The following is a 71,746-nucleotide window of genomic DNA, read 5'->3' as shown; positions in this document are numbered from 1 at the left end:
CTCAAAACTGCCACGCTATTTCTTCACAATCACCCCAAGCACGTAACAGGAAAGCGTGTTCATATTTAGACAGGCAACAGACCCATTCGGGCAATTTCAGGGGAATTAAACCATTACCCATGAAACATCATTAGGGTACATCAGCCCTAGCAGGCAACAGCATAAAAATAAGATAGTCACCATTCAAAGGTAACTGACTCCTGATTCCACACAGCCTAAGCTCTGAAGTTTTCACGCTCCCTAGATAACCATACGTGGGTACCACGCAAAGAAGAGCTATACCCTGCCGGAGAGGTAGCTGCTGGTGGCAGCACCTAAAACTCAGTTAGGGGCTGGCGTTCAGGTAACTGAAGCCAACTGTTCATATCTACGTGTTTGGAAAACAGGAGCTATATACACACATCTCTCATGCTATCGACGCATGCTCATTTCTAATGAGTCACATCTGTCATGTTCTGAAAGGTTTGTTAGCATTAGAAAGCAGCCAATACCGCAGGCGATGTTTTCATGAACGCCACTTTCAAACATTCTGCATGCCAATACTAAGCCCTTCTAATCGAAGCTTAGAATCTTCTTTCCTCACCTTGCTTCTTCATTTTGGTCTTACGCAAAATCTCCCATTAATCACCAACAAAGCAATTAGGTCCACAAGTGACAAAATAAAATATATATTTTCTTGCACCACAAGTACCAATATTTAAAATGCTGCTTAAAAAAGTACAGTAAGAGATTCTTAGACTGGGCTGATTAAAATGGCCACTAAAAGTGTTAATGTTTAATTATAAACAAAGCATTGGAAGAAATTAAATACCAGTCCCATCAATTTTAAAATTACCATCTCGCTCTCAGTTAATCAAGTCAAAGAAAGGTCAAAGACCTCTATCTTCTAATACACACAGCTCTTGATTCATTACATTAGTCAAAAAATTTAGATTGTAAAAATGTGACATAACTCTACTATTTTATCTGCATCCTTATCACTTTTAAATATGTTATTTAATCTCCATGACCTTTGCATAACAGTTTATACTGAATGAAGCAGGGCGAACACCCTGCAAATGAAATGGGGACCATAACCAAGCGCTTCAGATGTCTCTTTACTAAAAGGGCTGGTGAAAAGAATTATTTTTAAAATTATTAAAGCCTACTGAAGAGGTAGGCTTGAACTTAAGAAGTTTCAAATAGAGATAAATACCTGAAAAAATATAAAACAAGGTTGGCAATACGATCAGTTGGCTGTCCAGTCAGAAATATCGCAGACCTGCAACTTAACCCCTTCACTAGCCAGAGATGTAGGTTTTGGTTAGTATTATGCCAGTAGGCACAGTAATATCACACAAGCCAAAAAGACCCAGATGAAAAGAAAAAAAAGAAAGAGAGATAATAGAGGATTACAGCACACCAGGAAGGAGTAACATTGGATTTCTAACCTGTTACCAGAAAACAAGTCTGGATTGTTTGAAAATACCAAATCTGTTAACCTCATGCAATCACAGAATTTACTGAAGTACAGGATCATTAGAAGATTCCTCAAGAGAAAATAATACATTGTTCAGTTTATTTCCTAAGCCCCACATGAAAGCCTACCTTGAACTTGAAATAATGAATAGCATCAATAAAACTTGAATAAAAAGAATGAAACAGGAACTTTAAAAAAATATTAGAGCCAAAACATAACTCAGTACAGTTTAACAGAGCATCGAACAAAGCAGAAGTTTATAATTTCACCACACTTCTTAGAACCCGCTTCAGAATCAGAAAAAAGCATGCTTCAGCACCGCTTGCATGGCTTATTTCCCAAACAAACCTACAGCATTTCAGTGAGCTTCCCGATACCTGTGCAACAGGAAAAGGTATCTGGCAACTGTTTGTGGAGGACTTCTGCTACAATAACAGAGATGACTTCACACGATCCCAAGCTACAAGTGTCAATCAGTAATCAGTCCTGGTGACTCACACCACGAGAAATTTACAAGCTGCTTCAAATTTCTTCCAAAAATGTCTTTTTTTTTCATATATCTTCCAAAAGTGGGAAGAAAAAAAAGAAAAAAGTTTTGCAATTTTTATCCATAGATACCCTTTTATGAAAATAGAAATGCCTACCTGGCAAAACTAACCTTGCTAGGAGGGGTTGCTTACGCTGAAAAGAATTTATGTGGGTTGCTCGTTATTGCTCTGAAGAGGAATATAGGCTTAATGGTTCAGAATAGCTGATAACTCAAATGGTTTAGAAAGAGGAAGGCTAACACTGAAAATGCAAACTGGATAACTAAGAAGTGTGGGACTTCAGAAATAAAAACAGTTTCATGATTTTCAAATTTCAAATTAACAAAGGCAAACATACAACATGGAAGGTTGTAGTCATTAAAATATGGTATTTTCTGATTTAATAGGTACCAGTTGACATTCTTATACTACTGCATCATCTTCTCGATTTAAAAAAAAAAAAAAAAAAAGTATACCAACGGTGCAACCTATCTCGATTTCTAAAGCACTAGTTTTTAAAACACACATTGTATGTACAGGAAAGTCAGTTATTCTTATGGGAGGATCAGACTGCTCCTAATGACCTAAGCAGAAAAAAAAAAATATATATACACATACATATAAAAAAGGGTGAGTGGGAGGCTATGATACCATACGATGGTTCTGTAATTATGAACAAACTACAGCAACTTTAGAATATGCAGGTCATACTGCAGTACAGCTGTCTTTAAGAGAAACAGTTTTGATTACAAGCTAACAAGCATCAGTTATTCGGTCCAGTCAAAAAAGTTACTTCAAGCCCCCCAACCAAAATCAGCTCAATCTACTTAAAACTGTGGCCTTCCTATGCAAAATTCTGATACAAAGTTAAGTGGTACTGGCAACTGATAACCAAAGTATGCAGTTTACAGTAAAATTAGGGTTTGCATTTTTTATTGCGTCTTTCGCTTTAATTACAAAAATAACCACAGATTCTGCACACCATGAAAAAATTCAAGGAAAATTATGAAGAAAATAAATTAGGAATCTGCTCTTCCAAGAGACTTCATACAAGCAACAAATGTGGTTAAACAAAGTTCAGGATGGTGAGAAACCGGGAGCAGTCGGCAGGCTCCAGCGATCACCACGGGAGCCTTGTTTGTCATGAAAGTGCCAGATACAAACTCCAGCTACCAGACAGAAAGGGATACTGCTCGTGCAAGGTCAGCAGCTTCAGCCTGCAGGAACATCGTAAATCTACAGATAAAACTAGTTCTTAAAATATCAGCCTAACATCCCAATATTACAGGGGTTCAGCAAACATACCAGAAATCTTCTCAGCCAGACAACACAAGGCTTGTCTGTTACAAACATCAGAACGGTGACGGTTTTGTCTTCAAGAGGCTTGTGAGCTCATTAACAACTGGTTAGTTCACATAACTAAGCAACTCTACTGGGAACATTACTGTTGACGTTACAGATCAACAACACAGAACAGAAATGAATTGCAAATAAATCAGAATTCATTTCCTCCTAAAGAAGATCAAAATGACCACACACAAGCAACAAGAGCAACAACAACAGACTTGATCATCAAAGTCTGGAGAACAATCCATCTGAACACAAATTATTTCTCATGTGTTTGATGCATTCTGTACACTAAGATTTGTATTTTAGATACTTACATAGAATTAAGTACTTCTATATCGCCACAGTCCTTGAGCTTTCAGATCTGATAACTTATTGTGAAAAACATGCAAAACAAGTTTGGCTGTCTAGCTCCAAATTTCTAGCCCGTGTTGACATACTAATGAAGAACAATAGAGCCATGCGCTTCCCTTTGACAGCCGTACCCAGGAGAGTTTAAGGGACAAAACCAACCAACCAGAAACACAACAACAATGAAAAAACCCCAACATCAGATGTAATTTAGATTTCTGTTTCCCAGACCAGGAATATTTTTCATGTATAAACATTCTGCCCTTTCACAAAATCTCACAGTGACGATAGGGTTCTGTAATAATTACACCATAATTATTTTCATACAGTTTCTGTAAAAATATCCCTAGTAGTTAGACAAACATTGCCCTAATGATCAAAAGTATGAAAGTCCCACAAGAACAAGGATTTAACAGCGCAGTACGACAAAGCTTCTAACACTGTACAGCTTAATCAACGTAACTGTGAAGCTAATTTTGCAGACAGAGTTATGTTGTTTTACGTCTCAACCTACTAGATACTGCTCTATCCGTAACCACCTAATTAGAGAAGAAAACCGAATGAAAACGGAAGAAGGGCGATCACAGGCGTCCTTTTTCAAGGGAACACACCTTCAAAGGAGCCATCGCGTGAGAGCTGAAGTGCTCTCCTGTGGCAGAAAAGCTCAAGGTGGTATAAATATGGCAGCCACTGTATGCTATAAATCAGGCTCGTCTTATGTAAACAGTGTGCTTCTCCTGCTTTTAATGAGACAATCTTCCCCTGCATGGGAGAAGCTAACAATAGGAGAAGTGTCTTTGATGTGATACATGTGAAGCGTTATTTTCGATTGGAGCAGCTTTGTTGCAGGCTCTAGCCCTTTCATCTCAAAGAAAGATCTAACATGTCTTACCTGAAAACGTCGGGGATTTTAATAGGCATTCCCAATTCATCTGTCTAGATAAACAAATGGTTCTGCTTTTACTCTCATCCTGATCAAATAAAAGACATTAGTCTGTTTACTTCCCTTCTTGAGGTAGAGTGGAGAGGCTAGAGATTTCTCAACTGATTCTATTATGCAGAAATGTACTTTTTGCAAACATAAGCATTTGAAGAAAATACACCTTAGATCAGAAACATTTTTATTGTGATGTAGAGAGTTAACAAAAATCCTCACAAATTATTCTAAAATCAATTAAGAATATTTGTAGACTGCAGTAGCTGTCCCTCAAACTATTTAAGGCCTATCCATTCTCCAGCTATAAACAAGAAAAGCAAAAGCATTAACTGCTAGGATACTTCTGAATTTCTGAACATTTGCATCTCTGAAGCAAAACTTAATGATACTTTGTGAACTATCTGCTTCACTTCCAAATACATTAAAGTTACACAACCAAAACCCAATAGCTAGGACTTTTTCTTCAAAGCGTAAAAATCTAACGTAGCGCGCATAATAGTAAAAATAAAGATTTTTGTAAAAGCAGCCACTAAGTTATCCTTAAAAATTTGAAGTATCTTTATTAAAAGTTATGTAAATACACATAAGAAAAAGCAATAAACTACCAAATAGTTGTACCTATGCATTTAAGAATATGTCTGCATTCTTCTCAGACCATTTAGTACTGTAGTAATCATTCATATTCTCTCAATGCTTTCTCATTGGGTGTGTAAAATAATATCTTTTCTTTAACCTTTTCTCAAAGCCTGTAATTTTGTACCTACAACAAAGCACAGGAACAAAATCCAAACTGCAGGCTTAATCAGTTACCAACTGAAAAAAATCTTATCAAGAAATCACAAAATTTCTAGGGATGGTAACACAGGAGAACAACAAGGTTGTTTTCCACAGCACTCATCGTTAACTTCGGTATCAGCAGAACAAGACCAAAGATAAAACTTCCGTAGACCTCAGTGAGTTAAGAATTAAGCCATCGAGGAGGGGGTTTTGGTGTTGTATTTTTAAATTCTAGTTGTAATCTCACTGTAGCAAAGAAAGATGCAACTGACCGGTAGAAATGAAGCAACAGATGCAAAATAGGAAGGTTTTGTTTGTTTGAGTTTTCTTTAGGGCTTTTGGTTTATTTTTAAAGTTGTGGGGGTTTTCTCCCCTCTGAAGTAAAACAAAACTCTTAGCCACTTAATACATAGAAAACGGTTATTTATTCATTTGCATTCAGCTGTGTCTTTGCCCCAAAGCCTTAGGCTTGAAAATTTTACTTTAAAAATCAGGACTATCAGCAATACTAACTCTAGCTCTCCTAAATGTTCAAAGTTGATTATTAATTTGTTAAATATTATATAAAAAATCCTTAGGGCAATCCAAATAACTTCAAGAGCTACACGTAAGCAAAGCGTTCTCATATGATAACTTTTGCAGAGCCAGGTCATCTATGAAGGACTGCTGGTAAACTTTCTGTTATGTGATGTATATATTTTAGTCGTAACAAAAAGAAAATGACATTTGAGAAACAAACTTTGGAATTGCAAATACACAAGCATTAATTTCTTCAGGATCATCAGAAGACAGGTTAAGGATGCTTTAGCCATCATTTAGTTCTCATCTTCCCTCCCTCCTGCAACAGCAGACCAATTTGCACCACTGCACTAAGAGTTAGTTACCAGCAGAAGAGACAAGGGATGAAGTACCTTGCCAAAGCTTCAGCAGGCACCTTTCTGATCATCTGTGCGTGCCCCAAACCTGCCAGGTCCCATGCCCAGAAGATTCTTAGGCTCTGTGGCTGGATTTCTGATGAAGAACCTGGGCTCCACACAGCACTGGTCCCACATGATTCCTACTCCCAAGAACATTTTCATAAATACGTTTTTGTTACGCACACGGTAACTACACATACACACACAAGTATTTCTTTAAGTTTTATCAAGAAAACTACGTGAAAACCTTTTAATAGAAAACATAACTCCCACTGTTCTGGAGGGATAAGCCTACACCACCGCCAAAGCAAAGAACACACATTCCCACGTGATTGCACACCATGGAACGTCAGTGAGAAATGGAAATTGGTTTCTGCGAGAGACGGATCTGGCTGCAGAGCTGTGTCCTCAATCAGGCAATCCTCATCAGCTGAGTTCTCATTTTCTGAAAACTCGTCTTGAGGAGTCAAGCATAGATACGATATTGTTTGGCATCTCAAGTCAGCAAAGAATGAAATTCCGCTAAAATACTTAAACAGCTTTAAAATTGGTACTTAGTGTCTTAGAAACAGCTTAACCACATACATGTTTTAGAAAAGCAAAACTATGGTGAAATTCGTCCACTCTTCCAGCTGTGCCTCAGTTTAAACTGCACCATTTCATATGTTCACTGCTACTGTGATTGCCCGTACCGCAGGCTTATTTCCACTATCCACATGAAATAACTCCTTCAACTTAATTTGAGAAAACAAGCCAAAGGCATAGACCAATATACAGAACAACATTAAAATGTGCTTTAAAGGGACAAAAACTGAGGAGAAAAAGCCACGCAAGGGATGAATCAAACTATCATTCAGCCCTTTGCACGCTCCCCAAAACATGAACACTACAGCTATATTTCTATACAGTCATGCTCATGGAATTCAGGACTTAAAAAAATAATTCAGGTTTGAAACCAACTCTAGACAGAGTTAGGCAATTTATGCTGCTCCAATGGTAGAAAAAACACCTGATCTGCTTCATCCCAGTTTATGCTGGTTTGGGTTTTTTTCCTGTTGGGAGGTAACTCAGTATTGTTTTGCAAAAGCAACCCAGAAACGTATTTCACATTCTGTTAACTGAATGGGTGGGAAATGTATTGCCAAGACAGACAAGTCTCCTGAGTGCAAAAACATCTGTAATCATAATTAAACAATAAAGCACTGGTAGCATCTGTTCCCTCACATCCCTGCGGGGCTTACGTGTAGCGCTTGAGGTGATGTCAGTATATTGGTCAAAAGGGTTAATTATTCTACAATGGGAAGTAGAAAAAAGCAACACTGAGGGGAAAGTATCACTGAGGAAATGTACATTACTGAATCAATGGCCAGCAACTGAAGAACAGATTCACAGCAGGCTGCTAATGATGAGACAAAGATTACAACTAGACACATCTTGCTGGCAAGGACATCAACTCAGAAATAATAATGCTGAGATAGCACATGCTAGAATGGATGGTGTGAAAAAAAAAAAAGGAAAGAAAATTACGAAGATGGAAAAAAAAAAAGGTGCTCTCAGCTGATACTTATCCATTCTACTAAGTATTTTAAGTTCTGTGAGTTAACCAGGGGTGGGGAGAGCACTTGTTTCTAATCGCACTTTAGCAGACAAGGGGGGTTTTTCCCCCCTCTCCTTAAAAACCATCTCTAGAGAGATCTGTGTTGCAAAGCAGTTCATAAAACTTAAGGGTTTTTAAAGGGTCACGTTCACAGGGCCAGACACATGTATTCTGTTATGACTGTTGAACTTATAAAAATGTGTCATTTTGAATTGCAAAGATGAAGTATAACACAGTGCGATACGTTCAGTTTCCTAATGCCTTAAGAATATTTTGTTCACTGTATAGTTATCACACACTTATTTCTGCAAGGCATGCTGCTTCTTGTACATGTCAGCTGAAACGACAGCAGCCCTATTCAAAGACAGATGATGTACCTCCTGCTGTGCTAGCAAACAGACACTCAACAAGACTTGACTTTCACTGCTAACAGGCACGGACATTGAACTTTGCAAATGAAGCCTCAGACTGAAAGAATGTGTCCAAAAAGCCCAAAGCTTCAGACTCCAAGTTGTAGTCTCTGCCTCTCGGTTTGATTTAGGCAGCTCTCTCAGTTGGCCTCGTTCTTTCCAGATCCTTGTTACAAATAGCGAATCAAGAAACGATTTGAAATGGGAAAAGACACGCAACCTGACTATTGACAGTCGAAAGTGTAACATTCTGGAAAATCAATACAGTTTTTCTTTAATGGAAGAGTAATGTGATTCCCCCTTAAAATAGAGACAAAAAAAAAAATTGATGTGTAAACCAAGAGCAACTCAAGAGGAATCCAGCACAGATATTCAAATGTAAATTGGTTTAAGTTTGGAACTGAATAGAGCTGTATCAGAAGGGTGGAGGAAGGGCAACAACACTATCTTCTTTTCAACAGAGTTTTATAGTTTCATAAATAACAGTGATCAGTCATCACCAATGATTGCTTTCACCTGGTCAGTAAACCACAAGCAAATTTGGTAGAAGAACTGAGATCCAAAGTTCTATCCAATTTCATTTACCACAAAAAAAAAAAAAAAAAAATTGAACAAAACAAAACCCAGAGGAAAAAAAACACACCAAAAAAACCCCACCACCTTCTCCCCCCCCAAAAACACCCCAACCTCGAAAAAAAAAAAAAAAAACAGCTAGGAAAAACATTCACTTTCTTGCTCCCATTGAAGTAAACTCTACACCATAAACTCAACAATTGCCCATCGTTTGGCAGCAAATCAAGATACGGTTTGCTTGGAATGGGTCACACTATTGTGCTGCCCCAGCTCCATTAGTAGCTAACGAACATAGAGGTAGGTGCACGTAGAGGAGGGAAGAGCTTAGGGCATGGAAGAAGAACTGGTTATCACCAGTTTATGTACTGAGGTTACAGTACGTAAACGCATAAGAAGTGAGAACTATTTACTCGCATATTGACTTGCTAGGAACATATTTTAACCTTAGGTACTTTGGGGTATAAGTCCTTTCCTATAGGTTTCAAATTAAAAGCAAACACACTGAATTTTCAATACTGAAAATGAAGTAACTTATTTTACAATCTAAATTAGTGTCCACTTATTCTTCGACATTCTGGTTACGGGATTCCTACGAACAGTCCTGCTTGACTAACCTGATCTCCTTCTATGACAAGGTGACCCACTTAGTGGATGAGGGAAAGGCTGTGGATGTTGTCCACCTGGACTTTACTAAAGCCTTTGACATCGTTTCCCACAGCATTCTACGGGAGAAATTGGCTGCTCACAGCTCAGACTGGAAAGCTGCCCGGCAGAAAAGGACCTGGGGGTGTTGGCCAACAGCCGGCTGAGTGTGAGCCGGCAGTGTGCCCGGATGGCCAAGGCGGCCAACAGCATCCTGGCTTGTATCAGAAATAGCGTGGCCAGCAGGACCACGGCAGTGATCGTCACCCCACACTCGGCACTGGTGAGGCCGCACCTCGAGTACTGCCTTCGGGTTTGGGCCCCTCGCCACAAGAAGGACGTTGAGGTGTTGAAGTGTGTCCAGAGAAGGGCAACAAAGGTGGTGGAGGCTCCAGAGCACAAGTCTTTTGACTTGTAAAGAGTGCCAATTGCAGTGTAATCTCTTCCCTTAAAAGCATGATAGAGCCAATATGCAAAATACATAACAATTCTAAAGATTTGCAATTGCTCTAATTAATACAATCTAATCTAGTAATTACAAATTGTAACTTACTGTACAAGATACCTTGGCTTAGATTTAAAAGACACTATAAATCTCTTTCTTTTGCTTATTGACAATTGTATCGTCTCACAACTGTCAAATTCCTGACTTCTTCATGCAGATGTTTTAAATGTCTTAAGTGACAGGATTTCACCTATTTACTTAACATATCATGCTATCTATAGTCATAGTCATGTACAGCTGTGGGTTAAGAAGTTTTTGCCGTTCTCCAGCTCAGTCTACCTTCTAACTATATCTCTATGATTAACCATAGAATCTCTTCTCTCTCTCTCTCTCGCAGAAAGCCAGAGAAAACTAAGAGCTCTTGCAACAAGACAGGAAGGCAACAATACCCTTTCTCATATTTCTCATATCTTTTAAGGTTTACAGGCCTCCAAATCTGAAGACCAAGCTGCAGTTTCAAACAAATTGAGGAAAGTTTATATTCTTGTATAAGCAGGTACCTTTTCCAGACCAGAGTTAGAAAATCAGCCCGTTCCTGCGTTCCAGTGCTACTAACAAAGAGGTAACAATTCAGGATTGCCCTCTATTTTTCCTTAACTTGAGGCTGATGACACCAAGTTATTGTTGTTATTTGGGAAGTCTGAAATTGAGACATTTGAGTTTAGACACCTTTTTTGATAATTTTGTGATATTTTATGTTTTGTTTCTTGTCGCTAAATATCAACTGGAATCTTCCCTTATAATACAGTATCACCACACCCATATGTATTTCAGATGCGAACGCCTGCTAAGAAAAGCAAGTCCAATATAACAATGTTTAGTCCTAGGCAATAAAATGAAAAATATCATTTAATCTTAAAATGAAAATTTAAGACAAACATCTAGACTAAGGAAGGAAGAAATTATCAAGTCAATTATAAACAAACCCAACTTGTAAACTATTTATCTGTTCAAGATGTGCCTGCTTAACATTCTGAATACTTCATATTACTGCATTCTTCTAAAACCGAAAGTATTTGACCGTATCAGATATACCCAACAGGTTTAGATTTAGGTTGAAGCAGAAAAACAGCAAAGCAGCAAACCCCTTTGGGCTACAGAGATAGTGCAAGAGTAAACACTTATATGTCCTATAATTCCATACATGCCCAGCAAACACCAAGATGAACATTTTTGACAATTTTACTCCAATTGATAGCTACCTTCCCATTTGTAAGTATTGCTCCCCTATTGCAATAGGTTAGAAAAAGAGAAACCTACATGGTATGATTTTCTAAGATGTTGATAAATCTCACACAATCTACAGTTTTGTAATGATCTGGAGAGGGATTCATAACGAGAAAGGAAGAGGGGAAAAAACCATGACTTAGGACTCTTCTACTTAGTATATAAGAATCATTGATTAGAAAACTTAATCTAATTAGAGCTAATTAGAAAACTAATTAGAGCTTCACAAACCAGTGCAAAAATAACATTGTCAAAGTAAAAGAAACATACACCATAAAGAACTACCGGAGCATCTGTGGAAATTTGGTGGAGCAGCAACTCTATTGCATTTCTGTGGTCTTGTATGCTAAAAGAAAGAAAGTAGGCAATTATGAACAGATCACAGAATTTCTTTTTATAGGCATGGTAGGGTAAGACCTACTTTCTGCTAAATGGAAACGGCTTGGTATCTAATGTCCCACACAACTGCAATTTTAGATAGGGTTTCGCTAAACATACTCTGGATATACTAATATAACTTAAAAAGAAAACAAAACCTAAGAAGTATTATACTTTTAAATCTTCCCAAATACTGAAGGTTGCTAGTATTATGCTAAGAAATGAGACCCACAGAAGTTTAATGCTGTTTGCACTTGTTTTCATAAAACAAATAATCTATAATTAGGTAACAAAATACATACGTTAAGCATGCTACAATACATTTTCTTACATGTTTCTGCCTTACAGAATTCAGAATAAATTTGGTTTGACTTTACTGTTTAAGTATGATTTTGCATTACAAATCATAGTTATCAGTTTGCTGTGCATGTTATTAAAATCTAGGAACTATAGATTATGATCTCTGTCAAAACCCACCTACATTTCTACTATAATATTGCAAATCTGAAGGGTTAAATGCCACATGACTTAAGTTAAATATTTTTTCTGCATTTGGAAATACTAAAAATCTAACATTTTGTTACACGAACATTCAAAATATCAATATACAGAGAAAGTAATGCAATATTTCTTCTTTCCCAACAGACAGTAAGACAGATTAATTACATATAACTACGTCGGTAAGCTGGTGTACGGTTTTTATTCAGCCAAAGATAGGTGAAGTCGTCTCACTGTATATAGATCTCTACCACTGGAAAAAAAAAACAACCCTGCAGTTGAGAAAACGGCTGGCTAGTAATATATTTAAAACCCCACCTGACATGATAAATGAAAGAGAATAAATGTATACAGCTAGTGAAACTTCCAGGGAACAGGGGGAGACTTCAACACTTTTGCTGACAGTGACTTTACTGTCAGTGGCCCGTCTCTCTCGGAGGCAGCTGTCAATCACAGACCATCTTTCTCTCCCAGAGGAGTTCATTGCGCCTGCAGACAGTTGTGGAATAACTGCTCCTAGGCATCAGAGCGGCAGATGGAGTGTATCTGTCAATCATTGTCACTAATTATTAACTTCTGTCACTCAGAGCAAGGCAACATACCTCCGCCTGATCCTCTGTGATTTGATCTGCTACGCCACCTCAGAGACAGACAGTTCAACCTTTCATTATGTGTCACGTACGCGGCGCTCTGCCGGGTCAGCCCTCGTGACTCGGTGTTCCAGCAGAATACTGGGTTAGCCGCTGAACGTTACAGGGAGAAGCTGGCACGAAGGACACGCTCTGCCTTCAAATGCGGCGGTCACCCATTTCCTGTAAACGTTTTGAAGTTAGAGAAGCCTGGAAGCACCGGTCTCCTAAGTTTCAAACAAGGGGAAGGAAAAGAATCTAAATATAAGCCAAGTAACTCAAATTTTCCCATGATAATCAACGCTATAGTAAATTACAACGGGCAGCTCATCTTACCTCAAAAGTCTTACTCTGAAAAGAGGCAACTTCTTTTAATGGCAATTATTTACAACAGTTAGTAAGGTGAAGGGGGGCAGACCAGACAGGAAGGATCACTCCTTCCTTTTCCACTGGCCAGAAAAATGACTGGAAATTATCATCGGTGATTTCTGGTTGATCTTATGTTTGCCTGCATTTTCGTTCTTGGAATTACGGGTACTTTTACTAAAATTCCATGCAACAATTTTGGCCGCGCTCACTAAAGGAAAAGGATCAATAACAGAAAGGTATCAATGCAGGAAAAGCATACTCTCTCTCTATATATATTTTCAAGTACACATTTGATATCCCTCCAGAAATTCTGCTTAGCCAAGGCCAACGCAGTATCCCCAGGTTGATCAAGAGCATTTACTGTACACAGTTTATGATATAAAAGAAATCGTAATGCTTTCACTACTTAAAATTCTATAAATCCAAGAGGCTCCAGACATTTTTTATAAAACCAGAAAATTTCAGAATTTTTTTTTTTTTCAAGCATCTCTGCTTTGGAAAAATTCTTACGCACAGACCTATTTAAAGACAGACACCTCTCTGCAGACTTAAGCCCCCTCTCTCCATCGTTTGTAGTATTTGCAGTCATTATCGATGATGAGATTTATTCAGGCATAAAAAGCAGTGTGGATTTTTAATAAACTAGTACTGCTATATTCTAATGTATTTTATTCTACCATATTCTAATACAACAAAAAGCAAAAATGTGGATATTGAAAAGCAATTCAAGCCGCAGGTACAGACTAGGGAACAAGATCTTGGGAGAAGAATGCTGCTGAGACGGACTTAGGGAAGCACTCCATTTAAGCTTCCACTGCGATGTTGCAGAAAACAATCAAGGAAAGCAATAACTGGGTGTGCATAAGAATAGAGAAGACAAGGGGAAGTTATTCCATTATTGCAGTTTGCATCAATTAATCAAAGCAAGCGTTAACGGAAGTTCTTCTGGTGTTCCCATTTAAAAGGGATAACGAAGACTAACAGAAGGAACCTCACCATTACAAGAGACTTGCAGAACTCAGTATTTTTTGTTTATGAAATCACTGAGAACTAACTTCATCATCATGTGTAAGGATCACCATGGAAAGAAAATGACAAATATTCTGCAGGCTTTTGAAGACTGGTCTGAAAAGAAAGAAAACAGAGCTAAACATGTACAAATTAGACACAGTGTGGAAAAAAAAACCCCAAACACGTCGCATCACCGCTTTTTAATAGCTGAGGTGATCCGGTTTAAACAGTGGATTGTCCACAGTATCTTGATATTTTCAAACATTTTCATCTCCAGACAACCCAATTTAGCCGAGTACAGTGCATTTTTAGAACAGTTAATGGGTTCGAGGCGGCATTAATAGTTGAAATACACTATCAGCCTGTCCCATTTCCATTGTTCTCTGTCTTTAAGTTTCCTAAAAAGGTATTACATTTCTAGTTCAGAATTGGTAAGATTTTGTTCTCATCTTAAATGCTATTAACTCATATATCCAATACCACTTAGCCTGACTACAACATCTCAATAGCTAGCTACACCACTTTGTTGATTTCCTTTGCTTCAATTAAAAAAGTAACGATAAAGTTCAAGTCTTAAAGACTCATGCTAGACTTGAAAATTCTTATGAGTCTACTCATAAGTTTAAAGAGTAGATTATTCATTCATTATCTTCCCCTTCGAATACTAGATCACTTTTCCATACCAAAGGATACAGATCCTAACCAGTCTCAGGTTGAGTACTTCTCTCCCCCAGCAAAAAAAAAAAACACAACAAACCCAACCAGCAAAAAACAAAAGATGAGATGTACTTAGGTATTTGCTTTTAAAAGCTGTAAAAGCTCATGACATTTTTAATAGGTCTATTCAAGATTCTTACCCAGTTCTCTCTCAGAATACTTCCAAGTCAAACAAATCAAATTACAAATTGATAAACAGAAGAAATAAAAGGAAAACATAGAAAAAGGGAACCATCATTGGAAACTGTGTAACAACCCGATATTCCAAATCTTGGAAAGTTTTCACTTATTTCCTCACACGTGCCCATTTAAAAGAAGATACATTTCAGTGTCTCCAATTATAAGGACTTTTGTTAATCTACAGCTTTCATTGGAAAACAGGAACAAAAAGAGACCATGAGGCTATTTCTATTTCCTCTGGTCCTGACCATGTGCTGTCATTACAGCTCAAAGTATATTTAATTTCCTTTCATAACCTTTGACAACAAGAATCACTAACAGTGTTTTAGTTGAAGAAACTTTTATAAAATATTACAATCAAATCAATTGCATTAACACATTTGAGCCTCTACGTTCAACACAGTGGAAAACACAATACTACTTTATTATATCAGCTGTCTGGTCATATATAAATCATCTATAACTAAAACCAAAAGTATTGAGGGTACTATTTATCCAGAGTTAGCAAAAGGAATTATCTGACAGTTGAAAATGAAAAACCACTAATAAGCATTACAATGTATTGGAAAGTTTAAACAATGCGATTAAGGAAACTTTTGCAATAATAAGGAGTGTACGGGATTCTATTTTACCTTGCTAACAAAATTCCTCTGGGATTTTTCACTCTGTTATACAATAACTAAACTGGAATACTACGTTAAACAAGTCTCACGGTCTACCTGTATTCAGAATATATTTAAAATTAAGAGATAATGTTCTTTCAGCGTATTACACTTTACTAAAGCATTCGTATTTTCACTCAAATTATTTGCCCAAAGCAATAAACAGAACAGAAGGAAAGTCAAAAAGCCCAAACTAATGCCTTGGCCATTTAAAGACTTAAGACATGCACTGTAATGACATCTAAACCATCTTTTCTAAAGTTTATTGTTAAGAGATGAAACAAGGAATTCTTCAGAAAGACTGAGTAGAAAACTCAGCGAGAGACTACAGTGAAGAGATGGCAGAAAGTAATGCATTTACCGTATCTCCTGCTGTAAGAAGCCAGTAACAAAGAAAAGCATGCAGGATAATCCTTCAGGAAACAACACTGAAGGAAAACTGCAGCACAGATATTAATTTCATTGCCTATACTGGTCACTTAGCGATTAGAGGATTAAATCCAAATCAAACAAACAAAAAAATCAATCAAGATGTATCTGAGAATAATGTGCTGATAAGAAAGAGCAAAATTTGTCGTTTATGTTATTTGCTGTGGTCAGCGGTGATCAGACCCTATCAAATAACCAAAATATTATCAAGACACAAAAATTAGACCAGATGATTGTCACTGCAACAACACAAGGTCTGACAGCAGCCCCACATCATTTACGTAGAAAACACCACACTTCATAAATATTGTATTCCCAAGTTAGACAGAATTACACGGTTTCTTTATATTTGCATTAACCCTAGGTTTTAAACCGTATTTACGTTGCTTATTTAATTCTACTTAGGGCACTGTTTGCGAGTATTCAGTGATGAACAAAATATTCCAATAAGCGCTTTTACCTGGTGCTGCCAACATGCCATTTGCACTGTACCAACCAGCAGCTGCACTACATCTGAAGCAGAGACAATTACTTAATGTATTTCAAGTCAAAATCCTTGAATTTAAAAAGTTTTCCATAAATTTCTTCAACATGCATATTGCAATCTGCAAATTGTTGGCAAGTATTCTGGGCATACAGCTTTTTTTTTACCTTTTTTTGCAATTTACTGTTTATCAGTCAATAAGCCCAGGCACACAAATACTTTTTAGGCAAGTATAATGCCTGATAAGTTACCATTCCAAAGCATGATGAAGTTTTCAACCAAAACAAAGTACACACAGACAGAAATAATATTTTCCAACCTCCAAACCATTGAAACTACTACCCAATACTATTTTAAATACTTAAGGCTCAGACTTCCACGCATCTGAACTGGCATATTCAGTCCACTCACTTCCACAGAGTTATAATACAATGACGCAAATTCATAAAAACGCATCCAAATCTAGGTCTTCATTTTGCTCAGATATTTAAACCTATATTTAAACCCAGCCACAAGAAGGTCAAATTCATAGTTCTGTATAAGTGCTGTTTATGTCAGGTAGGTTGTCACAGGAACACATGAGGCTGTAAGTTCATCTTACATTTCAAATTCATTTCAGCTAGACAAGGCAGCCTACGGTCTCAGACACTCCTCCCTTTATACTCTCTCTGGTTTAGTCACATCCCGACCTACAGTGCTTTGCTTCAAACTATTCCTGGATTCCATACATTTCAAATATAATCAATGGAGGAAATGAGATGACAAAAGCACATGTCGTGACCACTTGGCTTAGAAAACAATTTTCTGAGTCTCGACAGTTCATGTTTCCAAGCAAGACAATTAAAAATCCCAAGAACTCGTAACTGTTGTTCCTAACATCATTGTGAGCACAAAGAAGTTTTATTGGTTTGGTCACGTACTTAGGCATAAAGAATCACACGTTCTCCTCTTAGATCTTCAAAAAAAGGAACTATAAAACTCAAAAGAACTACTCAGGAATAAATTTACAAGTGGTACGTGTGAGCCTAATCCCCAAATGCTCTAGTCCGTTGCCAGTCAGCTTAGAAGGGTACTCAAATTCCCTTTGGATCTAAGTTTCCTCTGGACAAATCCCTAACACAGTTTAATTTCTACCTATCAATACTGGGTATAAGTGAACCTTCTCCTTGCTGTATTCTGTACGAAAAAAAGACTGGCCTGCCTTGGTCGTTTAATGAAGTCAGGCACCTGAATCCTTAATAAAGTGGAATCTTAAGCCCACCGTTTCCCTTGGCATTTTCTATTTGCTGGTTAAAGCAATTCGGTAAGCAGGCTGTTGCAGATCCCAATTTTGGGCACTGGGTATATTCTCTGTACAGTAAGATGAAAATGAGATGCTTAAGACGGGACTCCCCATGCCAAAAACAGAAATGTGAGGTAACTGTTTCCAGCATCATCACCGGAAAACAGACAGCATATTATGTTGTGCCATCAGTCACAAGAGATGGGAACTATGATGCTGAAATAACAGCCTACTGCAGAACCCAGCTTTTTTTGGATCTCTCAGGGTTTGGTCTTCCCTCTCCATGCTTCCATTTAACATCAAATTTTGCTTTCTTTATGAACAGTTATAGATGCAGGTATATAGCTAAGAACTCACAACACTCTTAAGAGCATAAAGAAACCTGAATGCTATTCAAACTTCAACAGGCTTTTAGATATTACGATAAAGAATCTGCAACGTTGAGGTGAAGAAGGATGAATACTTTTATCATTACAAAAGGGGAGTTATGTGGCAGTCACATTACGCAAAGACGCTGAACCAATCAGGAATAGGAAACGAGCACAAGGTGGAACATTTTTAGAATTAGGCTAATATTATAATTCCTGTGCTGTCACTATAATGATGGAGAACAGCACCAGAAGAATATTCATTCTAGTAATGCCTTTCCTAGGCTAACAGGAAAATATTATTCTAATGTTGAAAATGAACATCCTGCCCTGTCCAAGTCAAAGAAATATTTTACAAAACAAAATGTCAGAGATGCAGCAGTTCCAGAAGGACATCTTCTTATTCCCCAGAGAATTGAGGCCGGTAATAATGATAATTTTTATTATCGTAACAACGACATTTCATACCAAATAAGCTTTGTGCCCTCACAGAAATGCACAAAACTCGATAGTCTTAATGTTTGATTCTGAATATGTCTGTCAGGAAACAAGCGCAAGCCTTCAGCAGCCGCGGCTGCCTGATTAGTCTCACAGTCACTCCAACGAGCTATCAGCTTCTCAGCGTGAAGTTCTCCTGCATCACTGCTCCAAGCCTTTAGGCAAAGGATTCTAATAATGAGTCACAGTGCCGTGACTGAGGCCACACTTCTGCTCTGGTGAGCTGCTTGCTGAGAGGGGCTGCATGCTCCCTCATTATCATTTTACAGCTTTTTTTCCCTCTTTTTTTATTTGTTCTGTTGTATTCTTTTTCCATCCTCCAAATGCTCGGTGCATTTCAGTGAGAGTGCTTAGTGCTACCACCAGGACAGAAGCCATATGCTCATGTTTAATAACCTTCTGGTGTGAGGTAGTCATAAAACTTAAGATAAGGCAGAGTATTATGCAGAAGAATAAAATAAGATAGAGTCTTCTATCACATCCTAATAAAGAGGCGCAGACATCCTCCTTTCAATCAACAGGGGTTACAAAGGTAAAACATTTTACACATTTCTCCTTCGTTGATGGTATTATGCAGAATTAAAAATAAAACAAAGTGACTCACTTATTTAGCAGCTGAGATAAAAAAAAAAAAAGATTTTATCCCCCTTACCTGTATTCTTATGTACCATTGGGAAGGCCAATTCCTTTAGAATTTGATGAATGTTACTTAAGCCAAAATGTAGTTACATCAGTTACATCTTACACACGCAGAGCGTGGTACTAATTTGCCATTTAGTAATTGTCTAGCAACATCCAATTCAACAAACATACCGCACAAACTTGCCACTGGGCTTAAAATTTTTCATGCTATTATGCCACTCCAATAAAACGCCCCATTGTTTTGGGACATACCTAGATTACACGCAGCGTCATGTAGTGTTGCTACTACTCCTTCTTGTCCATTCTTTGTGTAGCTAGAAACCTTCTGTTATTTTAATCCAATAGTTGTTATTTACCCCAAGCACAAATACCAGCTGGGCAGAGAATGATTGAGAGCAGCCCCCAGGAGAAGGTGTTGGGGGACAAGAAGTTCAACACGACCCGGCAATGTGCACTCGCAGCCCAGAAAGCCAACTGTACCCCCCTGCAGTGCTGCGTCCAGCTCTGGGGTCCCCAGGACAAGAAGGACATGGAGCTGTTGGAGCGAGTCCAGAGGAGGCCACAGAGATGATGCGAGGGCTGGAGCACCTCTGCTATGGAGACAGGCTGAGAGCGCTGGGGTTGTTCAGCCTGGAGAAGAAGAGGCTCCAAGGAGACCTTACAGCAGCCTTCCAGTCCCTGAAGGGGCTCGCAGGAAAGCTGGAGAGGGGCTGTTTCCAAGGGCATGGAGTGACAGGACAAGGGGTAATGGCTTTAAACTGAAGGAGGGGAAATTTAGATTAGATGTTAGGAAGACATTTTTTACAATGAGGGTGCTGAGGCCCTGGCACAGGGTGCCCAGAGAAGCTGTGGCTGCCCCTGGCTCCCTGGCAGTGTTCAGGGCCAGGTTGGATGGGGCTTTGGGCAACCTGGGCTAGTGGAGGGTGTCCCTGCCCATGGCAGGGGGTGGGACTGGATGGTCTTTGAGATCCCTTCCAACTCAAACCATTCTATGATTCTTTACAGAAGTCCTAGATTTACTTGAGTGCTAGCAAACTTTATCATTACTTTTCTAGAGAAAAAGCACGATGGTAAAAAAGGAAAGATTTAGAACATGCGCATACAGTTCTGCTTGACTGAATCCCCAAAAGATACAGGGAAATGTAGATGTTATTCCAGAGCAGACAGAAAACGGATAGCGTGACTATCATGTCAGGAACGTTGAAGTTGCCTTATGGATACTCTATCTATACATTTAAAACTAAAAAGAGAGAGGAGCTACAAATAATCCTCTACAGAGCTATGTGCTTATTTATACACACACCTTATTATTACAGTATCAGGTACTAAAAAAAGAAATCCAGTGAGAGTAAAAGAGGGGAACTTCAGTAAAATTGCAGTAACTATTTCCTATTTTATCAAGAGTTACACACAGCAGCTTCAGTACAGGATTAGAATAACCTGAACACCAAATTGACCGACTGACTGCAAAGACCCATAAGACATGTTCCGATCCATTGCAAAGTACACCATTAATCTGAAAAAAAAAAAAAAAACATAATGCAGCGAAGCTCCTGGAGTTCACCTCCAGCTTTTCCTTTATAACAAATTTTTCTGAAAACAAAGTTTTTTGGAACTATACATGTGGAGCATTCACATACGGTGTCTGTCTTTGATCATCCTCCTCTCTCCTTTGTGTTTGCATTTTTTGTGCCCTGACAATTAGACAAGAATAAGGCGAAAAACACTTAACTTCCTTACAATAATGGCAAAGGCTGCGAGTCTTTTCTTTGACTCGCCAGCTAAGCAGAAAAAAAAAAAAAAAAAAAAAAAAAAAGGAGTGCACACATTAGAATTTGCGTATTTTCTCATACACAGACCCTATCAGCACTGTTATGGGAAAGAATAAAAAATGAAGAGGAGAGCGTTATAAAATAAAAAAGCTTAAGTTAGCGATGATCTCAAGCAGCATTTGCGTGTAATCCGAGTACAGCAGCACTACAGAAACACTGAATGTGACAGCACCGCCTCACATCTCCTCTAATTTTACATGATTGGAAACCTCAGGTGTTTCAATCATGCATCTTTCCTTGGGACATAACTACCTTCAAATCAATCAAGCTTACTTAAGCTGACTTTTAACTGTATAGTTCAAATGGATCTTAGCATGTTCCAAATACATGAATATTTTCTCCACTTCTTTAACACGTACTGCGACTCTGCTCTGCTGTGACAACGTTAGTGCCATCCAAGTGAACTAGTTTAAAGATAGCTCAGGTGTATCTACGTAAGCTGCAGTCACAGAAGCCATTAAACTGTAGGTACACCAGTACCCGTGGCATTTCCCCTTTATCTTCACCTAGATATCAAGCGTACTTTCTCACTAGCAGCACGAGGCAGCGGGCTAAAGGGAGTAAGCTTCAGAGATAGAAAACGCAAGAAAGCAAAGTCAAATGCGTGGGGGGGGGGGAAAGCCTTGAAACAACAAGCCTGTGAAAAAGTCAATCACTGCCAAGCGTGCCTATCCTACACTGACAGTGTCACGACATTGATATATCCAGTATGACTTTTCTCACGTTCTCTACACAGCATTATAAGGAAAAAAATATGGGGAAAACATTAGCTGAAAAAGATGAGATCAGTCTTCCATCCACATCTGTGAGAGCATGTTGGTCTGCAAGGTGCACAGCCAGACCACGAAATTCAGAGTTTCATTTAAATTCACACTGTCTGTATGGTATTTTCAATTAAGTTTGAGAAAAGGATATGCTCTAACTTGGCATTTTGACATTCTGAACAAGTATCATTTCAAAAAGGCACTATCAGAAAAAATAGAAAGAATGCAACACAGAAGAAAAAAATCCAACTTTTGATTGGAAGACTCTGCTGCAGACATCGAAGTGATAAAATCACCTTTCTGTTGTCCTGAAAACAGGTTTTCCAAAGACAAAACCTCCCCCCAACAGCTCTTCCATTCATTTACTTTTTGACAGATTTCAGGGATCCTCCTCCCTCTTCAAACACGACTGCTTTCACTGTCACTGCTACTGGTGACATCATTCTCATACAAATATAGCTGCACAATGAGTAAACCTTAATCCTTCTCCCGCTCCTTGAGTTTTCTGATTTATTTTTTTTAAACGACACATAGTTCAGGTGACCATGCATTTGTGAAAGTCGAAACAAATGCAGGTTTTGAAGCTTTTTAAGAATTTTACTGAGCCATCTACTTAGTTGGAAATATATTGAAATTAGGTAGCCTTGAAAATTCTATGAAACCAAGTAACTTAATAAAGTCAAATGTAAACCTCATGATGGGTTTTTCTTAACCTCAAAAGACTCTGATTTGACTTTTGATTTTTTTTATTTAAGTGAACTGACCATTTATCCTCATCTTACTAATTGAGAAGCTGTGTGACCTAATTGCATTGGATTTCCTCTATATTTAACTTTTCATCCCTAAGAGAGTTCTGCGGTACAATGCCGTGTAAAATTACAGTTAACTTATTCACTAATAGATTCATGTATTCCTTAAGACTGATGTGCTGTGAGCCATTACAGGCTAAGCTAACTTGACAGACTCTATTAAAGCGCAGTACTGTCATGGAAATTGTGATCTTAACGCAACTGCATGTGACGGATACCAATTACTTGGCTCTTTTTCATAAAAAGTCTGCATGACATAGGAGTTATGAATGACTGATAAGATCACTGAATGCTTTACATCATGATTTTCAAATATGATTCATCCTTAATCATGGAGTAAGGATAGCTGCTTATCTATCACGTTATGACCTGTTGTATGCAGGAGAGACAGATCACGCTAGTCATCCCCTAACCAAAGCTACTTTCAGACTGTGCTAATTGTCACTTACAGAAACTGGTGTCTTTCTTCTGACAGTAGAAGGATGCTTAATAATCTTAACATCTCCCCCTTCAGAAGCATTAACTTATCAGACAAGAGAGTCTTTTCCAGAAAGCTAATCAATGCTAAATCGTATAAGTTATCATCCCTTAACAATTGTCTTTAAAAGCAATTAACTAGACAGTTGTTTCTAAATACTCTAAGATCAAGATCAGTGCCGCAGTCAAAAGAAGGGCACTACTTGTTCAATGTGCAACTTGTTGAGAAAACTGCATTTTCAATAGTTCAGAGGTAGGGAAAAAACCCCACCATGTAAAGACATTTAGAAACAAAGGAAACACTGTAAAAAATTAGATGCCTGCATCACAATTCAGAAGACTGTAGACTAGGTCCTTCTGCCTCTCTGTACTTAAATACAGCAAATACCAAGGTCATGTTCTAGGTTGATTTACTCACTAATAAAGATAAATGCCAAATGAAGAGCAAACACTGGTGTCACTCCTTCCTGCTTTAAGGAGCTGTATCTAACAAAATAAATTAAGGACTTCAAGAAACAAAAATTTCAGGAAGTTTTCACTCCACACTGCTGATGGGTGATTCCTGACAATTTGGTTTTATTAAGCTGCTATTCGGCAATTAATGTATGGTTTACAAGAAGTTATAAAGCCCAAAACATGGTTAAATGTCTGACTTAATAATAATGACTTGGGTATTGAAAAAATGCATTGGAATGAGAACGCATAAGCTCGGTCATCCTACACGTCCCACAAAATTAGATTCGCGAGTCACTGTTTAGAATCCCAGCCACACGCTACAGGTGTAATTGGCAGAGGGCCCTGGTGCGTATTTCAAGACGCACATGCGAAAACCCAACAAATCACAGTTCTACCAAATTACATAGTTACAATTATGCAATAAATCAAAGGTTTGAGCAATGAGTGTGGCACGGCACTCAACTATACATACTGTCCTATAAACGCGGATAAACCAAATGCTGACTTCCCAAACAGTCATGAGCATTCATTAATATCCATAAAGCACTTCATATGTTTTAGAAATGATTAAACTAGCCAAAACAGACATATGACATACGATCAATATTTCATTTGGGGTTTTTTCAGGAGTTTCCTCTGGTGGGTTGTTTTCTTTTTTCTTTTTTTTTTTTCTAAACAATGCTTACAAAAGAAACAGATTTTTGCATCACTGGTTTTCCTTCCTGTAAAGTGTACAAAACACTTATCTTTAAAATTAATACATAATAGTCCATTTAAAGACAATTCTCTACACAAGTTTCTTCTGAAGACTTAGTTCATCTAAATACAAATTTGCAACACGAAGGCAGAAATCTTTGGGGAAAAGAAAAAAAAAGGGAAAAAACAGAAAAAAATCCCACTCAAACTTTCTTGTATGTCCTGTGTTCTAACACATTAGAAATACTGCAAGAACAGTCCCTCAGTATCTTTACTATATTCCCCACGCACCTGTGGCTATGGGCAAAAGAAGTTTTTAAGATAAATGAATGAAGCAAAATTCCTATAGAATTAAGTCGCTGGAAAAATATTACGACAGCTGCGCTTGTTAGAACCACGACCGGATTTTTCCTCCCACGACAAATGAGCAGGTTTTTCATGTGCAAAATGTATTAGGAAATATTTTCAATTCTCTGAAACAAGTTCGTACTTATTTTCCTCCTGCCCAGTAGCAGAAGACATATCAGCTCACAGTTTTTCACAGCAGGTTTTCCATTATATAGTCACATATCAACATTTTTGCTCATAAACACTTAAGTGCATTGCAAATATGCAAACATGTAAAAACTGTAACTATTTCAATAAACTTTTTCCCTTACAGCTCTACTAGACTGTCTTTGTGTAACAGACTCTTTAAAAAGAGAACAAGACAGCCATCTAGAGGGCAAGAAAAAAAAAAAACCCTATCTTTAGATCACAAGGGAACACTGAATGATCAATTCACTCACTGTAAGACAGAAAAAAACCCGGCCAAATAGATGTGAATCTAAGTCAAAAGGACCCACATTACTGTTTCCCACCAGGGAGTTTATTTTTACTCGGTACTTCAACATAACTCACTTAATCAATAACCCTGAACCCCAGAAGTGACAATTTTGTCATTTGAGGATGATAAATTATACAGAAAGCACATATTTTTATAAGAGCAAAGTGGTTTTCACTATACGGCACAGAAATCTAAAGAATTAAAAGCACTGATCCATAATTAGGGATAAAGATGTCAGTTCTGGCTAGCTGCTTAACTACATTACGGTACTCACCATTTCCTTCTCCCGTACTGACTGGCTCTGGTGCAGAACCAAATGCAGCACAAAAAGGCAGCTAAACTAGCAGTGAGCTTCCTTACTACAGTATCATAAAATAGATTTCTGGCCATAATGCCCATAGCAGTTCATAACGGGTAAGCTGTAAATCTTCACAGTAAGTTCTAGAATTGGGAGTTCCAAGTGGAGCATCTTTATAAGGAGCTATTTCTTGGTGCATCAGAGAATTGGATAAATTGGGGGATTACAGCCCAGTGGGAAAGGACTCTGGATAATTCTTACTGTTTACTCAGATCAATTCCTGGCAGTGGGAAAGCTCAAAGCAGTTGCATTAGCATAGCTGTTTTGGAACTGATGTTATAGATGAAGAAAAAACATGCAGAGGAACCAAATTATCATTTGAATAAAGTACAGAGAAAAATCTTTCTAGAGTTTTGATTCAGATTGGGCACAGGAAAGGTTGTGGGGTGAACCAAATAATTAACCAGCAATGCTTTTTTCTCTCTCTGGACCGATTTCCTTTTTGTTGGTCTCATTTTCCACCTTACCAGAGACCTAATCGTTCTTAACGTAGCAAGTCCACTGTGACCACTGCAGGCCATCTCTTAAGCCTATTACAGGTCCCTGGCGTATTTTTCATTGTACAGGGACAAATGCATACAAAAGTCTCTCACATCTCTTGCCATTTCCACAGTATGGAGTAAAGGTCTCGAGTTGTCACTCAGAAACTGGGGAGGGGGTTGGCACGTGGTGGGGTGGAGGAGCATTTAATTGTACTGTACGCTGATTTAGGAAAAAGTCTACAGAAGACTGTTCTCACTGAAGTACCTCATCCCCTAGATTTCTGGATAAGCCTGAGACATTTCACACCTTCCCCTTGTTTCATATCCAACATGAAGTGCAGATGGCCCGCTTACCGACACCAGCAAGAAATAATCTTTGAATTAAACCCAAAAGCATTCTTTAAAACATTCTTTACAGTGGTCTTCTAATGATGACCTCTTCCCTAATTCCACAATGGTTTCAACCAGCTTTTCGATCATTGGTATAGCTATAAAAAGCAAAACACCTTCTCCTAACCCTATTATGATGAAAGCTTTAAATTTTAGTATTCATTTTTAATGGGAAGAAGTTAAACTCCCTCAGGAACCATAAAAGGTATGGGTTTGATCCATCAGCTAATGGAAGGTTGCTACAGAGTCATGCCTTCAAGCAGGCAGTCTGATAAAGGGTATACCTTGTTCTTGGATGACAAGGGAAAGATAGATGTTCCCCATTATTATTTTTTTAAAAAATAAAAAGTCTTTCATTTTAAACAGGACTATTTTAGGGGTTCTACTGTTGCTTGGGTTTCGGTGGCTTTTTTTTTTTTTTTAAATCTCTTAGCAGTCTTTGAATAGTATTTAAAAAATCATGTACCGTCAACCGAAATTACAAGCTCAAACCAAGAAACTGTCTTAAGATAATTGTCTGTTTAACATTTAGATCATCCCGCACAAAGGTAACTTTTCTGTTCATCACTCTGTAGTTCAAAATTGTAATATAACCCCTGCTCTACCCAGTGTCATTTTCCAAAAGCCGTTAACATCAGTATTTGTATCAAATACCATCAAGGCTATTAAAAAAAAAGGGGGGGGGGGGGGGGGGGGGGGGGATAAAAAAGGGTGGGGGGAGTGCAGAAGGGAGGGAAGACTGCAAATCAGATCTCCTTCCAGGTCAAAAACTGTCTGGCCTAGCACCTCGTCGATCTTCAAAGGAGATTTCCAAACCCGACGAGTGGCCGCAACAGCTCGGCGGACGGCTCTGCACACCGAGCGCTACCAGCCTGGGAGCGTGGTTCCGTCCCAGCGAGGGAGGTCCGGCTAACGGGTACGTGACCCGTGATAAAAGCTGGCCTTGAGACACTGGAGACTGGAACCGTGACACACGGAGGCTCACGGAATTTTTGAGGAGTGAATTTGTTTATGGGGAAAGCGAGATTTTTTTCCTCGTTTCCAATGGTAATCAAAATTATCAGTCTCTCAAAACACAATTATATAAGCTTATAAATGCACAAATTTCCTCTTACAGATTTCAGATAACAAATAAGCAGTTAGCAGCCTGAAAGACGTGGAGGGGGAGAAGGGGACAGAGGGGGTTGGACACAACATCAACAATCAAAACTCTACTGAGAAAATCAAAGTCAGACTGGAATAGCTTCTCCTCTCAAGGGAGGAAAGAAAACGGAACATTAAAGAATCAACAGATGCCGAATTTACACACTTGCCACTTTTTAATCAAAGAAAGTCCTACCTTAGGATTGCAACAGGCTTCAGAGGAAGAGTTAATTCGCCTCCAGATGATTCCATTAGGAAAGCAAAGCGTGTAACTTTAGACATTTGAGTTGCTAGAAATAAATATGAAAATCCTATATAAAAAAAGCTGTATGAGTTCTAGGTTCAGGTAAAAAAAAAAAAAAAAAAGTTTCTCTCCTGAAGCTGAGCTGTTCCTGCATTTGGAATATCGGCTGTTTTGCCGTGAAAAGGAAACAGTTTCCAGAAAGTCACAATTCAGATTCTTTAGTCTGGAACTGGCAAACACTCCACTCTTCAAATGCCTCAGCTGTAGCCTCCAGCATTTTTCTAACTTCCTGTTTAAACACCGATTTATTTTAATTGGTTCTTTTCCTTCTGAATGGTCCCCGACTGCTTTTCTTCACTTGCCTCATCAGGTGTCTGAGAGGTAGATCAGGATAATTAGTTCTGAATTACCTAGCTGATTGCTGAAAAAAGTGACTTTATCTAAGGTAAAAAAGCAGGAAGGGAAATTAGAATCTTCTAATATAACACACAAATAAAGGACAGAAAGGGAAAGGGCAGTCTGAACAGTCTTTTGTCCTCCACCAAGTCCATGAGGCTAGCAGATGTGGTCACACTCCTCGCTACCAAAGACAAATCAGTTGCTCACAAATCTAATTAGCAAGTCTCGTTTTGTAACAATTAAATACCCAGTAGGACTCACTGACTGCAGCCTCAGTAGTCTGAGGAACATGTCCAGCCATCCCACCTCCACCATCAGTAAAACAGAAAGCAGCAAACCAGTCTCGAGGGGGTTTCATCAGCCCTGAATACATTTTTCTCTGTAACGAACTACAACGACCTTTACAGATTTGGTCTGGCTTAGCTTGGACCGATTTATTAATACTAGCTGTGAACGTACTTTGATAGAGTTTTGCGTTTACATTGTAAAAATGTCTTAGCTAAAAAAATGGCAACAAAAAAGACAGAAAATGTATTCAGATACGGTAGGTATTATTATAATCCAGGCGAGAACTTTTGAAGACACTGATCTCTTTAAAACAGCAGGAGAAAAAAAAAAAAAAAAAACAAAAAAACCTGCCTAATTTGTGTCAGTAGAAAGACAGCTCACACAGAAAGTCGTGCCAATCGCTCCCCTCAAACGAGGGGTGGGTATTCTTGGTATAGAATTTAAGCCCGGGTCAGCAGACATGAAAGAAAGGACCCTTCTTGTCTTACTAACAGGCATGCTCCGTACCCGGTGTCGTGTTTGGTATTTAGTGTATTTTGGTGGGGTTTGTTGTTGTTGTTCTACGTATTTGTTGTATTTTCACCTACGAGACAGAACAAAGGTGTGTTTTAAAGAGTCTGCTTCTGATTTACTCAAATCGAATTTGTCACCCCAGAGCCCATATGTACATGTTTTCAGGATACCTCTTAGACTTGATGAAGAAGTTATATACAACTAGTAACTGTAAGACAGTAACCAGGTTCTGAAGCTGCCGAGCAAATTATTTTAAAGCCAAGTCTTTCTGTACTCACAAGTGCAATTACAGAGAAAAGCTGCTGTGGCACAAGCCCAGGGACTATGCTACTTTTCCTAGTTGACGTGAAGTATCCTACTCAGTGACTGCTTTTGATTGTATAGTATGTTACCCAATCACTCCGAGATTACATTCTGTGTATGCACAGAGACTGGGAACAAGAAGCAATCTATTTGTCACCTGGGACAATACTAGGAAATTGTCAGCATTAATTACATTGTTAAATATAAAATAGTCTATTATTTCAGTGACAGGTTCTATAAATAGAAATACAATTTGTTCAAAGGGCATGGCCGGCAGTGTCAGACAGCAAGCACGCGATACTTTCTGTGTAGTTCAGTTCAAAGAAACATACACCAGGTAGACTATATTTCAGATTCTTTTCCTCCTCATCTGTTTTTTACTCCATTATATGGAACTTTCACAGTGGGAGTAGGGAGGGGCAGGGTAAGATCCCCAGCTGTGCTCAGTTAACAATGAAGACAAGTGAAAATAACTACAAAAGGCCACACAAGTAATTCAATAACTGCAGAAGTAATCCCAACCCAGGCACACACAGTTTGGAACGCACACGAGACACGTGGAAGTCCTCCCCTAATACACCTACAAATGGCTCATGACGGTACGCATTCAAGAATACCCAGCGGGAAACGTTTTCTAAATGCACAGAAATCTTTAGCCCAGTAAATAGTCAATATTTCTGCCGTGCAAAGGACTGAGGTGGTGTGGATATTGGTTCATTAAAGTGAAGGAGGTGCTTTGCAATTTGTATTATCATTAAATATTTAGGGGTTTGATTGGGGGCTTTTTGGTTTGGGGGCATTTGGGGTTCTTTATTTAGATACAGCTCACATGTTCTTTCTGGGATCAATGCTGTCACAGCAACAATAAAAACTGAAACAGTAGTACCTTTATTTACATTTCTAAAATACCATGAAAGCTGTTCCCAGGCAGGACCCAATCAATGTTACAGACTCAAACTATGCCACTCTGGTTGAAGCTATAAGAGATTTTTTTTTTAAGAAACCAAGAAATTATGAGCGTAACAAAGGAGCTAAAAACATTGTCACACTTTTTGTCGCATAAGAGTTGCATAGCTGTGGAGGTTCATTAAGTGCCCAACATAATGACATGATGACTCACAACTGGAGATGCAAGGCTTAGTTGTCCCCAAGTGACACAAAACCAGGGAATTACCATCAAAGTAGCTTACATCCAATATAAGATATATTGCTTCACAGCGCGTTTTTAAACTCAACTGTTAAATAATGGAATATTGATCTACTCCTCTGTAAAAAAATGAAACTTGAATTTTTTAAAGAGCACATCTTAGTTCATTTGCTGTTTCAGTGACATTTCTTCTCGTGCTGAATATATATCATTATAAATTCTTTAACTAATATTTTACCCCAAACACAACCATCTGGAAGGTGAATCACAGAAACAAACTGTAGCTACTTATGCCCAGAAAAATTATAGCTTTCAAAACAAATATCAGAGCAGAGTACAAAGGAGGAAAATATCCAAATCACAAAGTAGCAGCTTCAACGTCTATTTCGAACCACAAAAACGCTTGGTTTTAAAACAAACGTATTCTTGTACTCAAAAGACCCCCAATCTACTTCCTGACTAAAACTGGGAAGAACTTAAAATTTAAATAAAATCATACCAAGACCATGCAATCTTCTCTGTGATATGGCTCCCCCTCCTATTTTTACAAGGTCCACACTTTTATAACAGTGTCATTAATAAAGCTGTGCACCTGGCGATAGACAAACACCCACTAGCACCGTCTTTACATGGATTTCAGAAAACAGCTGGGCTTAATTTAGGGTCAATTGCTACTTCTCTCCTTCTCATGCTTAAGGGAAACCTGTTCACACATTAAGACCAAACCGAGCAGCAACATACAGCTTTGAAGCTCAGCAGCAGTGATGAATGAAAAGTAATTCTTAAATCCAGATAAGAGTGCAGTAGTATAGCCACGTATTAAGAAAAGCTCGGCAGATTTGCTTGATTCCCAGTAAGCTTAGGTGATCTATCCTTTAAAACTACAAAGTTAGTTAAAATGGAGATATACACTTTATTTTGCCTTTACTGCTTGGTCCTGCTCAACGTTTACATCAATACGAAGCTTTTTTCCTAACAGTAATCAAGCATTTGCTTACTTACCTTACATTCCCTTGGAGGATAACACCAAATCACTTAGAGAACAAAAAAGCAGGTTTCTCACTATTTTTAAACACATTGCACACTACAGACCGCACATTTATGTGCCCGGTGGTCCTACCACCAATCTCTCTTCAGTAATACTGTATTTTGAACCGTACATATAATGCAAATTAGAAAATGTTTCAGCTGTCACTTATACTCTTCAGTTAGCAGAGTTAGAAATATTTTGCAGCATCACGGAGCTGTTGGATGTAAGGAGCCCTTGAACGTCATCGTGTCCAACCACCCTCTCAAAGCTATCGCCAACACTGGATCAGGTCAGCCCTAGCTTTTCCTAGCTGAAGCTCAAAAACATCCGAGGATGAAGACCCATTAACACTCTGGGTAACCTGTTCCAAGGACTGGATCACCTTCTCAGCAAAGACTTTTTTTCCCTTAGCATCTAATCTTAACTACCCACGCTGCAACTTGACGTCACTCTCTCGCATCGTACCATCAGCCACTCTAAAGAACAGCTTGACTCCGTCCTCTCTGTACCTCCTCTTTGACGGTCCATTTACACATACGTGGTGTAGTTCAACAAGCGCTGAAGTTAAAAAGAATATTACATAGCGGCAAAACCAAGGTGAACAGTCGTATTGAAAATAAGGACATACACTAATAGATCTAGATGTGGAAAAACACTCTGTTCGTAACATAAAGGAAAAAATCCTAACGTGATGGATCTTGAGTAAAAAACATTTACTCTCTACCTGAACAAACCAACAGGAGAACAAAATCCTACTTATCCAGACAATATAAAACAATTTTACCAAATGTAAGTTGACTCAAGAAAACACCCCAGCATCCAGAAGAGGCACCTCTACAACTGCTTTTTACGGGATGCTTCCCTCCCGCCACCCATTTCCAACTCTCGGGGTAGAAACCAGTGCTGGGAAGGGAAAAAAACACGGGGGGAAAAGAGAAAGGAAGGGAGGAGACGGCCGTACGCACAGCAGCAGGAGTCAGTGGAAGCGTAAAGCACGAAAAAGGAAACGCGTTACCTGGGATACAGGAACAGCACCTGAATCAGAAAAGTTTAAAGAAGTTTTCCTCGGCTGCTCTGCTCTAAAAGTTAACTCAGTCTTCAAGGAAGAACTACGAGCACCTCTGAACTTGTCCTAGAGCCGAGCAGCGAGGGGGTTCGTGTTTGTCCCGAGTAAGACCTACCCGAGGCGGCAAGCGAGGAAGATGGCTCTGGGAAAGGAAACGGGGTTTGCAATCTTCTTGTAGGCGTTACAAGAGTGCCATCTACCGCGAGTAGGTACTCGGAGCTTAAAAAAAAACACCAACCCCCAACCCACCATCGCCCGCTAAAGAGAACACAAAATCTTTCGCGAAGGCCGCTCCCACGCAGGTGTCGGGCGGTACGTCACGTACTCAGGCTGCCCGTCACGTCCCGCACGGCGGGGAGCGGACGGAACAACCCCGGCCGTGGGCACCTCGGCACGCACGGAGCCGGGACACGCGGCGGGGACGGACGGACACGGACACGCACACACACGCGGACACTCACACGCGGACACTGACACGCACGCGGACACTCACGCTCCTGGAGCGAGCTGCCCCTCAGGCGAGTAACGGCGCGAGGGTCGCTGTTCCCCCCCGGCCGCGCGCCAGGGCTGCCTCGCGCCGCGCTGCCACAAAGCCCGCCCGCTCGCGCCGCTGCCGCCGCGGGGAAATCAACGGAAGCTCCGCGCGGAAACCGAGAGACAGACAGTTGCCTTCGCGCCACTTGGGCGCCCCCTGTTGCCTGGGGCAGCTACCGCGGGAGAAGACCGCGCTGCGGCCCCGGACGCGTCAGGCTGGTCCGGCCTCAGCCCCGGCCCCGGCCCGCTCGGCGCCTCCGCGGCTCTTCCCGGTGCGGGACGAGGTGCCCCGGAGGGAGGGCGGGCCCTGCGCCGCCGGCCGCGCGTGACGAGCGTTCTCCCCGCGCTCCTTTCCTGCCCGTGAAGGCAAACCCCGCTCCGCGCCTACAGCTGCTGCCCGTTAGACTCGGTGAGGGCTGGCAGGAACGGAGCGGAGAGCGCTGGCTCGTCCAGCCAAGCGACAGGCCCGTTCCAAGCCCCAGGACGGGAGCTGCACACCACCTTTTATCACTCTGCCCCCTCTCCCCAGGCTCGGCCTTTCCCTCCTTCCCTTTCCCGTGCTACAGCTGGCACTGTTGCTAACCAGAAGCCCAGCCAGCGATTAGGAACCACCTGGTGCCGAACACCTCGAAGCTTTGAAAGGCATCTTGCGAGGGATTACACCTTAGTCTTCAACACTTCAACACTTTATTCCTTCTCCCTGCAGGCTGGTCACCTTTTCCCCCCCCCTTCCCCCTGTCTACAGCTCTGTTCTCCTCAGAAGCACACAACCTCGGTGGTTCAAAGCAGAGCATCCGTACCACTACAGGTTCAGAGGGGAAGGTGGGGAAGGCAGAGAGGTGAAGCACTACCTGACCCTCTCCTTCAGTCGGCAGACTGTGATACTGCCTTCCCTTATCGCTAGCGGGATCTCTCCCTGGAGCAGCTCAGCACAGGAAGGGGAGACAGGTCCCTGCACAAGGGAGAAAATGAAGCATAATTCCTGTCCTTCCCCCTCCCTCCCTGGCAGCATAAAGATTTCAGCAGAAACCAAAAACTGCAACAGGTTAAGTAACACTCTACTTGAACAGCAGCACCTGACCAAAATTGATTAATGTTAGGACTAGTTCTAGTGAACTACAGAAATGCCATGCTCCTTATTAGAGACAAATTAAACTTTTAAAGCTAGTATTGTTCAGGTAATTAGTGGAAATAATCAGTAATCTGTTTAGAGATGCTACCATTACCCTTTATAGTAAACAAAACCATTCCAGAGTAAGGTAATGCTGACCAAAAAAACCCCAAGCCAAAAAAAAAAAAAAAAAAACAACCCCACACCACAACAAACACACCAGAAGGCAGAACCTAAGTCTCAGCATTAACCAAAAGAAGAGAACAAGTTACTTCATCAGTTATATGCCTTTATAGTCTAGAGGCGTCTTCTGAAAATTGGGTATTCAAGTTTGGAGTCAGCTTTTAATTGAGAGGAAAACTAAGGTTGACTAAAAATTTTAAAGCCTCACTTGTAAAGGTGATATTTAACTTTTTTTAAAAATACTGGGAAGATAACATGGCTTTTTAAAATTTGCTCTATAGACTTTTGTTGAAGTGTCTTACCCTCCAACAGAAACAATAGTGTTACAGTTTGACCTTTTTCATTTTATTAGCACAAAATCATGTAGAGAGTGAAGACAAGAAGAGGAACATACACATATACTTAGACCATGGAAAACTCACTACACACATGGGACTGATTTCTTCCTTTCTGTGATCTTGCCAATTACTTCTCCTCTCACCTTGAGTACCAGAACACTGTGATAGAGCTTGCAAGCTACAAAACACAATCTTAAAAGCCCGCAGCAGTTCCTTAGGAAAAAAAACCCCACAAACGTGCAGTTCCGTTACCTAAAAGGGGCTCAGCCTAGGTCCAGAACTACAATTGCTGTTAAGAGAACTGACCTAGAGCACTTGAATTCCAAGTCTCCTGCTTACTGTGGTAACTTTTGGAGGAAATCCTTTATGTATTTAGTATCATACCACATCTTTAAAACAAAGGAAGAACATTTACACAGTATGTGCGTACACCTTAATGTTAATGCATGTGTATTCATTTTTACATAGATCAATGAAAATCCATTCTATAAGCACAGAAGCAATCCTGTGGTTATTTCTGACCACATAAATACATCGGTTGCAGAGATCGCTTACAGTTACAGATCTTCTTGCAGAAACTTTTATAGCGGCACTTGTATAGTCAGTTGGTCCAGTGGCTTCGCAACACCTATACACACATAGGGACAGGTAAAAAGAGGCAAGATCTTTACAGGCCAGTAGCTGAGCTTACTGCATAGCAAGGCTGATGTACAGAATGACATCTGCAGTAATAATACCAATACCAATAAATTAGATTAAAACAATTCAGATATACCTCCCATAGTATGAAAGCCAGCATTCACAAAATCAGAAAAAAATACTATTCTATTCAGATTGCATGGTGACAAATAAGAAAGTGTTTGCCACGGTACAGAATCAACGCACTTTCAACGTCCACTATTGTTAGTAGGTTGTGGCACACTGATATTTAATTGCCGTGCAAAGATAACGCCCTCATTTTCCTAGGAATTGTCTTGATTATCAGTCAGAGGGTAGAGAGAGATCCACCATCAAAGGTCAGTAACTTTGTCATTTCTTCGCTTGGGAATAGCTGAAAGCGGTTGCTTTATTCCAACAAATGGCAGACATTTCAGTTTAGTTAGCCATGCAGTTGTTTTGTGAATGGGATTAATCACACAGATTTATGACATCCATTTTTGCAAAGGAGAGCAGGTAGTTTATTTCTGGTTTTAATACTTCCCTTCCATCAAAGGGGGCATACCAAGAAGTGTGGTCTGAAAGCAAAGTATCATGATCTCTTAAAATGGAGCTCCAGGTCAGCTCTCCAAACAAACATAGAATCGCTAGAACAGAGCTCTACCTTGCATCCACTTAACAAGTACAGAATTCATGAGAATACTCTGAGCACACCGGCAAGAGCAAGAACTACTTTATGGAATGATTTGTGAGACCAGCCTCACCAAACAAAAAGCCTGACCTTCACAAACCTAAATAACAACACCACCTGTTTTTTCTTTTTCCCTGTGACAAAAGGGTAAACTTAAGCAAAAGTGGATATTCTACGTATTTAAAAAAAAAAAAAAAAAAAAAAAAAAAAAGAGTTGAGCAAGTGACTATTCAGTGTTTCACACAAAACTCAACTCCATCGTTTGTAAGTTTTGACCGGGCAATCAGTCAGAGACAGACTGTTAAAATAGGACTCCAAACTGAAAAACCACTGCACTTGCAATAAAGCTGGTTTCAAACTGGCTTTTCTAACTCCACTGGCCTCAAAGTATTTTTACAGTAGTTTCAGTTGTCCAACATGAGTTACAAGCTGCTGTTCCACAGTTACCGCCACTCTTCTCCTGTGAAACATACTTCAGGCTTTCAGACTACTCTTCTCTTGTTCCACAAAACTTTGGAGTGAAGAGCTGACAAGTCTATCCAACGTCTTCAGTTTTCCGCTAGACTGCATTCCTAGGTGTGCCATTGTGAGTCACTGCTTTCATATTTGAGGCGCTTGATTGATGGTTGCAGATTCTGTGGGAGGCAACACCTACTTCAAAGACTTCATGAATGGCTTTGCGGAAGCAATGAAAATTGTAGTCTATCAGACCTGTCAAAAAGGAGCGGGAGGGGAGAGGAAAAATTGTTCTCGGCTTGGCACATTTACATAATCAACAGAGCTTCAAAATAAATATAAAATGTTTCATTTAACCAACAGCTATTTTGCTACTTACTTTAGTAAGAATTTGGATTCAGAAGATTTAACAAAGCTTTACTGATGCTAGTATTTATTTAGATAGTCTCAGTTTTTAGAAAAAAAAGGTTCTCCTTTGGAATGCAAGGTATATTCATAATTAAACAGCAGGTAAAGGGACAACACAAGACTCTACTCTGCAAAACACATGCTAGTACAGCACGACCATTACTGAAATGTTATCTTGCGCTTTATGTCATTGATATATATCCTAACTGTGGTGAGATAAACTTTGAGATCAAATACAGTACAGTTCTTAAAAGAACACATCTGCTTTTTCTCTTTTTAAAATGCCAAGATAAGTACTGTCACCATTTAAGTCACATACTTTGAGATTAGGGCCTACGCTGTCATTTCTACCCCGTAACATATGCAAGACCATTCATACCATCACCTCCTACAGGTCCAAGCAGCTATATAGTTGGTTAGACCCGCAACGTATTAAACACTTTGTTCCAAGTTCCTACCACTTACTGTACTAGCCTACCACTGTTGATTTTTCCAGTCATACATTAAAAAAAAATTACATCACTGTGACCCGTGATAGAGAATGTGGCTGTTCACAATACAGCAGCTGTCAAGCAGAACATAATAAGCATTACTCCATTCTACTGATTCTACTATAGCGGATGGTAGTGACAAAAGCCACATTAGCTACACAAGTCACTTCAGCAGGAGGACAGCGACCAAAGCAATAATTCAAAAGAATAAAAATAAAACCTCTTTATACCTATCTCTAGGAAAGGAGAAAATTCCTCCCAGAAGAAATTAAACAAATTTAGTTACACAAAAATTAAGGTGACTTGGAAAGCCATATTAGTATTTTATAGTTGAAACATTAGAAAACAGCTGTTCAACGGGGGGAAGTCCTTACCTTTGCGCTCAAAACTCTCTTCTCTAAGAATGCAAACTAATGCCAAAAACTTTGTTACTTCCTTTAAGTACAGGACCGTTGTGTTATTGAGCTTGATAATTGCCATTGACTCTTTATCATAAGCACTTCCAGTGCCATCTTCCTTTAACCTAAGAAAGAACGAGTTAACCCAGGACATAATCTAGCAGGCATGCATACGTAACTTTAAGACAAACACCTGTTAAATGCAGTTAGAAGAATATTGCTCGCACCAAACGGCAAGCAAGTGAAGAACCTGCAACGCAGGTAAGACTATTGTCACACCTTAAGTTTCTCGGGAAAGCTAGACCTAAACAGAGTAGAAGTCTTCACTAGATAGTATCTAAGATGAGCAGTTAAGAGCAAGCTATCGGCATGCATTCTTTTGATATCAAGCTAAGAGCTGTGGCCGTTTAGTAGATCCTGTTTTCAGCTTACAGCTGAGCATTCTTAATGGAAGTAGTATAGTACATTAGTCATAGCGTAGTTTACCTTCAAATCAAGAAGTCAGTGCTACTCGCTGCCTCACTGAGTTTACATCTCAGCAAAATTACTTTTGGTAAATTAATACAAAGGCTTCCTTGGTGGGGGGGTAAGTGCAACAGGGAGCAGGACGCTTTTTGGTCTCAAGCTAAACCAGCCTGCATTTACAAGAACAGTTTAGGACAGTGCTTTTTATCTGCAAGTTATCAGCGTTAGTTAAATCCCCATAGAAGCAAAAGATGTATCGCAAGCTACTTCTAAGCACTCACTCCTGAAATAAAAGACAAAAACAGTTACACAACCCTGAGTTTACCCATCAGCAGACAGACCATTAAACATTGTGGTATTTCTCAGCAGCACTGTATTTTCCAGGCTACAGCCACAGTTCTAAAATAAGTTACCGCTTCTCCAGAGCCACTTCAAAAACCCGTTGTAAAGTATAATTCAGCCATAAATGGTGAGAAACAAGCACTATATGCATCCCTCAGAGAAAGTCAGCAAGAGCTGTGTTGACCTCGCAAAAGCTCTTCTGTTCAGATAGCGGCAAGTCTCAAAGCAATGTTACGCTTAGGAGCTATGGCATGCTATCGACCCCAATTACTCGCAAGTATTAACATACTTGCGCCCACCATGCCAGATGAGACACAGCAGTATTCATATTTTACATGAAACACTTGACTTTTACAAATGTCAGATGGCTGTCTAAGGCCACGAGTGGAAACAATGTTTGCAACCTATTCTACAACTTTTAAGGACTTTTTTTCCTAAGAGTATTCATCACTTACCCATATATACAGGAAACATCTATCACTACATCAATCATGTCGCAGCACAACTCATATGACTGCATGTCCACAGGAGAACTGTCTGTTGCAATGTAGATTTTGCTGACTACATCGAAGAGAAAAGCTTTTTCAATGCCTGAATTCTTCAGAAAGAGAAAGAATTTGGATGAATTTTTAGAATAACTGCATTTAATTCATACACTTTCACATTCTTAAGAGCAGGAAAAGGTTTAAATGTAACCACTTTAGAGGCTTAAGACAGAATCAAGATTTAGAGCATATAGTTTATAAATGCAACACCCTTGATGCCATAGTACATATTGACAGCATCTTCTAGTTATAGAATCATAGAATGGTTTGGGTTGGAAGGGACCTCACAGCCCATCCAGTCCCACCCCCTGCCATGGGCAGGGACACCCTCCACCAGCCCAGGTTGCCCAAAGCCCCATCCAACCTGGCCTTGACCACTGCCAGGGAGCCAGGGGCAGCCACAGCTTCTCTGGGCACCCTGTGCCAGGGACTCACCACCCTCATAGCAAAGAATTTCTTCCTAATGTATCTAATCTAAATCTACCCTCCTTCAGCCTAAGTTGACAAAAATAAAGCTGGGGACTCGGTTAGAGTTCTTTTTAGTTTATTATTTATCAGATCATAATTAAGGTTACATTTCACTATGTTTCCAGAACCCAAATTCAGCAGCTTTCCTCTTCTGTGGTTCTGTTAGCCTCACAAGAGCCACACATTCACAACCAGCTGGTGGACCAGGCTCGGAGACAAGTTACTTCATAGTAGTATGCTGACACTTAAATTTTACACTTGTAGTATCTTGGCAGTTCAGTTTCTATGTGAGGCAGTTGCTGTGTAGTTTAACATGCAGAGCAAATAAAGTCAGCTTCTAAACTTATGACTCCACGAAGAGTATTGCATTATGGCAGTTATGGGTATGGAAAAGCACCAAGCCAATTGTACCATCCCATTTGTAACCGAGCACTTTGGCAAAGCGCGCGTGCTCATACTAAGTTCAGAAACTTCTGCTGCTAAGCAAGTTACCGCATACACACTATGGATGTCTGGCAAAGCTTAACTTCTATTTATGCACCAGAAATATTCCTTATCGCTTATTCCTAGCGAATCTGAATACCCAAGGCAGTGTCCCGAGGACATCCAGACGATCCTTTTGGCACCAGGGCCACGCTCTGTACCCTCATGGCACCGAGCAGGGTGAGCATTACCGCGCCCCTTATCCACTGGGCCAGGTTATTACAGACTGTCCTCTAACAACACCGGAAACAAGCATTATACAGTAGCACGGGGCAACACGCCTGACCCGCACAGCCCCTCTCAATCGCAAGTGTTTTTCCCTGTGTTGCCCACCTGCCTGCAACAGCCTCGCAGACATAACTTAAATGAGACAGGCTACTTCAGCCTTGTCTCTAGGGTGGTATTTTATTTGATTTGAAGTATACAGCAGCAAATTTCTATGACACAATTCTATAAGAAACGTAAACACTGAAAGAATAAGGGCAAACGTCTCACAGGCCACGTGAAATAGATGGTTTAGTTCAAGGCAAAGTTCATGTTACAAAAATAGTCTTTTGCCAGTACAGCTACGTTAGACTACTAAGTGCCTTAGTGGGCTAATCACTGTATCGTGCTGGCAGAAAACTTCCATATCAACAGTTATAACCAGCCAAACTATGCTTTGTCAGTAGTTAGGGAAACACGCACAAAGCACGCACCAGTACAATTTAGCTGTGGTAAAGAGCTTCTAACGCAGACAACCAGGCCAGCAGAGTACACCAACACGAGTGCCACCCGAGTCTCCCAAGGGCAGATCTAGCCAGCGTTCCTTAGCAGAAGGACTTGCTTTACCATTCCGTGTATTTCACTCAAAGTTCTGTTATCACTTACTGATATAAAGATATTTAGTAGATTTTCCAGCGTTGGCAGTTGTGGAATGAGCTTCTGCACCACTTTACTGAAGGCTTCAAATATTGAATGGTCATATATACTGGTCAAATAAAAGCTGAGATGAGGAGGCAGGGAAAAGGAAGAAAAAAGAACAAATATTCAAGAATATTTCAGAATTACAATAGAAATGTTAAAGCTACATTTTCTAACATTGAGGGCTGATGATTTAGCTGGGATGCATTTATCACAAATATACCTGGCCACCACACCAAGAACCTTGTTTCTGAGCAACTGGACTAAACGTAAAAGAGACTTCCCCTGTCCCCAGGAGACAGGCAAACAGAGAGAAAAATTTGCACATGCTTTCACAACACACTTTGCCTACACAATACTTATCGCACAGATGTTAAACGCTCAACTAGATTTCTTCAAGTCCCATTCCTGGCCTTCCACTGTGTTCGCACTAATGCAGAGAGATACTGGCAATACTTAAAGGCTCCACGAGCATCAAAATAGCAGTAAAACCAGAGAAAAGATAGCTCATTTTAAAGGCGTTGGTAAAGATACCTTAAAAGTGAGCCAAATATCAAGTAAGAGACTAAGCTTTTAGAACCAATCACGCTGAAAAGTCAGTGCTAGCCAGGACTCGAAGGCAGGCAGCTTCCCCTCTCCCTCCCCTCCCCGCCCCTCCAGGCCACACGTACAAATCTGGCCCGTTATGCTAAATGAAAAATATGCAAAAGGGCCTTGAATTATCATTGAGCTTATGAATAAATCTGTTGATTGCAATCTGATACAGTAGCCTGCCTTATTTTAGTCAGCCTAACAGCTGAGGCTCGGCCACAAATTCAGCGGGGTATTTTATAACAAATAACTGCAAGCTTTGTGCACTATTAAGAAACTAACAAGGCCTTGCTCCTGTCCGTCCACTATTACATCTAAAAGCCGTTAGCCTGTATGCATATCAGCAACAGTAGAATCACATACACCAAAACCTTTAACTCACCTAAGGTGAAGTTTTTCAAGCCCAGCATCCGTAAGGTCATCGTTAGCCCTCTGATGAATATCCCTCTGAGTTTCTATTTTATGGTCATCCGATAAACCATCAACTTTATGAATAAAAACTTCAAAGTTCATTTCCGGGTTGACCTTGTAGGCTTTTGAAACTGTAATGTGGAGTCTTGTTAAAGCTTCCATGTAGTCATCCTGTAAATCAGTTTTGTCAGGAATGAATGACAAGGCTTTATCTCCGATAACTAATCCATTCTGCACAAGGACAAAATATTTCAGTGCAAGAACTTCGCTTCACTTCTGTAACTAAACAGAAGTACGGGAGAAAAGAATACCTTGGAGTGTCAGAAATCCAAGTAGCTTAGATTCTGTTATGTAAATTAAGTTGCATTAGCTATACACAGCTACACAAAACTAGGCTTCAGATCAAAAGTCAGGTTACACTCCAACTCCAGCAAAAGGTGGCAGCGATCTCCAAGACAGTCCTAATAACCAGGTAATCTCCCACGGTGCAATTCCTAAGTTCATTAGGAGCTACCAGATACCCAATAGTACCAGTACTCGAAACTGTGGTCAGAAGCGTGCTGTTATTAAATGAACTCCACAGCAGTCAACAGCAGAGGGAAGGGATAATTCAGACCATCTAGCACAGCAGGTTCTCACTATTATTGTAGAAAAGGCAAATTCAGAGCGCTCGCCCCTTTCCACTCTCTCCACCAGGAGTGTATGTTCCAGTCACTTCACAAAACTAAAAACCACACATCAAAAGTTAGATTGCCAATGCATCCTTTCATATGTAACAGATGTTTTACAAACTTATCTAAAAATACAAACTATTAGCTTCTCGATCATTCCTCTCGCACACAAAGCAAAAAGAAAACTTCCTTGTGATTCTTAGTGATTTGTATTTACCTGGGCATCAATAACATATATTAGAGCACCTGTTCCTCTGAAGATCATCTCATAATCAAATGTTGGATCAAAAAAGTCCATCTGTCCAGGAAAATCCCATATTTGGAAATTTACAAATGAACTGTTGGAAATATCATCTTTGTAGATCTTGTTGGTACTTTCCAAGAACAGAGTCTCATTGGGAGACATTTTGTGAAACACCACCTGTTAAAAGAACACAAATAATAGTCTTGACTTTATCTTATTAGAAGAGATTGGTGAAAGTTCTGTGACTTGAATCTTACAAATAGGTGTCTCCATTCTAAAGTGCACAGTTTCCTTTTTTAGCAAATAGGCAGCTTCCTACATCAGCTAAGGCAATAACCTACCCTTGACCAGAACCGAGCAACCGAACACAGTTAAACATTTTCCCAAGTCTAAATAACACTACTGCCTACAGACACAGACATCCCAGTTACTCTTTCCTCCTTGCAAGTCTAACGCAGCATTTTCAAATTCCGCTATATTAGCCAATGCAGATCTGGTATAAAGCCACCATGTTAATTAAGCAATGGCAAGCTTCTAAGAACAGTTCCTTTCCAGTCCTAGAAACTCCTAAAGGAAACTTCGCTTTTAGTCTGGTGTCAAGTGTTACGACACAATATAATCAGACTGTTCCTGAACTACAACAAAAGCGTACAAAAATAACATCTCAGTTTGAGAGACCCAAACAGCCAAGTAGTCTGCTATCTATTAACAACTGAAATACGTTCGCTGACCCTCTCCTTTCAAGTAACCTAAGGGAACAACGAAAGCTTTCACGCTAGTTGGTAAACGGTTTAGCTGCAGTGATGAAAAACATACTCATTGCTAGTACTCAAAAAAGCCTTGCTGGGATCGTAGCCCTTTCCTGAACAAATAGAACTAGCATGTAACCCCACAGCAAAAGCAGTCGGTTTCAACACCGAACACTGCGCTAAAGCAACTCAAACATATATTACAAAAGTCACTACAAACATAAAGATGTCAAACCCTAGGACTGCAAAAAGAAAGGTTTCCTATATGGCACTTGGTAATATCGCACAGCTACAGAAGTCACCCATTAAGGAGACTTAGCGCAACAACCTCTGTCAAAAAAACTGCAAGACAAACAACTCCACACCCAGCATAGTTAATGGATCATTTAGTGAGGTTCAAAGTCGTACATCGGCCTAGATTTTTTAAGGCCAAGGGAAAAAAAAAAATCAGTTCCTCAAGGCAAACATATGAGGAAGCCAGGATCTAAATGAGGTTTTAAACAGCAGGACATCTGTATGGAAAAGTAAGAACAGTTCTAGATACGTAGCAGCTGTATTGCAAGGACCAGAAATTCCTCAGGATTCGCAGTACAGATTTAAAGCATTCTGAAATCAACGTTCTCTCTTTGGAACTGAGCATCTCCCATAGGGAGCAGGACAGAATTAGCAAATCCAGCTTAAAGCAGACGAGTCTGCGAGAAGCAATGCCATCGTCCCCCTTTCCCCTCCTTCCCAAAGCAGCGCACTTCATTGAATCAATGTTCCCCATCTATTTTTTACACTAACAGGGGAACCAGGACACAGTTTTGATAAATTCCATTTCTATCACGTAACATCTACTCTGACTCTTACTCGCTTTACACAGCTTCAATAAAGTAGATAAAAAGGCTGCGGAAACATCCGATTGGAAGCACGCAGCTAACACCAATGCCAAACAATTGGCAGAGCAAAGCTAGCAAAATTCTAAGAACCTGCTGAGTTTCCTCACTATGGCTTTTATCATTCCCAAGTGTTCCTTTTATATCTTCAACATCCAACGGTCTCATTGACTTCCTGGCAGATTTCCTGCTTTAACTGTATTTTAAGAACTTTTCACTGTCAGCTTGAGCACTCTTAGTAGTACACTCTTTCAGATTTTGTTATCCTTCTGAATTTCCTATTCACATCTCACCTGCCATAATCTCTTGAGTTTTCAGATTTTTTTTTATTTCCTTACATATCAACCTTTTCTCCACTATAGCTTCTCTACAGCACCACTCAGTTTTATTTTTTCATTGCAGCAGTTAAGCTGCACTCCTGATGCAGTATTTCTAAAATGCCTCTATGTTTTTGGACTGCTCTTTTCTTTGGGTTTGTTTGTTTGGGTTTTTTTGTTTTAAACTCACAATGTCTCAATTTTCATGTAGTTACCCTTCCTTGGATCCGCAAGCCGAATTTGTCTGACACGTTCATTCCCACTACCCTAAACTTTTAACGGACTCCCCAAGGAAGCATGCGTTTGGGGGGGTTATTTGGTGGGGTCTTTTACTACAAATCAGAGAACAGCCATATTCAGGATTTCACTTCCAGCTAAAATGTTGGCCTGACCCATACAAACAAAAATTTCCTAGACCGCCAAACAATAATCCTACACATCAAGTGACAAGCACGACTTCCACAACATCTTTACTACCAGAGCTTACAATCCAATATAACCTCCCAGGCAAAACACCTTCTCGGGTACATTGTAGCAGCACCTACAAACTGCAAGAAGAGTATCTAAGGCAGGAATTGCAAGTTGCTGACAAAGTAACAAATCTAGGATAGTGTCCCTTTTTTTTTTTTTTTGGACACTTTGTCTATAAATATGAATAACTGATTTCTATCTGAGAACCTATCTACACCCTTTTCCTCAGAAGGGAAACAACTGGAGCCAGAACTTTTCTAAGAATCTTCACCGTCCAAGTAACCCAAAGGGAAGAACCCTTCGCTGGGAGTCGTCCCAGGCCACCGCAAGGATGCCTCGATGAAGTCTGTACAGCCAAAGCAATTTGCCCTTCACAACCAGCCAGTCTCCCACTGCAGCACAGGATCATTCTGCACATAAAAATAGGCACCTTTACCTAGAAGTCCAAATGCAGAATGGGTTTTCAAACTCCTCCCCCCCCCCCCCCCCAGTCATAGTAAACCTCTTTTTTTCTCACGAGGTACTATTAGACTATTTCTATTGCCCTGATGTCCAGAAAGGAATTTGCACAGGCAGATGGAAGGAGGTCCCTGAAAAAAGAAAGAAGAGGTACAGTACTGCAAGATTGTGCTACCAATCTACTAACTGGAGGTGAACGGCTGCTTCACAGGTTACAATAAAAAGCAACTTCCAAAGCATTCCCTGACAGCAGTAAGACGTGCAACCATTTTGTCATTTTCACAGTTTCCAGAATCTTTGCTTTAATTTTGTGGATTTCTTAAGCCGCTATAATGAATGAGATTGTCTCAGAAATAGCAGCGGTCTTTTTTTACCAGAGAAGAGATTTGGGGGGGTACGGGGTGACAAAAGAAGAGGGTAAGTACAGCAAAAGGAAGACAAGACAGACAAAGTTTTTAAAGAAATTCACTAGTTATCAGGAGCATTGTATTACATCTTGCTGTAAGATTTTCTAAGTATTAGAGCTTGCTACAGAAGCACGACAGAGAGCTGGTTCTGACTGCCTACTCCTCCAATTCAATTCATTTATTTAACACCTTGAAAGAAAAATAGGTATAAATGAAAGGTTGACAGCAGCTCCAAACAAGTTGCTGCTTTAGGTTCTACCACACACATGCAAAGTCCTCCCCCAATAATATATTTATGCTAATCTTATGAAGGTAGAGCTGCAAGTCCAGTGACCATGACAAAAAAAAAAAACCAAAACAACAACAACAAACCAAAAACCCCCAATCAGGTACTCTGTTTGAACACTTTCCAGGTTCCTATTACATAAGGACAGTACAGTAAGTCCAGTTACGCAAGTCGTAAGTCTGCATAAAAATCTCCGAAGGATTCCACGCTTGCATTTGAGCAAGTTTGAGGCCCCTAAGTCTGGAGCTTGAGAACCACCACATTTCACTAGTAACGCCTTCCTACAAAAACATCACCTAAAATCTTTGTAATAGGGACTGCAAATACAACACTTGCACTGAGGAACCAGGATCATTCTTAGCGCTACGCTTCTCTTGAGGTACGTGCCAAATGAAAACAGTCGGTTTTGTCTCATTTTTATTAAGAAACACTAGCGACTTCGCAAAGCTACCAACAAACTAAGGCACCGAAACCGTTTTATTTCCTCCTCGACCCGCAACCTTGGCTTGCTCGGTCTAGCGCACTAAAGGAAACCAGAGGCTGCCTTTCTGCTCGTACAAAAGCAGAAGTCTCTTTCAAAGGACCAGAAGGCAGAACAGCAGCTCTTCTTCCGACCGAAAGCGCTAGCTCACCACCACACACCTGGACCGCTCGCGGTGCTTTCACAGCCGTCAGAAAACACCTCGCGATAAATTTCACGCCGGTAATTTTCGCTTTGTTTTTTTTTTTTTTTTTTATTTCTGAAGCGTCGAAGTGAAGAACTGCAAAGGCCACGACCTATGCTACTCAACCTTCCTCTCCGGGGCTCGTGATCGGAGCCCGTTCTGGGAAGTAAGCGTCTTTAAGCAGGAGCCTCCCTTCGCTCCCCCTTCGCCACCGGCGCCCACGTTAAAAAAGCAGAAATTGCCCAAGCAGCAACGCAGAAAGGAGAGAGAGCTCGGCGCCGGAAAGGCAGCGCGGCAGGCAGGCAGGCAGGGGCGGGGAGCCGCCGGCTGTCCCTCACCTTCTGGATGGAGGACTTCCCGCTGCGCCGCAGCCCCATAAGCAGGATCCGCGGCTTGGAGTCCGCCCCGCCCGCGCCGCCGCCGGGCCCGCCCGCTCCGCCACCGGGCCCGCCGGGCCCCGGGCCTCCCTCCAGCTCCGCCTCCTCCTCCTCTTCCCCGTAGCCGAAGTCCTTGGGGAACGAGTCCGCAGCCCCGAAGCTACCCCCCACCAACGCCGGCTCCTCAGCCGTGCCCGCCGCGCCCACCCCGCCGAACTGCAGCGCCATGTCCGCCCGAGCCCGCCGCCCTCCAGCGCCCGTCCCACACCCTCCTTCTGCCCGGCCAACCCAACCCGACGCAACACAGCCTTCTCCGGATTGGCCGGCATCAAGCTCCGCGGCGCCCATTGGCTCAGGAAGGCAGCGAGGTAGGATGGCTCCGGTCAGACGACACGAGTCACCTGACGGCGCTGCCGCACGTGAGCGGGAGGGGCGGGGCGAGCAGCGGCCCAGGCGCGCGGGTGGGGCGGTACTGGGCGGAGGAGGAGGAGGGACCCGCCGCACTCCCGGTACCGCCCCCGGGGCCGTGCCTCAAAAACAACCGCCAGCCGAGGAACGGGAGCTCTCCGTGAGGCAATCCCCCTGCCTCGGAGAGCGTTCCTGACGGCCGTTAAACAGTCATGGATTTTACACGGGCAGGGAGTGACAGGCCAAGGGGAATGGCCTGAAGCTGCAGGAGGGGAGATGGAGATGAGATCTGAGGAGAAATCCTTCCCTGTGAGGGTGCTGAGGCCCTGGCACAGGGTGCCCAGAGAAGCTGTGGCTGCCCCTGGCTCCCTGGCAGTGTTCAAGGCCAGGCTGGATGGGGCTTTGGGCAACCTGGGCTAGTGGAGGGTGTCCAACCCCCCCAACCATGGGCAGGGAACGAGATGGGGTCCCTGCCACCCCAAACCGTTGTACGGTTCTGTGATTCTACTGGCATCGTTTGTACAGGCAGACAGCTCCAGTGAGGTTTTAACAAGTATTTCTTATTTCAGTACAATCCTAATTTAAGGCTCACAAGATCAAACTGTTTTCAGAGGGAAGCAAATACAGCCATGAAAAGCGTGAGCACATATTACTGCCCTCATGCCCGACATCTTGACCAAGGAGTCCTTCACGCCCTGCAAAGACCTCGACTAAACACCTTACCTGCCTGCTGCTTCTTTGGCAAGATGTGCCCCGAAGAGCGTTTATTTCTGTCTTCCTCCAGTCACACTGCTCACAGCACACGTTCAGCTACGTGATGCATTTTCTACAGCATTATCCTCTCCCCGTTCCAACATGCTACAACTTAATGCTAGGTATATGGTCTAGCTTACAAGTGAGCTTTCTTCTCTCCTTTGTTGCAGAGGGGAGAACATTTTTTTTTTTCTGCGTGGGTTTTTGTTTGTTCAGCATGGGGGGGGTTTTGAGGTCATTTTAAAGACTTAATACAGAATTTTCCATTCATTTAGCTCTCTTCAGATCAGTGGTAGGTACATTAGTAAGGTAAGCAACCATTACATTCGTTAGCCCTCGATTTCAGTTTATACATTGCCTTTAGCAAGAGTTCTAATCCATCCTAACACACCTGTACGACAAGCTGCAAAACCCATCCCAGAATCAAAGAATTTAAACTAATAACCAGTAGATCTAATATATAAATCAGGCACTTCCCCACACACACACTTTAAATACAACAGGAAAAATAAAGTACCTAGTTTTAGGATAAGAGCAAAATGCAGCTCTTTAAAAAAACATTTTAAAAGACAACTTTGCATTTCAGAAGAATTGTGAAGCCAATTCAGGGAAACCGGCCAAAGAACAGAAGTGAAATTAGAAATCGCAAGTCACACACACACCCCCCTTGGATTTTTCTGCCTGCCTAGATTTTCTTTTCCCCCCATTAAATGAATCAGAAAGCAGAACTCTCCGCACAGTACTCTTACATGTGCCACACTGATTACACAGGCCATCCATTACAAGTAATAATTTTGTATTCTGTTTAGAAGTGTCCAGGCGGTATCTGGATCAACTCTCCAAGGCCCAGTTTCTGAAACAGGATTGGAGATGTGAACTGTATGGAAATAGATACACCTCATGCAAATTAAAAAAACTACGTTCAGTAGATACTACATCTCCAACATCATGCTATGTCTATCACTTAACTATACTCATTCCTTTTGTGCTCCTCTGAGTAGAGAGTTACCGCATCAGTTTCAGTAGAAGCCTAACCTCAGTCCTGAGTACCAACTCAGAATATACCTTGGAGGTCTTGCTTCAGTTCACAGTCGGTCCACCTGTGTCACATCACCCCCTCCAGTTAAAAGAAAACCAGGAGAGAGATCAGCAGTTTTACATGACCATTGACCACAATGCAAAATTTACACAAAGTTGGCAGGCAGAGTTATCTACAAGTTAATCATAACTATCACCTTTTCTTAAACACAGAAAGCAAAGTGGGCCAGTATGCTTAAATCCATCAGTTGATGCTGCAGCTACAGAAAAATAGCTGTATGCTCATGATATTGCATTTTTTATTTTTTTCCTTTAAGATGATGAAGTACTAAAGAAATTAAAAAAAAAAAAAAAAAAGAGGACTGCAGTTCTCAGGAAGCCCTTTATTAAGTCAAGGCATTAAAGGAGAAACTACTGTTATTCACCATGCTTCTCGTCTTGAGGTGGTTCATACTGAGCCAGCTGTGGATTTAAAGAGAGGAATTTAGTTAGCTGCAACGTTTCAGAAACGCTCTCTCCATTAAGAAATGTAGGAAAATGTTTGGTCCAGAAATGTTCCATTTACTTTGTGCATTTTAATCCAACACTGATACTTATGCAAGTCCATTTTCCAGTCAGGCAACTAAGTAACCCTTCCCTCAAAACACCAGTTTGTCACGTTGTAAAATCACACAGCTATAACAAGCAGGCTTTTACAATGCACTTTCAAGCATATAGGTCTAGCCTTTAGTTTTTCCCTGTTTCCTGTTCTAGGTCTCATTAAGTCCTTTTAATCTCAAATAGCAGTTGATAATGATCAGTGTCTTATAAGCTTTGATTTCACTGGAATATGATTAAACTCAGTGGTCGTTCTCATAGCAACAGTACCCAAACTAACATTTCCTGTAATCATTTAGCTCTCGTTACGCTTTCCGGAGAGCACGGCCTCGGCAACTACGCACTGAAGCGTGACCTTTACTTGTAAAGTTGTTTCCAAAGAAACACATAAAGGTGTTTACTTCACCTCAGTCACGTTAAAGATAAGCTCAAGCTTCAAAAAACAGTTCAAGCATTAGGACTGAACCTCTGAAATATGCCAGTCCAGTTTGCTCAGTTAAGATTCTTCCCCTCTCCTGCTAAGAGTAGGTTAAAAATAAACAAAGCACATAAGAAAATTAAAATACCCATGCGTTCCTTGTAGCAACACTAAATTACAGCAATCGCTATGCCGCTAACAAAAAACCAGTAAAACAGCTTTTTGTCTTTCTTGTAGATTTTACCACAAAAGATGGCCAGTATACAATCCAAAGTCAGTCTTCTCTTCCACAAAGGGCCTAACTATTGAATTCCTGCCCCACTCCTCCCCCCCACCTGACATCCTGACCAATAAATGTAAGAAGAACAGATCTTCACAGATGAATGCAACAGAAGAACACCACCTATTTGGACATGATTCAAGTTACCAATAAATGCACAGTTAAAGGCACGTATTTTATGCTAGAGGACTGCTGAAAAACAACAAAAAAAGCTTAATGGTAGTGTTCTTCCCTGCAATCTGTCCGTGTGAACTTCTACAGCGCGTCAGAATGACGGGCAGAAGATGGTGGGGAAAAGAAAGGGGGGAAAAAGCAAAAATATGGATACTGGAAGACACATAAAGAGCTATCATTTGAAGGCTGAAGAAGGTGAAAGCACAAATAAACCCACGATTATGGAAAGGCTTACTTTCCTGGAACAAGTTTTGACTTCTTTAAAAGATTTCTTTACACAAAGACTCAGGTTACTCTGCTTTCATGCGTCTACTTACTATCGGTTGCATTTTTAAGTCGGCTACGCCGAGTGAACTGCTGGTCTATTGCTACGCCCCCTAAAATTCTGCTCTTTGCCATATTTCCTAGTAAGAAATAACAAATGTAGCTGTAAGGACTCACAGTGGGTAACAGAGAAGGAGGAGAATTACTAGGACAGCAAGAGGGCACTCCAGACAGAAACACAAAGGGGTAATGCCCAAGAAGCCCTTCTCCCAGAACTAAGGTGGGGTGGTTTTCTCCCGGTAAAAAACCCATAGGCACGTTCACATGTAACATCAGCCATCCTCTTCCCACAAACGGATGGAATCCCGTAGTGGCACATAAGCTACTAGCTTATTAAAGTTCTCAAAGGTTTCCTTCTTCAGCATTGTTAGGTTTACAGTCAGTGCCCTCCGGTAAGGGGAAGTTGTTGGCATCTCAGAGCTGTTTCAGACAGCCCGTAGACCCATTAAAGAAAGGCTCTGCATTAGCTAGCACTTCAGATCGACTGTGGTTGCAGTATTAGAGGAATACCAGGGTCATTTTAGCTGAAAAGCGCAAATTACTGTTCCACGTGGATACGAGCTCCTCCACTGGTAACATCCTGCCACGTGCAAGTCCATGCCAGGTCACACAAACTAATATACAATAGTCCTCCTTCAGTTTGCCTTTTGAAAGCCTTTGTAATAGGTACATTAGCTTCTTTCCTTTTTCAAAACTCTTGTGAAAGAACAAGCTACATAATATCAGACAACTTAAACACATCCAGACAGGATTGAAGGAAGACGTGTTATTAGCCTTGATAACATATACGTTCAATAAATAAAATCCCTAGTTTAGCAATACTGTTCTATGTTATAGGATATAAGAAGTGTCCCATAAAAAAAAATAAATCTTTACTACAGTGAATTCTACCAGCATTCCTCAGTCATGAGGTTAAACAACGCAACAACATTTATCAGTTACTCTAACGGAAGAAAGTTAGCTGTATCCTAAGTATTAAAGTATTCTTCTTCTTGTGTAACATGGAACTAGTAAGGAGCACTAAGTAGACTTTTACCTTGGTTTTCAGTTTTTTATTTTCTTCCAACACAGCTTCGTATTTTTCTTTCATCTCTGCCACTTCCAAGCGAAGTGCCTCTATTTCTGGATTCTCAGGAGCTGAAGCTCCCAGATGATGCTTCAGAAAGCTGATATTTAGATGTTAAGTATTTCTTCAGTTAGATAGCATAACCATATTTTAGTTTTAACACTTACAAAGTTAGTGCTGCAATACACGTGACCAAAATTGCATTAAACCACTTAATTACTACAATGCTTTTCATCCTACAGGATGAAGTTACAAAAATAAGAAAGCTTTTCAGGTTCATGGGTATATTCCTTAAAAAAAGGAACACACACACGAAAAACCCACACAAGACATCAGTACAGACAGGACAAATTCTTATGTTTTACTATACCCTCCTCTTTTCCTTTCTTAAATGCAGAAGTTTTGAGGACTTAAAAGGAATCACCAAAAAATAGAAGCAATTAGCAAAAAGGGAGGTTGCTTAAAACAGCAAGAAACAAAAGACAGAAAGTTTTTCCCCTCTCTTATTAAAAAAAAAAAAAAGGGAAGCATGAAAAAGCCAACTTCAGAAGCCACAGATACTGTAAGTACTCAAACCTAATGTTGCAGGTGTAACTGTAACTGTTCTGTAATGGCCCATAACTTCATAATTGCTGGCATACCAATATGCACAGTTCTCTTGCATCCCGTCAGACTTTCTGTTAGCTTGAAATAATGCAATTATTAGCTAAAATGCATCCATAAAAGCCATGCTTTCTACGTAAGTCTTCTAACGAGCCTCTCCAGTTCACCTATGAGTCAGAAGCGGTACTGCGATTTCGCGTCAAGTCTCTATGAACAATTCACAGAAGAGAAAAAGGATACTCCAGTGCACTATTTGGTTTCTCTGGCTCTTCATATAAGGCTACCAACACTGCAAATAGAAAATATTCAACAATTGCAAGAAGTTCATGCAACTCCAAGTTTTTAAAACACATACCAACAGTCAGAAGGCATACAAGTTGCACGCCACACAGCACATTTTTCTGTTTAACAAGATTTTCACCTATATACTTTGACTTAAAGGTCTGCTGTACAGGAGGGAACAGAGCATCCCACCCAGTAACAGCTAGAGAAGTGTTTTGTTGATCCTCTAACCAGAGTCTTTGGCTATTCTAGCACAGAACACAAAACAGTCTAGACATTTTTTACCTATTCCACAGGTAACCCTAGTATTGGCTTTCATCAGCAAAATTGAATTGTAACTATTTTGAGACTCTCCCCTCATAAACCATTACTTCCACTTAAGCTACATCTTTGAACCGCAGGACATCATCAGCACTTCCCTAACTTCCAGCATAAAAGCAAACCTCCATCGAACAGCTACAAAACTAAACGGTTATCGGCAGAGTAAGTGACACTGATAATCTTTACGGATGGGGGCTCTAGCGGCCAACAGAATGCTGGAGAGGGCAGGCACAAGCTGCAGTACCCTGACAACTTAAATAAAACTAGCCATAGGCATACCAACTCCATAGCTGGAGAACTCAGTCACACGAATACTCAAGAGTTCCCAAATATAACCACTCCCCCGCTCCTCGCAGGGGTATACGTGTGGCTATAGAAGATGTCTGCTTTCATAAGTACTTAGATGCCCTCCTCCCAGTTTCAGATGTCCAGGCTGCACAGCCAAGTTGGTTTTAAGCTAAGCACTTAAGTTAAAAACAAAATTAAGATGCCACGCTGCTCGGAAGACTTGTTTTGCCATTCCATAGGATGCTTAGTATTATGATAAAGAGAAAACAAACAGTACCCACACGCCAGGCTGAGAGTCTGGGCGCAGCACCTATTTGCTTGACATCCTGGATCTGCCGCTCCCTCTTTAAACAACATATTTTTCAGATGAGAATATTAATAGATGGGAAGGCTCTCAAGAACGACTTCAGAAGGATTTAAGAGATACTAAGCCATACAGAAAGGCCAAGTATACCTCAAGTTTAACATCATTATTTCCCCTATTCTGCTATGGAGGGTCACTCTCACAGAACTTACAGGTTCATCCGTTTCAGGAGAAGCACCGAGCTCTACTCAAGAAAGAGTCTTTACTTTAAATAGAGTGTTTTTAAGAACACATTTGCTATTATTTTGTCTCAAGCATTTGCTTTCTCTGGAGAACTCTGGCAGAATAACAGCCCCCCAGAAATCCAACTCTTCCTTACAGCCAGCATGGAGAACAGCTCTTCGCCCGATGACCGGAGCTCCCCAACGCACCCCACGAGGCGACAGGCCCGTTCCTTACGGTGTTTCTACCGCTCCTGTTCCACGCGCGTCTCCAACAATCGACCCACACCCGACGCTACGTACGAACCACCAGAAAGGACTAAACTCACCACGATCCACAGGCCCCGTCCCCAAACGGCTCCTCCGCCCTCCCCCAGCGCACCCTGCCCCGCTGCCCCGCTCGGGCTCCATCGCCACCGCCGCACCGAGTCTTCCGGGCGAGTTCCGCTGCCGTTCGCCACGCAGACGGAGGAGAAAGAGCGAACGGCTCGGCTCGGAGCCGGTGGAAAGCGCCGAGGCAGCCCGAGGGACGGTCGCACCACAACCGGGCCGGGCCGGCTGCTGCGCCGCGGGAACGGGACGCCCCGAGAGGAACGGCTCCCCCCCGCCCGCCACGGGCCGCACGACGCGGGGCCGGAGACTTACCCTTGGTGAGCGTGTCCAGCACCCCCGACTTCTCCAAGTACCGGCGGAACTGCTCCCGCTTGGAGTCCGCGGCCTGAGAGAGGACGCCCACACGGTCAGATCGGCGGCGGCGGCGGCAGCGCCTCCCCCACCTTCCCCCCCACCCCCCTCCAAGCTACGGGGACGGCTCGTTGGACCGGGCCCGCCCCCCTCTCCGCCGCGGAGGCGACACGACTCCCGTTCGCGGCCTACCCCTCCGCGCAGCCGGCGCGGCAATCCGCGCCAACCCCGCGCCGCCGGCCGGCCGGCTCCCTCCTACCTTGTAATGCGCCATCGACCCCTCAGCGCGCCTGCACGCGGCCTCGCGCCTGCGCCTTACTCTTGTACGGCGCCAGCGGTTACCATAGCGACGGCACAGCAGCAACGCCCTGGGCCTGGCCCCGCGGGGGCGGCCGCAGCTCCTCGGTGCCGCCGTTCTCTCGCTGCCCCACGAAGCGCCAAAGCCGGCGCTGCGCTCCCTTCCCCCCGCCAGCTGCGGCCGTTGTACGGCTGGGTGCGGTACCTCAGCGGTTCCGGGGCTTACCTCTGCCGGCCGGTGCCGCGCCGGGGGCGGGGAGGTGTGTGTGTGTGGGGGGGGTGGGGGTGTACCGCGACCGGCGGCTCCTGGGGCTCCCCGGTGAAAGGCCGCGCTGCGGCAGCGGGAGTCATCCGTAGGGCGGAGCAACGTCTAGCAGCCGCCCGCGTCTCCGAACCGGTGAAGTGCCGCTGCTCCCGGAACGGCGGCTTGGGTCGTGTCGGTTAACTGCCGTACCCGAGCGGCGGCTGGAACCGGCTGAACCCCCGCAGGAGGAGAAGGCCGCGGCAACGTCCCGCCGCAGAGGTGCCCGCCCGAGGGGCTCCGGAGGGTCCGCCGTGAGATCTTCGCATCGCAAAGAAAGCCTCTTGGCCTGGGCCTGCTGTAAAAAACGGAAGCGGTTATACCGGTTTATTGTTGTGAAACGCCGTGCTGTGTGCTGACTGATAAAAGCTGTTTATTATAAAAAAAATTTTAAAAGGACCAACCGAGTAATCTCGTACCCGTGATGTTAGGGTCTTTTTCACGCGTTCTCTGCGCGCTTTTCTGCGATGTCTTCGATTTTTCGCTTGAATTACGTGATGCTTTGCTGTTGGCAAAGCGCTGGGATGAAATAGAATCACCCGTGTCCACGCAAAAAAAAAAAAAAAAGTTAATAAAACCTCTCTGTCAGCAGCAGGAAAACAAATTCTTGTATATCTCGTCCTGGACCAACAGAAATGCAAATGCATTATCCCATATGTGAACATCTAAATGCTATTTTTCTATTATTTAGACAGCGAGAGCGGAGCGCATTAAATACCAGGCTTTTTATTTCAGAGACATTAAATGCAAAACATGCCTTAGCACAATTACCGCCCACAGAAACTTAGGCACCAAGAAATGCAAGATTTAAAGCCGCAGTAGCAGTATTAACTCAGCTAAATCACGCTATACATTTAAATATGTTCCTGTATATTACACAATGTTAAATTTTACAGTGTAAGCAGAATTACGTAGGGCTGTGTTTATGTATACATGTAGAGTGATACTGGAGGCGAGAAGAATAGCTGCTGGGGAAAAATCTACAGCGAATAGTTTTAATAGTATTAATGCGTATTTCTTATGTGGACGGGGCCAAATTAGTGCTGGTGCTGCAAGCAAAAGAGCCTTTTAGGTTTTCCAGCTCCTTTTTATTCCTAATATTGTACAGCCTTCAGCCAACGTGAAATCCGGCTGGCTCGTAAGCATAGTGATAATGCACATTAAGAGCTTGGTGATGCCGTAACATTGTGAAGCGACACCTCACAAATTATTTTTCCCGTACACATACGATAAGTCAAATCCACTAGTAAAACATACACGTGCATACACTAATGCATCCCAGGCGTGAGCACCTTGCCAAGTATTTGCAGCCCGTCAGTGCTGTGCGACTCAGGTAAATGTGTTTCATTCATAGAAGCCTCAATTACAAATGTAACGTAGTATTTTGTTCATCTTTCCCTCCTTTATTGTTTCAAGATGTTTCACGGAACTTGCCTTGCACTGGATGGACTGGAGCATCACCTGGATGAATGTCCTTTATTTGTTTTATTACTGCCATAAAAGGCATAAACAGAAATGCTCCTTCTAAACAATTATAAGCATTCTTTGATTTAAACGTTTGTCAGAATTCAGGGGACAGACGGACCCCGCAGCATCCAGAAAAGGAGTAGTTTTGCAGTTTGATAAACCATTTATATGTTTTTCGACATTGTAACCAAAAACAGGAGGGTACTACCATTTTTTTCTCTTCTCCCCCCCCCCCGCCCGGTAAGCCTTCTTTGGTTTGTGAAATCCAGAATTTCCAATTAATAAATGTCAGTAACTTGTTTTCTGATTTTTAAAAAGAATACACCACTAGCTTATTAGTGTTGTGCAAAATCTCACAATAAAAGCTCACAACTCATTTGTAATTCACAATGCTTCACAAATGTCATAGCGCATTTAACAACAGTAATAGTATACAATAAGAAATTATCCCAGATTTTTCTGCTGAGGAAGTCAGTAGTGATACACTGAAAAAAAAGTGTACCGTGGAGTCAAAGAATTAGCGATACATGTATCAAATGTTTCATTCTTTCTGTATTTAACACAGTTCAAACTGGAATATGTTTGACATTCTGCTTTCAGACACCTATTAAATGTCTCAGAGAGATTAAGCAGAAACATACTTACGGATAATTAATTTCTCTGGAGAGCGCCAGTGGCATCATTAGCCTAATTTCATCAACCAGTCTTTGTAAAATATATCGTTAGACTGTAAATCTTGTCTTCTGCTTTTATTCAGTTCAAATAGTATCAGCTGCGATTTTATGCCTGACTTTTCCTAATATGTGGACTTACACGATGTACACTGTCCTTTTTAGCTGGAAGCATAGCGTAGAAGTTTATGCGCTGAGGTCTAAGCCACCTTTTCATTCCAAAGGAAGTACGGAGACTGTTTAAAAGTTACCTAGCTAATATTCAAAGGGCTACGCAACTTTTCTGTCTATGCGAAACAGCTAAAGCTGAACGATTTAGCTACTTTTATACATACGTCTTGCTTACGTCGCAACGTTCAGTAGTTATCTCAGCACTGACTAGCGCGATTCACGGGTTAACTCACGCTATATTTGAAGGTCGGTGGGGGCACGCCTGCTGCTGGCATTACTTGACAGCGACAGTCGCCTAGACAGAGAGAAAGGCTTGGGACTATCGCAGTTTCCGCTTCGTTTAGATTCTGAGCTCACCTCCCCTGTAGAGTCAGGAGTGTCTGGTCGGCTAGAATTTTTCACGTCAGCATCGTAAGGAAGTTGGACTTTGTTTGCGCTGAAACTGCTTTGTCTTCTGTTGCTGTTCTTTGGAAGAGAACTTGTTGAAGCCCCTGCACTCTCGACCGTTGCCGAGCAGTTCCAAGACGAACCGATTCCGTGTTGTCTTCTGAAACCGGTAATAGGAAAGGTCGTATCGGCTTGCAGCGAAGCTTGAGGTGGCATTTCGGCAAAGCTTCTCAAGCACGTGCTCGAAGCTGTATCTGCATTCTGAGTACCAACAAGGAAACGTTTCTTTTCCGCTTCTTTTTGAGCATCGTGCGCTTCAGTCCCAAGCTTGCCAAGCAAGCTTTCCTTGTTATTTGCGCTAGCGTTTTGACTCTGATTGACTAAAGCATTTGTAGCCGGCCTCTTCTTTGGCGATTTATTTTCCCGATTGTGATGGGTGTAATTGCCGCTGCTTTCGGTACGGTTATTTTGCACAGACTGAAACATGGGAGGAGGATTTAGAACCGGGTAGGCGGCGGTGTCAGTTTGCTTTTCCATTAAAAAGGTATAACCGCTCAGTGCAGAAGGAAGAGATTTTTGAGGGGTGGTGGATATTCCCAAAGAAGAGTGCGGTATCACAGAGTATTTCTTAGGTTTGTTTATGTAGAAATTGTCAGGGTCATCCTTATTTTTATTCTGCCCGCAGAGTCCCATTTTAATTTTTCGGAATCCTAGGTGGATAATTTCTAGGATATTTAAAAGCAATGACACAGTCGCTATCGATTGCATGAATAATATGAACACCGTCTTTTCCGTTGGTCTGGATACAAAGCAGTCAACTGTGTTTGGACATGGATCTCTCTGACATTTATAAAGGGGATCTAGATGAAAGCCATAAAGAAGGTACTGCCCAATCATAAAACCGACTTCCACCGCAGATCTTGTGAAAATATGTATCACGTAAGTGCAGAGCAAAGAGCCTCTCAGGGGCGCTTTGTTTAGCTTTCTTTGATCCAATTGCCGGAGTTCTCTCTCCAGCCTTTTCCGATCCTCAGTCATTTCTAATTCAGTGCTTTCGAGTTCCACTCTTACCTGAGCTTTCTTTTTTTGCCTCTCTTTTTCCAAGGCTCTTAGTCTGTATAAGGCATGACCCATATACACCAAGGAAGGGGAAGACACAAATATAACTTGCAAGACCCAGTATCTTATGAGAGAGATGGGAAAGGCCTCATCGTAGCAGACGTTTCTGCAACCAGGTTGCTCGGTATTGCATATAAATTCCGATTGTTCGTCGTTCCAAACATCCTCGGTTGCCACTCCGAGGACAAGCATTCGAAATATGAAGAGGATCGTTAGCCAAATCTTTCCAATTATAGTGGAATGAATGTGGACCTCCTCTAAAATGCCTCCGAGGAAATTCCAGTCTCCCATGGTTATTCTGCCATCTTAACACTAAAATGTACGAGAGGAAAAAGCATCAAACATTGTAAAAGCTGCAGTCCTTCCGTAACGCCTTACGGAAAAAATGACGCTGGGAAAAACCTGTCGTTTCTCACGTTGTAACCGCAGCAACGTGACCCGCCGCTCATTGATAATCTAGGTGGTATTCTCTCTCATCTACAAGATGGAGAAGTGCATCGTTCGCCCGTGTCTGATTTATCAGTAAAGACACCCCGATAAGCACATCGCTATGAGGTATTAAGGACCCTCGGTCTGCACCGAATCGGGGGAAGCTAAGGGGCCTGACTTGTAGCACGATTTTAAGAGCGTTATGCGATCCGCTTGAACCATCATCCGACAGCAGAGCGAGAGCGGTACGTTTATACTCGGGTCATTTAGGAAGGTTAGAGGAGTATTTCCCGGTCCTCCTTTTCGGACGTCCCGAGCCCAGCGTCGCAGCCGAAGTTACGGTAATGCCCAATTACTGTTTTGCAGCAAAATTTGGTTATACAGAGGAACTCAAGAGCAAATAAAACATCTTGCTAAAATTGCGTTGTTCAATTAAAAAGTATGTTTAAGCATATAATTTAGCGCAGACAATTGCTTTTTGTTTGAGGATGTCAACGATAAACAGACGAATAGAACCACCATAACTGGTCCGGTTTCCTCTGATCGATGCTACCTGCATTTGAAATACAGAATAGAGGGCTTAGGAGTCAAGCGTTGCTATCTTTGGCCCCGATTCTGTGAAAAAAGAAACGATTTATGCAAAAAGTCTCTACCGGCATTTTCCTAAATGATTATCAGCTGAGTCCAGATAAACCGGTAACATGTGCCTGAAATCACACATCTCCCCTTTCTTTCTTATGTTGGTGTCTTTCTCTGTTACAGGGTACTCCATTGTGGGCAAGATTTTAAATTTCTTTTCAGTGTTTATGTTACTGTATACACTAACACAAATATTTTTCTTTTTTATGTGCAGGGAGAACCGGTACATCTGTAGATTTACCTCTTCATTGTATGCACAGTGCAATTCAATAGAATTCAGTTATACTAAAACCAGAATAATCTGATTTTTTCTTGGGATAAAAGTGGCTTAGCACAGTGTTTTCTGTTCAAACAGGCTTCATTTTCACCCTGTAAACCAGGAGCGTTAGGAAATCAAATGGAAGTTGCTGTCTTACGGCCGCAATACCCTCTATGATTATAGAGGAAACTGTATGTAAGGCAGCCTCCTAAACATGAAAGTACTCTTGCAAATCAGTACACAAATAAGCAAGTTGGACATTTTTTACAGATAAACAAATTAAAAATAAATGGCAAATTAAAAATAAAACATACCTTTGTTTATGAAAATGCGTAAAATTGAAGATCTGCGGCGTCCGATAAAAAGTTACAACCCCTGCCACCTTCCATCTGTGTGAGTAAATCTGACATTACAAGCAGTTTATTTCACTACAGGAGCAAGCGATGGAGCGCAGGCTTTGCACGCTGAATTTATATTTGCTAGGGCTGGAGGGAGGAGAAAATCAATCTGTTGTTCAGTCCGCTACCGCTCCAAGCATAATTTAACTGTGACCGGTGAAAGAACCTCATTAAAAAAAAGCTAGAAATGAAAAAACCGCAGCTCGAACTTCCTTCAGATTGTCTCCCCTTTCGCCTCTCCAGCACCTTCCAAGTTTTAAGAACGCTCTCAGCCTCAGACAAACAGAATAAAAGAAAACTTTCGGACTGAGTTTTAGTTTACATCTCTCAGCAGCGGCAAACACGCGGCTCGCCTGCGCAAAAGCGACGAAGGTAAATCCTCCCAGATGCTATCGCTGTGAATTTGCGCAGACCGTCTGTTCTCCTGGAACGGCTTAGCACCGCGCTGCTGCAGCAGAAACCCGTGGTACTACTTTTGGCCCCTCCAAACTCCCTCCCTCTTCGTAGACAGCACCGGCCCTTATATTCTATGATTCTGCACCTCTCGTTTGTCCTCCTTATGCCATCTTACTTGTCATACCGACTTCTTTAAAACACCCCTGAAGGTGGCAACTGGTTTACACCATTTTTCCCGTCCATATAACTCAGTATTTCTTTTTAGGAGCAAGTCATCGTCATTCCAGTGTAAGTGTCGGACATACTAAAGATGTCAGTCGTTCTTCCTGATAGTGATACTTATGTATAGGCTGTAAAAACAGACCAGGTGACACGAGTCCCCTCTTTATCCCAGGCCTTCAGCAACCCCTCCGCATTACCTCAGCGGGAAGGATACCGAGAACAGGCTGAAATATTTTCCAGCATAACGGAGAGCACGAATCGCCTAGTCTCAAAGAATAGGGATTTTCTAGGTGTTTAGCAACACAAGGGCCACACATATTAATTGATAAAATTGTTCACGGGTTACAACCTATTGTTGTTAACTTTTCCTTTTAAATTCTTCCCTTTCCTATTCCTTTCTTTGCGTCGGATGGATCGCTGCAGCAGAGTCGCCCTGGGACTCGGCTGAATAAACAGGTTTGTTCTGCCAAAGAACCTGCTTGCTTACGGTAAAAGATTCGGTAAAGCTATACATTAGATATTATACATCCTTCCCGTGTCAGCATGTGGCAGAACTGGAAACGGAACCCACAGTTGCACCCTGCTCCACAAACTTACCCTTCTCGGTGTGTCCCTAGAGGAGGATAAAGACGGAGCTACTGGAATGGAACGGATACTCCCTACCCCAAACTACCCTGCACCGAGTTTAAAAAAGAAAAGGTTCATGTGGAGGAGCAGAAAGTGGAGGAAGGGCGGTGGAAGTTCTACAGGCTAAAGGTACATAGAATCGTAGAACGGTTTGGGTCAGAAGGACCTTAAAATACCGCCTTGTCCAAACCCCCTGCCCAGAGCAGGCACCGAGTGGACAGCGAGGCGGGTAAAGGACTGGCTGAATGGCAGAGCCCAGAGGGTCACGATAAGCAGCGCAGAGTCTAGCCGGAGGCCTGTAGCTAGTGGCGTGCTCCAGGGGTCAGTGCTCGGTCCGGTCTTATTCAACATATTCATCGATCAGCAAATTTACTGACGATACTAAGCTGGGAGGAGCAGCCGACACACCGGAAGGCTGCGCTGCCGTTCAGCGAGATCTTGACAGACTAGAGAACTGGGCAAAGAGGAACCATATGAAATTCAGTAAGGGCAAGTGTAGGGTCCTGCACCCAGGGAAGAACCATCCCAGGCACCAGGACAGGTTCAGGGCTGATCAGCTGGGAAGCAGCACTACAGAGAAGGACCCAGGAGACCTGGTGGACAACAAGGTCTCCATGACCAGCAATGTGCCCTCGTGGCCAAGAAGGCCAGTGGTGTCCTGGGGTGCATTAAGAAGAGCGTGGCCAGCAGGTCCAGGGAGGTTCTCCTCCCCCTCTTCTCTGCCCTGCTGAGGCCAAGTTCTGTGAGGTCTCAAGTTCTGTGTTCAGTTCTGGGCTCCCCAGTTCCAGAATGACATGGAACTACTGGGTACAGTCCAGCGGAGGGCTACAAAGATGATGAGGGGACTGGGGCATCTCTGGTATGAAGAAAGGCTGAGAGAGCTGGGGCTGGTTAGCCTGGAGAAGAGAAGACTGAGAGGGGATCTGATCAATGCTTAGAAATATCTAAAGGGCAGATGTCTAGAGGAAGAGGCCAGATTCTTCTCAGTGGTGCCCAGTGACAGGACAAGGGGTGACGGGCACAAACCAGAACACAGGAAGTTCCATCTGAACGTGAGGAAAAACTTCGCTCTGAGGGTGGCCGAGTGCTGGGACAGGCTGCCCAGAGAGGTTGTGGAGTCTCCTTCTCTGGAGAGATTCAAGACCCCCCTGGACACCATCCTGTGCAACCTGCTCTGGGTGATCCTGCTCTGGCAGGGGGGCTGGACTAGATGATCTCTAGAGGTCCCTTCCAACCCCACCAACCTGTGAATCTTTCAGTAGATCAGGTCACTCAAAGCCCTGTCCAGCCTGAGTTTGATCACTTCCAACGACGGGGCATCCACAGCTTCTCCAGCAACCTGTTCCAATGTCTCGGCGCACTCATGGTAAAAGATTTCTTCCTTTGCTGACGTAAAGATTCTAAGAGTAAACGCTATCTTTAAGAAGTCCGCTCGGCACTCAGGGATAGATCGCAGCTTGTAAGCTGAGCTGACGAACAAAAATTATTTGAGAGAGCTTAAAATGCAGCTGAATTTTTTTTGAGCCAATCGGGCCACTACAGTGCATTTTGGGGACCAACGGTAGGCTGGGGAACACCCTTTCAAACACTCTAAACTTTAGGAAATGCCTGCAAAAAATGTCGGGGAGAGGGGAGGGAGAGAGACCTCGGCTTAGAAAAGGAAAGACAGGGGGAAGAAATATGCTTATTTTGTCTATAAAGATTTTCCCGGAGCCAGCATTAGCGGCACAATGGCCAAGGATACGGCCTCGTTAGGCGCGCTTGGTTTTAACGTGTAACGCCATCGCCAGGGTCAACATGAGAATATGAGTTAGGAAGTACATCGAGCACTGTAACGCTCTTTTAGGCGATTCTCCTCAGCGCCCTGCAAAAGTGCATTGCTGATCCAAGTGTCCTGTACAGGATAAATAAACTTCCTCTGCTGAGAACTCTAAAAAGCCAATCATTATCTTTTAATTTTGCTACTGAGGATCAGTCAATAGGTTACGTCCGATTTCATAGTTAAATGACAGCTTGCCTGGACGTATTCGATCCTTTTGGCAAGCCATCGGTCTACAGCCAGCCATTTCTATTGAGTCCTTAAAGCAGGCTTCTAAATATACGTCTCTTCTATCGGGTACTTAAAGTAGGTTTCTAAACATTTTTCTGCTACTGGTGAAAAAAAATTCTAAGTCCATTGAAGCGATCCACAGACCCCCCACCCCACCTCAGGCAAAGATGCCGAAGCTTTGTTCAAAAATCCAAAGCGTTCGGTGAGACTGAACTACGGTGGTGGTGGGGAGCTACTTGTTCCATAAAAGATAAACTTTAAGACGAACATTTAACGAGCTGTACATAATGTTGCGGGATGCATTATCTCATTTTAAATGGTATTTCAGACAAATGACAACTTGACAAGTTGGGAGGGAAAATCAATTTGAGCGCCAATGACAATTCTATAGCGCCAACGACAATTTTATAGTGCCGCTGCCGCTCTTTACCTTTTTTTTTGGTATATTTTTTTATTTGGATATCTTGCGGATGTGACTATTTACACAACCTGTCATACCAACGTTTGGTGTTTAGTAACAAAATACTTAGTGATGGAAGGAGAGAATTCTCATTTTTCTTCCAGGTCTAGAAGCTACCTCACCGGTTTGCTGTGAAACATCCCCCAAACTTTAACGACTGTATTATATTTTCTTAGCTCACGGTCAAACGCCACAGAAATCATTCAATCATGGAAATATTTTCTGAAGGCCAAGACCTTTTCATTCCTACTCATCAATAACGTGCACTTTATGCGTGGGATTGATTTTTATTTTCTACTGTATTTGTCTGACCCACAATGGCCAGCTAGATAACTAGAGGCACAAACATCAGTGATGCGTCCTACACCCTTTCAGGGTAACGTGGGCTCGCTCCCGTAGTTTTCTTTCAGTAGTGAAGTTAGGCTCACAAATGATAAACTGCAATAATGGGAAATTGGGAGAACCGTGCTACTCAATATTGTCTTTAGGAAATCCAGAGGTACTGTGTTTGAAGGCAGACCGGAGAATATCATATAAAGACAGAGGCACATGCTCTTCACATTCATCCGTGCTGGCTTCTAGATTCACTTTTGATTGCTAAGATACACACGCAAATCAGTAGGTGATTTCTGAAGATGCCCTGGCATTTATCCAAAAGGTTTAATGTGGTTTTTTGGTCACTAATTAGCTATTTTTAAGCTTAGATAGCGTGCCATCTTTCCACTCAGGACTTCCCTTTTCCCCGCACAGGTTCTTCACTACGTTGAAAAGAGCCTCTCGTACAGTAAGCAGGATGCTCGTGCTCCCCAAGTGTGACCGCAGGCAGAGCGTTCCCGTGTGTCACTAACGCTTTTCCCTCTTCGGCAGGTACGGGTTTCCTTAAGAAAAGGCCGGTCGGTTCTAACAGGCGCCACCGGCTCTGGAGGTTTGCCCGTGGAGCTGCGGGGACTAAAGACGTCATTTTTTAAGTTTTCCTTCTTTGTATACTGTTACCAAGCTCCCTATCCCTATTTTTTAATTCTCACCTGTCTGTTGTGCACCCCATTGCTTTTAAAATATTTTTTTCTACATACAGTTTACCTGGCACTTGACTCCCATCTTTTAAAACTTTCCTGTCTGTCTGCTACAGCGTCGCTTTTTAAAGTTTGTTTCGATCTCCATGTATCTAGTTGCCCATCCCCATTTTTTAATTCTTTACTGTCTGTCCTCTACTTTGTCTATTATTAGAGTTTCTTTCTATGTGTCTATTTAGTTCACTGACCCATTTTTAATTTTTTTCCTTTATTTCCTTCATCCCTGTCGCTTTTTAAATTTTCTGTCTATGCCTACTTTTATCCCGTTCACTGTCTTTAGTTTGGAATTATTTCTCATCTTTCCTTAGTGCCATTGCTTTTTAAATTTTCTACGTCTACTTTTATCAAGCTCCCTATCCCTATTTGTTAATTCTCTCTTGTCTGTCATGTACCCTGTCAGGTTTTTTTTTTTAATTTACTTTATATGTCTCCCTTTTAGTTCACCGCCCCTACTTTTTATTTTCTTCCTTTAATTCCTTAATCCCGTTGCTTTTGAAATCCTTCTTTCCTCATCCCCTTTTATCTAGTTCCTGTTTCTGTTTCTCAATTCTGCTGTTCTTTTAGTCAATGGCGGCTTTCAGGCTGGCTTAGCTATTTGCACAGACGTGTTCTGAAGTTTGGGAAACAGAGGTGTCTGAGGCAGCGACTTCAAGACTAGTCAAGGTTAAGCAGCATATGGAGTAGAAAGTATACTCACATGCAAGGGTTTTTTTTTGGGGGGGGGCAGTAATTTTGTGTTGAATGTTCAGGGCTTTGTAAGATGATTTAATAATAAGCAATTTTTTTTTATTATTGTTATAGATGCATTGCATTTTACTGGAATTCCTGATTTTATTGGAGATAGAACCTTGTTTCTTCCACCAGTTTTGCTGTATACTATGTGAGTGGATGACACCATGTCTCTTAACAGGGCTGATAGTGGGATTATCTAGCAGGGGTTAGAGGTTGTCTAGCAGCACTTCTGTGCTTCCCTAAGGGGCCTTGTAGCTAAGGAGGTAGCTTGCGTGACTTGTTTTCTGTGTGCTATACCATATCTTACTTGTGTCTTGATGTTCCCTATTTTTTGTGCTAGGCAGACTCATCGGTAGCTACGCTGAGGGGCTCGTGTGCTTCAACTCCTCGGCGTAATGCTAACCGAGGGCTTCCTTTCTTGTGTTGGATGATCAGCGCACAGATATTGAGCATCTCAGGAGCTTACGGATGGCCTTCCCTCACAGCGGCGATCCAGGCATATCTGCTGTCAAGCGGTCTGTTTTCACAGAGCCCTCTGCTGGGACTAGTTCTTCCCTGCATCCTTTTTGTTTTAAGTCTCCGAGTCTGCCTTCTCACCCATCTGTTGTCACCGTTGCGGCTATATTTTTTTGTTACAGGCGGTAGCGTTTGGCTTCTGGGGCAGCTGTAGATTCTTCGTCATGGCCAGCTGCCCCTTATGTCTTCCCACCTAAAGTGTTTAGTTACAGACGTGGGTCTCGACGCTCCTCTTTGCGCTCAAAGAGCACATCACGCATCTCCGGTACCATCCGTAGGGTCTCGAATGCCTGTACTCATCGGCATAGTGCCAGTCAGGCGCTTCTCTTCTTGTGCCGCAAGCCTAAAGCATGCATTGGTCTTGCATCTTGGAAGCTTCCAGTCAGTCATCTTTTGTGGTGTCCTTCCAGGCTGTTGGTTTTTTTCCATCTTAATTTTCTCCCCTCCCTGCTTTCCCGAGGAGGGCAGTGATAGAGCGGCTTGGTGGACACCTGGTGTCCAGCCGAGGTTAAACCACCACAGCTGAGTGCGTGTCCCTCACCAGCAAAGGACAGCACTGCCAGGTTTTCGGTCCAGGGTGAGAAACTGGGGGACGATGGGGTGCACACTGATGTCTCACCAAGCCCTGGGCTGGGGCATCCGGTGCGGTGCTGAGCACGGGGCGCTGGGCTCACCCTGCACCATCAGGGCTCGCAGACAAGCCCTGTACCCGGGATACGACAGAGCCCTCAACTCAAAGATGCAGCCAAAGAGCTGTGTCCGATGGGAGCCAGCCCCTCGTTAGGGCTGCCCTACAATTAGCCATCAGGTCCTGACGTGCCTGGAGCCACCCCACCAGCTGGCGTGCTTCGCAGCGGCTGGAAACCCAAGTGATATTTAGCCGTAGCTTCATCAGCTGCTTTGTTTTCCCTCTCCTTAAAGGTCAGGAGGCTCTGCGTGATGTTTCTGCTGCAAAGCCATGGGGATTGCCCTCTCTGGTCCCCAGCACCGGTGCAGAGCAGCTGGTCCAAGCGACAACCCTTACCCAGCATCACGAGAGCCATCCGTCCACCCAGCTTTCAGCCCTGGGGTATAATCCTGCTTTGTCCTCCTTCACTTTAGGGCTGCTTGAATTTGCAGTGAGGGAAGAAAAAGGGCTTGGGGGGGGGGGGTGGGTGAGCTGAAGAGCTGCCCAAAGAAAGGATTTGCTTTCAAAAAAACCCCAAAGTAATGTGCCAAAGCACACTGCAAGGGCAGAGGGAAAACCTGAGACAGCATCGGCAGCCTCTGCAATAAAAGCTGGGGGATGCACAAGGTGAAGAACAGACCCCAGACCCCCCATCCTGGCTGCACAAGCCCCCGTTTGCAGAGATGACCCTTCCCCTTCCAAGGGAATATCCCCCCTCCTGGAACCAGAAGGACTCATAGAAGTTATTTCCACAGCTCCAGCTCCTCGCTTGGTGCTGATGTCCCAGCCCTTTGGCAGGACTGGGCAGATTCCCCCCCTGCCCGTCCCTGCGTGGAGGTGCTTAGTTTGCAAGCTGAGCAATCGATAGGTAATTATCCACAGGCGCTCGCTGCCTCCCCAGACCTCAAAACCCACACGCAATATTTATCTGCCGCTTTGCCGTTGTCAGCAGACAGGATTTGGCTCTCCTGGGAAAACTGCCGCAGCTCTGCTGGTGCAGAGCCACATCGCTCCCACCTTCGCATCGGGGCTGCTCCGACGGGTGACGTCCCCGAGGCGATGCTCAGTGTGGTGGGGACCATGCCCGGTGTGGGGGACAGGGGAAAGGGCCAGCCCTGCTCAGGAATTGAGCCGGTTTGCTTTAAAAAGCAGGAAAATGCAGCACTGGAGTTGTTTGGAGGAAGGGGGGGGGAAGAATGATGCTGAGGGTGCTGAGCAGGGTGGGAGGGGCCCGGAGAGCTTTCTGTGCCCCGGCAAGCGGGGAAAGGCACCCGCCGTGTCCCCCAGTACAGGGATGCATCAGAGCATCGCTGAGTTCAGGGACACCAACAGCTGTTCCCCAAATCCCAAAGGGACTGTTTGATACCCCCAAACCTGAGCAGACCTGGCTCCAGCCTGGGACTTGATGCTGGATGAAAGCAAGAGCTATAGAGGTCCTAAATTTTTTAGGGAGAATCATGTCTGCTGCATTTACTTTGGGCTGTGGCTTGGTCAGAGCCTTTCAAGTGCTCAGCTGCTCTGCTAATAGGCCTTTATGTTGTTGTTGGTTTTGGTTTTTGGTTTAATTAAACCCCAAAGCTCTGGTTTTCCTGAGCACGAGGTGCTGCTTCCACTCCGGGGGCAGGGGAGGATGGGGTGTGCAGGGATTTGGGGTTGGATCCCGTGGGTACCAGTTGACAAAGGATGCGGAGGTGTGGTGGGTCCCTAAATATCTGGAGGAGCTGGGCAGGGGTACAGGAGGCAATCACAGGAGGACACCCCAGGTGCTGAATAACATATGAACATCACTAAAATGGGGGGGGGGGGGGGGAATTGCTGAGCCTCTCAGTGCTGGCTCCAGCACCAGGCTGGGATGCAAACTGAGCAATTTCCTTTCTCCTTCATTGTTCTGCGTTGATGCAAGTGAATCAGCTGCTTTGGAGCAGCTCCGAAAAAAATACGGTGATTGCCCAAGCCAGCCCCACCGCCCAGCCCGGCTCTTCCCTGGCCAAGCTAAAATACTTGGAACAAAGCCACGGATTTGGCCTGACTGGGTATTTGTGTTGGGTTTTTTCCCTGCAAAACAAGGGGAAAAACTCGGTCTGTTACCTACAATGTTTGCAATCCATCAGAGTGAAATCGTTCGTTGAGTTGTAGGGGTGCAATTCTGCAGTGCCCTAAATCATCCCCCAACCTGCCCCCAGGATGATTAAATGCATCCAATGAGCCCAAACTGGGCCCAAACCTTTGCTTCTAAAATGAAACATGTTGCATGGAAAAATACAGAATATACTTTTCCTAAAGAAAAACCCACGTCCTTGTATTTCCTGGTTGAAGAGGTTTGCTGAATCTGCAGAGCACTTTGATCTCAGCCTTCCTAAAATCACAACACTTGGCAGAGACCGTTTTTTCCCTGCCTTAGCTGAACAGGCAGAAGAGGAAGAACTAAGGAAAGATCCCTCATTAAAAGCAAAACAAAAAAACAAAACCCAAAACTCCACAAAAATCAGTCTTTCTTGACATTCAGATGGAGCCATGCACGCTCTTCCCTCTCAGGGCCAGGATGGAGATGCCAGGGAAAACACCCCAAGAAATGCTATAAATCCACCCCCTGCTCCCCCAGACCACACGAATTCCCATCCCGTGCTTCCCACATCAGTAACTCGACCTAAATATTACAGGGAGGGAAAAAATCCACCTTGACTTTTTCGCCTGACGCTTATTTTTCTCTCTGCCAGGAGCTCTTGGGCACTTGGCAATTAGGAGCAGCAGATTAATCTTGAGTGCTATAACGAAGTGCCATGCGGCTTGAGGAAAGGGCTGGCGAGCAGGGGAGGTTTGCTCTCTGGATTAGCACGGTTTAGGCCAAGGTTAGGGTGAGGGCAGAGCACCCCGGGTGGGAGGGTGGTGGGAAAGAGGAGGGGGCTGGGGAGCTCAGCTGGATGTTCGAGGCTCCTCCCCATCCCCTGGTCCTCTGCATCCCACCGCATGGACCGGGCAGGGTTTGTGCTGCAGAAGAAAAATGATCTTTGTACATTTTCTAACCCTGATTTGTTTGTCTGCAGCAATCCCAAAGCATCTTTCCACCCGCTTTGCACCATCCCAGCGTGTCCCGGCCACACGCACCCCCTGACCGATGATTTTCTTCAGCAAAAAATGTGCCAGGATGGCAGGTTGGGGCTGTGCTTGAGCTCTGGTTCACCCCAGCCATGTCTGCCCTCCTTTCTCCAAGATCCTCAGGAGCCCAAAAGCCGAGAGCAGCTGGCACCGAAGGCCACGTTCTCCAAAGAGCCACCTTGTCTTTCCAAAGTGAAAATATAAATAGCTCGTCCTGTAACGAAGTGATTACCCAGGAGCCGTGCCACCACCGCCAGCAGCTCTTAGCAAACCCATTACCCGCAGCAGCCAATTTACTCCCGAGTCTGGCAGGGTCAGCAACTGTCAGGGAAGCAAATGCTAATTAACTGCACTCTGCAAAGCAGCCTGG

General features: G+C 42.4%; 3 protein-coding genes and 1 long non-coding RNA gene across 5 annotated transcripts; 1 reads left to right on the top strand and 3 right to left on the bottom strand.

Annotated features, from left to right (window-relative positions):
• Positions 1–34,790: 34,790 nt before the first annotated feature.
• RRAGC (Ras related GTP binding C) lies at positions 34,791–47,970 on the bottom strand. The gene is made up of 7 exons (XM_075773652.1): positions 47,600–47,970; positions 43,003–43,206; positions 42,086–42,285; positions 41,080–41,194; positions 39,169–39,311; positions 37,883–38,031; positions 34,791–36,864 (listed from the first exon to the last, which is right to left on the bottom strand). The coding sequence occupies exons 1-7, from the start codon at positions 47,864–47,866 to the stop codon at positions 36,713–36,715; spliced, it is 1,230 nt and encodes a 409-aa protein (XP_075629767.1). The 5' UTR covers positions 47,867–47,970; the 3' UTR covers positions 34,791–36,712.
• On the top strand, positions 47,941–51,433 carry LOC142604776 (uncharacterized). Its single transcript, XR_012838611.1, has 3 exons — positions 47,941–48,006; positions 48,616–48,921; positions 51,090–51,433. It is a non-coding gene; the product is annotated as an uncharacterized LOC142604776 (long non-coding RNA).
• On the bottom strand, positions 50,206–55,743 carry MYCBP (MYC binding protein). Of its 2 annotated transcripts, none has more exons than XM_075773655.1 (5): positions 55,659–55,743; positions 55,361–55,433; positions 53,540–53,588; positions 52,667–52,796; positions 50,206–50,299 (listed from the first exon to the last, which is right to left on the bottom strand). In XM_075773655.1, the coding sequence occupies exons 1-5, from the start codon at positions 55,671–55,673 to the stop codon at positions 50,255–50,257; spliced, it is 312 nt and encodes a 103-aa protein (XP_075629770.1). In that variant the 5' UTR covers positions 55,674–55,743; the 3' UTR covers positions 50,206–50,254. The 2 variants fall into 2 exon arrangements, with proteins under 2 accessions (XP_075629770.1, XP_075629769.1); XM_075773654.1 differs by having other exon boundaries at positions 50,206–51,710; positions 55,659–55,725.
• A 2,797-nt stretch (positions 55,744–58,540) lies between these two features.
• Positions 58,541–60,103, bottom strand: GJA9 (gap junction protein alpha 9). The gene has a single exon (XM_010300206.2). The coding sequence runs from the start codon at positions 60,101–60,103 to the stop codon at positions 58,541–58,543; it is 1,563 nt and encodes a 520-aa protein (XP_010298508.1).
• Between the last annotated feature and the right edge of the window lie 11,643 nt (positions 60,104–71,746).

The sequence above is a fragment of the Balearica regulorum genome, chromosome 22 (assembly GCF_011004875.1).
Source record: "Balearica regulorum gibbericeps isolate bBalReg1 chromosome 22, bBalReg1.pri, whole genome shotgun sequence".
In the NCBI taxonomy this organism is placed as follows: domain Eukaryota; kingdom Metazoa; phylum Chordata; class Aves; order Gruiformes; family Gruidae; genus Balearica; species Balearica regulorum.
Note: the sequence above shows the minus strand (reverse complement) of the source record. Positions and strands in the feature narration are given on the sequence as shown.

What these genes read in the sequence shown, in the direction of transcription:
- RRAGC (XM_075773652.1), bottom strand. Translation starts at nt 47,866, where the DNA reads ATGGCGCTGCAGTTCGGCGGGGTGGGCGCGGCGGGCACGGCTGAGGAG. An exon ending in GGAAGTCCTCCATCCAGAAG is followed by an intron (nt 43,207 to 47,599) that starts GTGAGGGACAGC and finishes TTCTTTTAACAG; the next exon opens with GTGGTGTTTCACAAAATGTC. An exon ending in TACTAAATATCTTTATATCA is followed by an intron (nt 39,312 to 41,079) that starts GTAAGTGATAAC and finishes CTCTTTCTGAAG; the next exon opens with AATTCAGGCATTGAAAAAGC.
- MYCBP (XM_075773655.1), bottom strand. An exon ending in GCTGGACACGCTCACCAAGG is followed by an intron (nt 53,589 to 55,360) that starts GTAAGTCTCCGG and finishes TTCTATTTGCAG; the next exon opens with TGTTGGTAGCCTTATATGAA. An exon ending in AAACCAAATAGTGCACTGGA is followed by an intron (nt 52,797 to 53,539) that starts GTATCCTTTTTC and finishes TCTAAATATCAG; the next exon opens with CTTTCTGAAGCATCATCTGG.
- GJA9 (XM_010300206.2), bottom strand. Translation starts at nt 60,103, where the DNA reads ATGGGAGACTGGAATTTCCTCGGAGGCATTTTAGAGGAGGTCCACATT.